A 72,089-nucleotide genomic window follows, 5' to 3' on the forward strand; every position below is an offset into this window, starting at 1 on the left:
TTTGTTTAATGATTTGGGTTGTATGTATTGATGTTGTGTAAGCCTTTTTCCCTGTTCTTTTGTGTTTTAATTTTTGTTCTTTTTTTCTCTTCTGTTGTTAATATTCATTTTGCTTTTGTTAAATGCATGCTGTGCACCTGTTAGCATTGCATTTGCTAATGCTCGTTTGGTCTTGTGTTTGATGTACATTTGTGTTTTTTTTGTTTTTGTTTATTTTGGTTGCATTTATTCTTCTTGTTTTATATTTTTGTAACGTCGGCTTGGTATTTCATAATTTGTCCTGTTATTTCTTTTGTTGTTGTAACCTTTTCTTTTTTTTTGTACTGGAGCTGGGGCCTGGAGAGGGCAGGCTGACCCTTCCCGTGTGGTTATCTCACTGTTCACTAGAGTGGTGTGGAGTTGCCGTGAATTCTTTGGAGGGTGAGTGGTTTGAGGCACGTGTGTGTGTGGTTATCATTATTACTATTACGGGCATTCTTAAAGCCCGGTGTCCAGCCTGCCACCTTAGTAGTAAGCCCCAGCTCTTTTGTTGGGGTGTTTGTTTTCTTCTCTTGTTTGTTTTGCAGCAGGTGGTGCTGCTTGCTGTGTGGAATCTCCTTGTGGTTACGTATGATTCATTGAATGAGACCATCTTGTTTTTTTTAATTGTTTGTTAAATAAAGATATACAAGTTTTATACAAGGTACCCATGCCTCTTGGTCATTTTCTGAGATATTGAACCTCTTTTCCCAGAGTTCGTTCTGGGTGGCGTAGTCGTTATTTTTTTTGTGATAATAACTTACAAAATTAAGAGCTGCCGCGATATCGCACTACGCGACAATGATAATACGCAGCTCTATATTTCCTCGCAGCCCGGTGAAACACACCAATTTGAAAAACTAATGGAATGCATAGTCGATATAAAAAATTGGTGTTAATCATAGGGCCTAAAAACTCTGCTTGTAATAACCTAGAACACTGTCTAAGACTTGATGGTTGCTCTGTCAATTCTTCGTCATCAGTTAGGAACCTAGGTGTGCTATTTGATCGCAATCTTTCCTTAAAAAGCCACGTTTCTAGCATTTGTAAAACTGCATTTTTCCATCTAAAAAATATATCTAAATTACGGCCTATGCTCTCAATGTCAAATGCAGAAATGTTAATCCATGCATTTATGACTTCAAGGTTAGACTATTGTAATGCTTTATTGGGTGGTTGTTCTGCAAGCTTGGTAAACAAACTACAGCTAGTCCAAAATGCAGCAGCAAGAGTTCTTACTAGAACCAGGAAGTATTACCATACTGTCCACACTGCACTGGCTCCCTATCAAACATCGTATAGATTTTAAAATATTGCTTATTACTTATAAAGCCCTGAATGGTTTAGCACCTCAGTATTTGAATGAGCTCCTTTTACATTATACTCCTCTACGTCCGCTACGTTCTCAAAACGCAGGCAATTTGATAATACCTAGAATATCAAAATCAACTGCGGGCGGCAGATCCTTTTCCTATTTGGCGCCTAAACTCTGGAATAACCTACCTAACATTGTTCGGGAGGCAGACACACTCTTGCAGTTTAAATCTAGATTAAAGACCCATCTCTTTAACCTGGCATACACATAACACACTAATATCCAAATCCGTTAAAGGATTTTTAGGCTGCATTAATTAGGTAAACCGGAACCGGAAACACTTCACATAACACCGTAATTTCTACATCATTAGAAGAATGGCATCGACGCTAATATTTGTCTGTTTCTCTCTTGTTCCGAGGTCACCGTGGCCACCAGATCCAGTCTGTGTCCAGATCAGAGGGTCACTGCAGTCACCCGGATCCAGTACGTATCCAGACCAGATGGTGGATCAGCACCTAGAAAGGACCTCTACTGCCCTGAAAGACAGCGGAGACCAGGACAACTAGAGCCCCAGATACAGATCCCCTGTAAAGACCTTGTCTCAGAGGACCACCAGGACAAGACCACAGGAAACAGATGATTCTTCTGCACAATCTGACTTTGCTGCAGCCTGGAATTGAACTACTGGTTTCGTCTGGTCAGAGGAGAACTGGCCCCCCAACTGAGCCTGGTTTCTCCCAAGGTTTTTTTCTCCATTCTGTCACCGATGGAGTTTCGGTTCCTTGCCGCTGTTGCCTCTGGCTTGCTTAGTTGGGGTCACTTCATCTACAGCGATATCATTGACTTGATTGCAAATAAAAACAGACACTATTTAAACTGAACAGAGATGACATAACTGAATTCAATGATGAACTGCCTTTAACTATCATTTTGCATTATTGAGACACTGTTTTCCAAATGTATGTTGTTCAGTGCTTTGACGCAATGTATTTTGTTTAAAGCACTATATAAATAAAGGTGATTGATTGATTGTTTGATATGTTGGTCTACTTTAACTAATATATATATATATATATATATATATATATATATATATATATATATTAAAATGCATTAATTATATATGAAATTGCAATATTTATACATGTCCTCCAGTTTGTTTTCAATCCTGTCACGCCGTACAATTTACCCCCCTATAAAAATAATGGATCAAAATGGAAGTGACATCACACAAGTCTCTTGAAGAACATGCTGCAAAGAAAGGCAAGTGTCAGTATCTTTTCTTACCTATATTTCATGTTTTTCACTGTCAGATTAAGATTGTCAGGCTCAACATTTCAACTCTGCTGTATAGCTAAATGATAGTAAACAAAGGTTTAAGAAGAATTAAATAATAGTTTTGCAAAACATTATAATTTTATGATGTACTAAATGCCATGCGGTGCTAGTGGCTTAGCTAAGTATGGAGTTAGAGCTACTGTTAGCCAAAAACTTCAACCCCGTCACATTCAACCCTGTCACATTTTTTATTATAACAGGGTTGAATCGTTGTGACAGGGTTGAAAGTTTGACACTTCTTAGTAGATTACTCAATTGTAGACTTGAGAACTGTCAGAAATAATCGTTTTTTTTTTTATTTTTTTCCATAAAGTATTTTATGTTCAATATTTTCAGACATCCCAATGGCAAAAACAGCAGCAGAGAGGCAAAGACAATACCGAGCAAAGAAGGGATACAGACCCAGAGAGAAGGGAAAATTATCTCAGGAGTGAGCGTGAAAGGTGGAAAAGGACCACAGAGGCAGGGAAAAAGAAAAAAAATAAGCAATCTGGGTGACAGAGCTAGACGACATAAGTGAAAGATGTGGAGGGATGCTAAAAAAAGACAGAAAAACAGGGAAGCTTTGAGGAATAGCGACACCCCTCCACAAAGTCCTGATAATCAAGTTGAGTGTAAGTTAGCGTGTGTTAGAGAGAGTAAGTGTATACTGTATCTGTAAGTGTATAGGGGTTTGTCCATGTGAGATTTTAAATGTTGGCTGCAGTTTTGGTAATTGTTTATTTTAATAATTTAATTTAATAATAATTATTATTTTTTAATTATTTATTTATTATTTATTTTTAATAAATTATATATAAAAAAAAAATGTTTCAGGCAACATTTGGAAGGAAAGAAACAATCCCGAAGAGCAAGATACAAACTGCACAAAGAGATAGCACAACTCCAACATGCACTCACAAAGGAGAGGAAACTTAAAGAAAAGTACAAAAAGAGGCTCCAGCGATCAGCAAAACAAAATGAATCTCCAAGATCCAAAGTCCGTGAACTGGTGAAGAACTGTTCTGTGAACAGCAGAATCAGAAAAAAACATTACTACTTCATGAAGCACTCATTTCTGACATCAATAGAAAATACCCTAATGCCAGAAATGAAAGAGATAAGCAAATCTTAGCCAATGTTACTGTTGGAAAGATTGTCAAAAAGTATAGGCTGCAGAGATGGTCAGAAAAGGCGTTGGGGTTTTCAAAGAAACGCAGAAAACTTTTGAAGAGCAAAAGCCTGACCAGTTTTACCAGAAAGACTGTCAACAGGTTTGCAGATACATCTATTCAGAAGAACATAAAGAGCTTCTTTAACAAAGATGATGTCAGCAGGATAAATACAGGAAGAAAACAAACCATTACTAGAAACAAAGTAAAAATGCAAAAAAGGTTTCTTGTAGAGACAATGAGAAACCTCCACAGAAAATTTCTAGCAGAGAAAAATGTGAGGATCTCATACTCTTCATTTTGCCGCGTATGTCCCTTTTGGGTTGTGCACCCCTCTTTGTCTGATCGTGAGACATGCCAGTGCAAAATGCATGAAAACTTAAGCTTTCTAGCAGAAAAGCTTAATCAGCTGAAGTTGATCGAGACCTCAGATCTTGAGAAACTTACTAAAACTGTGTCCTGTGATACCACTCGCAAGTATTGTATGTATGCGGAGTGTAAGAACTGTAAAGATAAAACAGTTCCCCTCTCCAGTATGTACGACAGTGTAAAACAAGTGTCCTATACTCAGTGGGGGACAGAAGAGAAGGCAAAAATGGATGATCAGGAGGGGCCAAAAGTAAAGATATCTGTTAAACAAATTGTTGAGGGAACCCAGGAGCAATTTGCTGAGCAGTTCCACACACACCTGAGCAAGTTCAAGAAGCATTCATTCAATATTAGACAACAGTATGCCTACTACCATGAGCTGAGAAAGAGCATGGCCACTGAAGAATGTCTAATTCACATGGATTTTTCGGAGAACTTCACCTGCAAATACAAGCAGTGCGCTTTGGATCATCTCATCAACAGCCAACACTACATACAGGGATTCTTTGTTTAGGTGGTAGCCAAGAACCGACCTGCTTCAGCACAATATCTCCATCAAAAGCACAAAAGCCCAGCAGCTATTTGGGAGCATCTGAACCCTGTATTGGATTATGTGCAGGCAACACACCCAGAGGTTTCTGTGATACACTTTTTTTAGTGATGGGCCTTGTACCCAGTACAAACAGAAGGGCAATTTTTTTTTCGTTTTTAGCACTGAGCTGGAGAAATGTGCAAGTAAAATGCATGCACCGTGTCGGGCCAAACAGGTTCTTTTGGCCTGCTCATGAAGATGTGCTTTTGTATGTTTTTGATGATGTGCTTGAGCTAATCCCACCTCCTAAGCCAGTGACAACACAGCACATGTAAATTCAAAAAGATGTTTGGGCCAGGCTTTCTGAATAAAGAATGAACAGTCCTGTTTTCAAAGTTCAATGTTAAGCACTAAAAACAAGATTTAATCAAAATGAGATCCCAGCAAGGTAGTTTTCCATAGTCTGTTGTTTTTATAAGGGATTCTTTTGGACCAAATGGAAAGATTGATGTTTGTCATTAATTAATTTTGATTTAATGTTAAATACTTACTAAAATGTTTGTTTGTTTTCGCCAACTTTAATAAAATAAAATGTTATTGAATGCGATATCATTAATTTTACAGGTAAGAAAACCATACTATATTGAAATAATGATCATCACTTCAACCCTGTTATCATTTTCAATCCTGTTATTTGATAGTTTTTATTAATATTTTCGTGATGAGAAGACAAATTAGGTCAATGTTTGTTTTGCTGTGTGCAGAACTTACAAGACAGTCTGAAAAAATATGAAAGCCTGATTAAATCCTAATGTTAATGCATATTTTGTGATGAGATATGAGGACCAATGTTAGATACCGTTTTCATGACCTGATTTGGTATTCAAATGGTGAGTATTTCAAAATAAAATTCTACATCCAATAAATGATATCAAACAAGGGACATCTCATTGAAAAGCTTCTACAAGAATTTACTTGAAAATCTTTTAAAATAATATTTAAACAGGGTCCAAGTGGTCTGTGACGGGGTTGAACTCTAAAACAACTTTCTGTAAGAAAAAATACTCAATATCAATTAGAATTTCATGCCTGAGGTGGGAAAATTTATTTTCTTAAAGTTTTGACTAATCCACTATCACATGAAATTATAAAAAATATAACTATTTAAGGTATATATATATATATATATATATATATATATATATATATATATATATATATATATATATATATATATATATATATATATATATATATATATATATATATATATATATATATATAAATATAAAGGTATGACCCAAAAGGCACCCATCTCAGAGAATCACTCAGATGGTTCTTCATGTTTAATCGAGTATATAAACTGTATTGCTTGAAACGTGCGATTGCGTATATTTCTATGAGCGGTATAACATCTAAAGTGCCAGTTAATGTCCATGTTAATTTTCATAAGTATGAGGATGCTTGTTAATGTTAATCTGAGTTTCACATAAATCTATTTAATGACAAGAGTGGTTAATCTTTGCTGCACAGAGTGAAATGCGCGCCGGTAATCGGCGGTGCATTATGGGTAATGTAGTTCATGACTTAAAGCACGTTATGTGTGTTTAGGAGAAGAAACTGAAACACTGTATTGTTACTTTGACTTTGTAATTCACCTGCATATTTGAAATATGGGACAATGTAAATAACTGAATAATGTATTTGCAGATTGTTGATCCACAACAAGTGATTGTAACACTGTCCCATTTTATGCTTGCAGGTATTAGTTGTATTCATTTAGTTTCATTAATGTTTTATGAATTTTCAGAATTCATAAATCTTATTAATTCTACATAAAAAAAAAATATGCTTTTGGTGTCGAACAATTTAAAATACTGTAAAGAAAATACATCTCGTAATATGTGGGAGTTTGGTGTCTGTCTTTATTTGGGCTGATCCTGTGGTGCGCATATCTGCTGCAACTTAAAGCATATTGAGAAAAATTCCCTTCACTCTGTGAGCATGGAATAGCTGTATCCCAGAATTATTTTAGAAGATAATCTGCAAAGCCTTTAATATAGATTTTTCTCACTGCAATTTTTTTTTTCACACTGTCAGTAGGTAGATAGGTATTCATGTATGTATTTATTTGTTTGTTTATTCTTTCATTCAGTCACTCTACTTGTCAAACCCTAGGGTCATCCTAAATAACTGCATAATTGAGAATTCAGTTTATATTATTAGTTTGTTTGTTTGTTTATCCTAGCATAAAACAAGATTCCTTAAAACATTAAATTTCCTTATGTGACATGCCACTAAGACTTAACCATCAGACTGTAACAATTATCAAAACAGGAGCAGACTAGAAAGCACAAAATCACTACCGTATTTTCCGGACTATAAGTTGCACTTTTTTTTCATAGTTTGGCTGGTCCTGCGACTTATAGTCAGGTGCGACTTATTTATCAAAATTAATTTGAAATGAACCAAGAGAATTGAACCAATATAAAACATTACCGTCTCCAGCTGCGAGAGGGCGCTCTATGCTGCTCATTGCTCCTGTAGTCTACACTGAAGACATAGACCGCCCTCTCGCGGCTGTAGACGGTAATGTTTTCTCTTGGTTCTTGGTTCTAAATAAATGTGACTTATAGTCCAGTGCAACTTATATAGGTTTTTTTCCCTCATCATGACATATTTTTGGACTGATGCGAATTATACTCAGGTGCGACTTATAGTCCGAAAAATACGGTATATTGTCAAAGCTTGTGTATAGTGTGTGTTAGACAAGAGTTATACTTTGTGCTTTTGAAATAAGTAGTATTAATAAATCAATAATAAGTAATACATTAGAGCATATTAGTGAACATGTAATAGAAAAGTTGGAACATTTTATTGCATTGTATTTAGTGAAAAGCAGTAATATTTTGCTGCAATACTGTGGTCCTGGGAAGACAATTCTAGGTCCCCCGTTTTTTGGCCTGTGCCACTTTGCCAGTTCTACTCCATAAGAGGATACTTGTTTCAAACATTAAACAGGTCCTTAAAGGTACAGGTTGTAGGACTTGCCATGAGAGGGCGCACTACCAAAACAATAACAATCGCGTGGTTTGATGAAGCTAAGAAGTTATTTTAGTTATTTTATTATTAGTTATTTTAGTTGTGAAAAAACTGTTCAATATGCTTGTTCATTTATTATTGTAAGGATAAACAATATTTTGTATAGTGTAAACTGGTTTTGCCTTTAGACAGCTGATAAGTAACTCTGCAACTACATGTCAACTAGCCTTCAATGGAGTATTAGTATGTCTGCAACTGTAAATTTATGCTAACACTTTATTTTCATGGTCAACCAACAGATAATCTGATTATTAGTGTCTATGCAAGTACGTCAACTTATTCTACCATACTAGAGTCTACCATTCTTGAGCATACTAATTCTCTAATGAGAGTTGGCATGTAGCTGTGAAGTTGCTTATAGTTGATTGATTAAGGGTACCATCAAAATAAAATGTAACCATATTAACCAGGGGTCTGCAACCTTTTCGGACTGACGTGCCATTTTTAATTTTTCTGGTTAATCACTGTGCCAACCCAGTGAAACGTTTGACTGCAGTATCTTCTATTCTATGCGCCTCATAGTGCAGAAAATACGTTAACATAAGGCTCACAGGAAACACTCAAATAACACTCAACATTTAACCACTCACAAGATGTAGTAATATAATGTGCAGATCTTAAACAATGTCAAGATATGATACAGTTTATTATACTGTACATAAAGTAGATTTAACATGGTGTTCATTCTGTGTTATAAATAATCATACTCTTAAATTTATAACCAAAAATACGTTAGTATTATGATGCATTAAAATTGTAGTTATGATTATCCATGAGTTGATATAAAATTGTTTTTTTTTTGTTGTTTTTTTTTAAATAATGTAATATGCATTCATTGTAATACCTTAAGAATACCCTTATACTGGTTTATAAATATGGTCTTCATAGAAAGTCCTACCAAAAATAGTTTAATACTATTATTTTTAGTATTTCAAGTAAGTTTGCTGTGTGGTGAAAGAAAAGTATGCTATACTGTACATATTGGTTTGCCCACATGAACAATCAAAAAAGGAGTTTTTAGCTTGAGTATTTGATGCTCATCAGTTCCTTATGTCGGTCACTATGAGTTATGTTGTGACGACATTATGGGAGTTCGCTTTAGGGATTGGTTTGCAGTGGTTGACCTGAATGATGCTTACTTTCATGTCTCGATTCTCTTTCAACACAGACCGTTCCTATGGTTTGCGTTCAAGGGTCAGGCATGGCAGTAAAGGGTCCTCCACTTTGGGCTGTCCCCCCACATCTTTACGAAGGCAGCGGAGGGTGCTCATGCCCTGTTATGGGAAGTGGGCATCAGGATCCTCAACTATATTGATGACTGGCTCATTATGGCCCGGTTACGAGAAGTTGTGCGATCACAGGGACCTGGTGCTACGGCACCTCAGCCAGTTGGGGGTTCAGGTCAACTGTGAAAAGAGCGAGATCTACTTTGTGCAGAGAATCTCTTTTCTCAGTGTGGAGTTATAGCATCCACAGCCGCAGTCAAGCCTGTCGGATTGCTGCATATGACACCACTCAAGCACTGGCTACTCTCCCAAGTCCCGAGGTGGGCATGGCGCCACTGCACACATTGAGTGACCATCACGCCAATGTGTCACCGCCTTTTCAGCCCTTGGTTGGACCTTGCCTTCCTACAAGCCAGGGTGCCCTTAGGAGAAGAGTCTCAGCATGTCGCTGTCAGGACAGATGCCTCCAGTATGGGTTATGGCACGACATGCAACAGGCAGGCAGACTGCTTTGGCACATCAATTGCCTTGCGGCAGTTCTGCCCACTGCTGCAAGATAAACATGTGTTGGTCCACACGGACAACACTGTTGTTTCGTACACCAACCAACAGGAGGATATACGATCAATGTCACAGCTCGCCCACCATCTCCTGGACCTGTTTGCTTCCCGCAAGTCCTCCCACTGCCAGCTGTACTATATCCTGTCCGAGGCTACCCTTGGCATAGATGCACTGGCACACAGCTGGTCTCAGGCTCTTCACAAGTATGCTTTTCTCCCAATGATCCTACTCACACAGACACTGTGCAAGGTCAGGGAGGATGAGAAGCACATCTTATTGTTTGTGCCTTTCTGGCCCACCAGGACCTGGTTTCTGGAACTCGTGCTCCTCGCCACATTCCCTTACAGATGCATCCCCCTGAGACAGGACCTCCTCTCTCAGAAGCTCAGCACCAGTTGGCACCCACCACAGACCTAGCTGATCTGTTACCCGCAGTGATTAACACAATCACTCAGGTTAGAACTCCATCTATGAGGCAAGCTTATGCTCTCAAATGGGGTCTGTTCACAAATTGTGGTTCTTCTCACCCAGAAAACCCCTGAAGATGCACGATTGCAGTAGTGCTTTCTTTCCTGAAAGAAAGATTAGAGCGTAGGCTGTCACCCTCCACCTTGAAAGTGTATGTTGCTGCCCTTGCAGCACATCATGATGTAGTGGATGGCTGGTCCCTGGGAAAGCACAATGTCATCATCAGGTTCCTGAGCGATGCCAGAAGGTTAAATCTTCCTGCGCCACCCCTGGTGCCCTCCTAGTACCTCTATATTGTCCTGGCTGGACTTCAGAGGGGTCCCTTTGAGCCTCTGGTTTCAGTCGGGTTTAAGTTCTGGTCTGCTAAGACAGCGCTCCTGACCTTGCTCACTTCCAAGCAAGAGGGTCTGGAACCTCCAAGCATGTTCGGTAAGTGAAGAGTATCTTGTGCTCGGGCCAGCCTACTCTCACATTGTCCTGAGACCCCGTCTTGGATACGTGCCCAAGGCTCCTACCATGCCTTTCCTCGTGCTGTATCACGTAAGAGCGCTGCGTATATATGTTGACCACATCCGGAGCTTTATAAGCTCTGAGCAGCTCTTTGTCTGCTATGGAGGTCAGCAGAAGCAGAGGTTGGCCCACTGGATAGTGGATGCCATCGCTTGGTGTACCAATCCCAAAATGGCCCCTGCCCCCTGGGGGTGAGAGCTCACTCTTCTCTCTGGGAAACATCTGTAGAGCTGTGGGCTGGGCAACACCGAACACCTTTGCAAGATTTTACAGTCTGCACGTTAAGCCAGTTTCTTCACGTTGTGTTGTGTAACAAGTAAATGGGAGGAAGAGCTGGTCGGTGTCATGCTTTCTGCGCCATACTCCCTCACACGGGGATACAAATGCCTCTTTCCTCCACCAGTAAGTTCCCCAGACAGCAAACGCCATCCTCCAGCACCTTCTTCAGTCAGACTGAGCAGAGCAGGCTGGTGCCAGACCCGGTATCTCAGTATCTAAACCTCAGTGTTAGCTTGCCCAGGTCTCCGGTCAGCCCTTGTACTGGGCTACGTCATGGGGTAGTGATGTGGTTAAGGTTGTGGCACTTTCCAGGGCCCCATAATGTCATCATAACATAACTTGTAGTGACCGACAGATAGAGAATGTCTCAGTTACGTACTTAATCCTAGGATGCACCTGTCGCCTATTTATATCCGTATACATGGGGTAGGGCCACTGATCTATAATATAGAACTGGATTGATCATGACGTCATTAAAGAGCCAGTAAGATGAAAATTCTAAGCTTCCTATCACTGTTTATAAGTCCTGTACATAAGGTTTAAATCCATCCAAGGTTAAAAAACATTGTCATTTTGTCAAAATATCATTTTAAAATTACCTCAATTCTCAGAGATCCCCAAACGGTTCGCGCGAAGCTGTTCAAAAGATTCAGTTTCGTTAAACCCCACCTTTGGGTAGCATACTGTGTTCTGATTGGTCAACTAACATAACCAGTTTGGATTGGTTGTTCCGCACACACCTCCACGGTAAACTATGCGTTAGCATCTGTTTGGGGTGAATCATGTCTTATTCCTCTCATCGCGAAGCAAACAGTAAAATAAAAAAAACTTGAACAGTCTCGCTGCTTTTTCTTCTGTGTGGGTGTATTCAAGCCGCGCGCTTCAGTTTGAATCTAGCGCGTTCAGCGCGGGGGCGTGGTCACATTGGATATAACGAAGGGAGACATGAAAAACAGACATCGCGTTGTTTTCATATGGATTACTTTTATCACAGAATATCTGTTAGCAGCACTTGTTTAGTTTTAAAGTAGACATGTCAAGCTTTCTATAGATATCTCTCTCATGTCTCTTCGTTGAGTATTCACGGAGTTACACTTCATTTTAATGACGTGTTTGTACATGACGATCAGCACAAACAAAGGCTGCAGACAGCACACATACTGATAAGACGCTCGGGAGAAAACAGACACATAACTTCATAATCATACTTCGCGTTGTGATTCGGAGATGCTCGTTGTTCTAAATAAAGTTGATAATGAACCATCTTTTATGGCCAAACGCCTTGAAAATCCCGCTGTAATCACCGAGATTAGAAAAGCAGTCATCAGTGAAATGTTGTGAACACAACAAAAGGGATTTGTTGTACTGCTCTGGTATTGTGGTGAAAATCAATTTTAGCCATTGGTTCTTCTGATCTTCATTCTTTGGCAGTGAAAATAAAACAAACGGTCTCCTCGACAACCACCAAACAGAGCGTCTGTGTGTGGGGGTGGGGCAGGTCAGAGTTCCGTTTCTCCCAACACGGTAGGCAGAGATTATTATGCAAAGTGCTCCTAGTGATGTACATAGAGATGGGCAAAAGATTTGAAATCTATAACGACTCGTTTCAGCGATTCAGAGTCGACTCCTTACTTTAGAAGCCAATAACTTTATAACTCGTGTACTTTTTGGTTTAATTATTTGCACATTGTTTACACAGATGGACAGCTCCATCATACACTGTAATACAGGTAATTTTTGATTTCCCATCTGTGTGGTTCTTTAAAGTGAAGCCGCCGCGCCACCATATTGGTAATCCCTAGTGTGCGAAAAGGTTCCATTGAATTGATAGGAATTTGTATGATTTTAATGAGAAAACATCACCTAACAAGTCAGCTTTTATAAATATGAAGTATCTCTGTACATTATTACGATGCGAACACCCTAGGCATGTAAACGGTTATTTTTTAAATGTCGGGAATTTCCCCTACTTATTAAAAAGCTACGTTCATTACATTAGTGAGCATCATGAACATAATAAACATCAGACGGACACGACCTCAACACATATAACAAATGAAAAAGTGTTTGTTCTGAAATCTGAATTTATTCAGAGATATAACTGACTATATACAGTACGGATTTCAGAAATCCAATTAAAATCCATTTCTGATACTAATACGTTCATGTTTAATAATTCCTGAAAAAAAAATTTTTCATAAAGAAATAAGGCATTTTTGTGTTTGATCAGTTACCTGTGTCGTCAGTGCGCAGCAGACACACCCACCTACACGATTTAAATATATTGCTTATACTGCCCCAAAAGACTGTAAACACTGCAGATAACATCTGAAGTACACATTACTTTATTACATATAGCATAAAAACGAGTCCTGTTTGACTGATTAGCTTCAAATCGAGTTATTTTAGGACAGCAGTTTGAATGTAACTCAATGGTGCTCTCTGCTGGTAGGGATTAGTAAGATGGCGGATCGAACACTTCCGATGGCTTCACTGCCTGTTGGCAGTTTAGAACACGATGAGCGATCCAGTTATATATATAGATCAGTGGGTAGGGCTCAGGTATGCTGAGCTAGCAGTTTTATCATCTTAATGTTAATTAATTGAAAAAATATATAGTGTAGTGTAGTTTTATTTTATTCTTTTTATCTATTATGTTATTCAGTTTTTCTCTGTTCTCAGAAGTGCTGTAGGTGCGTGACAATTTGACGAAGTGTGAATCCCGGTTCAGTCTTGCTCTGTTGTTCTCTATGCTACTGTTAGAAGTTTATATATATATATATATATATATATATATATATATATATATATATATATATATATATATGGAAAACCAATATAAAAAATATTGTACTGCCTGCTGTACAGTGCATGTTTTTGAGGGTTAACTTTGTAACATACAACAACTTCCTTCTATGCGTATCTTTGGAAACTGATATTTGTGTCATTTGTATTATGCAAACCATTGATGCAATCTACATAGCAGGTATGATCAGTGTCTTTGGCAGACAGACAGACAGACAGACAATGATGTGATCCTATTGTGTTTTCCAGATAGTAGTTATTTGCAGGCATCTTTTAGAAGGAATATAATATACAGTACAGACCAAAAGTTTGGACACACCTTCTCATTCAAAGAGTTTTCTTTATTTTCATGACTATGAAGATTGTAGAGTCACACTGAAGGCATGTCTGATGTGTTTTCTCAAGAGAAAAACATAAAAAATAAACATATGTCTAAAAAAAAAGCTGCATGATATTCATTATATACATAGAAAGTACAATAAGGTTGTACAATTAGCCCACTAAATCAAACTCACTAAGCACAATAGCCTAAAACCTGTGAAATTGCAAATGTAAAGAATCAATAACACCAATTTGAGTTGTCTTTGAAGAAATAATTCAGAAAAAATATGTGATATAAAATTCTTTTTTTTCAGTAGGACTTATATGTTGTTTTCCCCATAATGTTTTGCTTTGTATTTTGTTCAGGTTTAAGCAGGATGATATAACATTTAGGTGCAAATATGCAGAATAGTAAACCAAAGCTTGAAGCTAAAATGGCAAATATCTCCACAGCTACAGTAAATTTTCCAGGAGAACTGACATAAGCTGGAATAAATGTTATCCATACAGCACAGAATATCAGCATGCTGAATGTAATGAATTTGGCTTCATTAAAGTTATCAGGCAGCTTACGAGCAAGAAAAGACAGAATAAAGCACAAAGCAGCAAGTAGGCCAATATAACCCAGCACAGCCCAGAAACCTATAGTAGAACCCAGATTACACTCAAGAATTATCTTTTCCTTATAATATTTCATATTTTTGTAGGGAAATGGAGGAGATATTGTTAACCAAAGCACACATATAAGGACCTGTATGAGTGTAAAGGCAAGAACACTGAGTCGTTGTTGTGCAGGCCCAAACCATTTCATGACATTACTTCCTGGAAGTGTAGCCTTGAAGGCCATTAACACTACTATTGTTTTCCCTAGAACACAGGAGATACAGAGGACAAAAGTGATCCCAAATGCTGTGTGTCGCAACATACATGACCACTCAGTAGGCCGTCCAATAAAAGTGAGTGAACAGAGGAAACACAGAGTCAATGAGAAGAGCAGTAAGAAGCTCAGCTCTGAGTTGTTTGCTTTTATGATGGGGGTGTCCTTCTTGCTGTAAAATAGGATGGCCACCAGTACAGTTATTCCTATTCCAAACAGTGAGAAAAAGACAAGGACTATACCCATAACTTCTGTGAGTGACAGAAACTCTAAATTCTTTGACACGCAATTATTTTTTTCAGCATTAGACCAGTATTCCCCTGGACACTGCTTGCAGTTAATTGAATCTGTAAATGAAGATGTAATTACTAGTTAGAGAAGGTAAGGAAGGTAAGGAAAATAATTTATTTAATGAACAGCAAAATAGCAACTAACAAGTTTTCAAAACTTTAAGATGGAATGAAGATTACCAGTCTCATTGCTGATTTCTCCCTCTGCACATGGGATACAGTCATAACAGCAGACAGGCCTTCCTTTTTGTGAAGCCTTCCTAGTGCCTGGAGGGCAACTCTCACTGCACACAGAGATTGGCTTCTGCATGTAAAAATACATATTACAGAAAGATCTTAAATTTAGAATCCTTTAAAATATTTTATTTAACCATGGCGATTTCAATTAGGACTTAATTTAGGACGAAAGCTTTTATAGAACTACATTTTCTTAGTGCATTATTTTATGTTAACTACAGATAGGGTATTACATAATTATTCTAACCCAAGGAAAAAAAAAAAATATATATCCTAAAAACTTTTAAATTTAGGATTACACCACTGGTGTCCTATCTTCAAACCTTTTTGAAATCCAACTTGAAAAAAAGCCCTTTTTATGAATGTCGTTATATTTATTAATTATTCAAAATGAAGAGAAGTGATATTTGATGGTGAAGAGACTACCACTACCTGTTTGAGGTGAAAATAGAGGTGTAAACTGGTTTGACACAGACTATAGAACCTAGCGAACATGTTAGGAGTAGCCCAGCCCACAGCTCTACAAATTTCTGCTAGCAAGACACCACGAGTCAGTGCCCAGGACAATGCGACACCTCTAATTTAGTAAGCATGCAGACTGAGTTCACAGAGCATACACTCTGTGCTTCATAGGCCATGGTGATGGCATCCACTATCCAGTGGGCCATCCTCTGCTTGGAGACAGCCTTCCCTTTCTGCTGTCCTCCGTAATAGATGAAGATCTATTCTCAGTTTCAAAAGCTCTGAGTTCTATCCACGTACTGTCGCAGGACTCGGCCAGGTGCCTGTTACGGCAGAGGGTGGAGTCTGGGTGTAAAGTGTAATACTCACCTGATTCCTCCCTGTGCCGGAGGGAATGCAGGAGACCGGCTTAAGACTTATGACAGCCTGGTGTGCAGTGGCGTAGCCAGGGGAGGGGCCATGGGGGCACTGGCCCCTCCTGAAAACTGATTGGCCCCCCAGTGTGCCCCCACCCTTCTACTTGTCTGTCACTCACAAATTCAAATTATAATCTTTCAGTTTAGTAAATAACTCATGATTGCGTCGCGATGCTTCTCAACGAGGACCAAGAATAGCGAGCTGCTGTTTTCCAAAGAAAAAAGCACCTATTTTAAATAGCTTATGTTTTTCGATTAGCGAGTTGTTGCAGTGCAAGAAGTGTTTGGTACTAACGTTAACGTCTTTCGGTGTAAGACAGACCAGGCAGGTTCGATGACGATGTTATCTCCTAGAGCAGACCAAGATGCTAATCATTATATTTACTATGCTCCTCTAATGCTGAATGTAAAAGGGGTTTACTGCGTTACGATTTACTTTTTTTTTTCGGCCGAACGCGCCGATATAGGCAACAACGCAATTTAAAGCAATGGTTTAAAAAAAACTATAATAGCAATTCTAATAAAGTCATTATTGAATCATGCAGTCGATTAGCAACTTTTTTCACTCAAGTGAGGTGACGAAACAAATCGTGTAATGTTTATCTAACGCTCCACACTTGAGACTTTTTTTTTTTAAGTCTATATGGGTGAGACACATGCAAAAACATCGTTTTTTTTACTGGTCAATTTTGAGATTTGGGGCTGTTTGTTTTCAGTAACATGTCTTCTTTCAGACTTCGTCAAAAAGTCGAAAATACACATATAGGTCTTTATTTTTCTACACCTTTAGTCTATTTGCGTCTGTAGATTCCTAATAAATTCAGTTGCCGCTCTAAATCACCATGGTGCTCCGCGATTGCTGTCTGAACCCTGGAAAGCTCTCTCTCCCTCCCTTCACAGAAGTTATTGACAAAACGTCATTTGGTGACACCCAGAAACATTCTCAAAAAAATCATACGTAATTATTTAATGCATGATTAAATAGCAAAATAAATAACTAATACTAAAATAACACTGGACTAATTAAGTTATTCTAAACTGTTTTATAGGATCCACATATTTTACATGTTAAATTAAAGCTACCTTTTTGAACAAGTAGCTTTCTAACAAAGTATGGATATATGGTATTTTTAAATCAATATGCTCAAGATTAATTAGCCTTGACATAAGTTGATTTTGTTTATTCATCAATGCAAATTTACTGCAACTGCTGCTATGCAAATTGAATGGGATGTGGATAATAAACAAAAACATATAATGAAATTATATTAAATTTATATTAGTTATATTAATTAATTAATTGTGTATTTATTTCTATGAATTATTATTGTTATTCTGCATTTATATAAATAAGGCTGTTATATATATATATATATATATATATATATATATATATATATATATATATATATATATATATATATATATATATTATATAAGGCTATTATAAATAAATTATATTATTATTATTTGTGAGTTCTACACTATTCATATATTGGATTATTTTATTTATTACAGTTTTTCTTTCACTTTTGTAAAGTGAAAAGTTAATACAAATTGTATTTGATTGTTTTGATTTAGAGCAGTGAATAAATGGGGTTAAGCAAGGTTAACTAAAGTTCGGGAGCAGGGCCACGCCTCAAACAATCACCTGACTTCCAAACCTCCATATATACTGACTTCCAAACCTCCACCTCACACCACTGCTAGTCTCGTTCTCGAGAACCCACCCTTCCCTCCCTTTCTCATCCATTCAACCAACCTTATCCCACATTATATTTCTATCAGGTTGTATCAGGGGGTCCTCATTGTCTGGCCTAAATATACGCTAGAGACGGTACCCCCACCCTGAGTCTCCCTGAGCCATCAATTCAAGATTCCTTGATCAACCTAACCATCATCCCAGTCCCTCGACCCCTTCACCTCTTTCTACTCTTCCCCAGTTGCATAGCTGGTTTGTGGCGTGGTCCTAGCTAGTGAACTGCTATTAAAATATAATAGGGTATCACTGTTTATTACTGATTTTAAAGGTTTCTGAACTCTTGAAATTATTTGGATATACAGTTCAAACAACACAAGATTGGCCCCTCTGTATTAATCGTGGCCCCTCTTGTGCCCCCCAGTTGAAAAAATCCTAGAATCGCCCCTGCTGGTGTGTGACAACATGGAGTGGGGCTTGAGTGCTACAGCCCTTACCTGGTTCCAGGAATGGTCAGGAGGGGTACTTTTGGCCAACCCACTGCTGCCCACTGGCAAGAGAAGAGGAAATTATCCTGTTATGCATGGTTAACACTCTCATCCTCTTGAGACCCAGTGACCGAGGACCCTGCTCTTTTATTTAAGTTTTTGGTACCTCTGGCTGGTGGGTCTGCAGCAGAACAAAAATTTAATGAAACAAAAGATTCTTCTCCTGGCCTTCCTCCGGGGTAGAGAGTAGTGCAATCACCATCTCACAATGAGCAGTCTCCTCCATCTCTGGGTCCCCCATCCCAACACCTGCTCTTTTCCACTGTGTTTGGCGGACACCTGGATGTGCTGGGCATTTCGCATGTGACCGGCTTGACGACACTGTCTATTGGAAGGCAACTGCATGGGAGCAAGGACGGCCACAATGGGGCACCCATGGCGATGAGCAGGCTGAGGGGCTGCGGCCAGGGTGGAAGCAGCAGGTTTACTCCAGTGCATGATGTGTTTGATCGCCTCAGTCTGCTTCTGTCCCATGAGAACTGCTGGGCAAAGCTCTCGACAGCATCATTGAAAAAGCTGATCTGTGACACAGGAGCATTCAGGAACTGTACCTAATCATGCTCCTTCATGTCACTAAGACACAGCAAGAGATTGCACTCCTGGACCACTAGCATGGACACTGCATGGCCCAGAGACTGTGTGGTCACCTTCATCACTTTAAGCTAACACTTAAACACTTAAACTCTGGAACAATCTACCTAGCATTATTTGGAAGGCAGGTACACTCTGTTAATTTAAATCTAAATTAAATACCCAACTCTTTAACCTGGCATACACATAACACACTAGGGTTTCAGAGTGATTTTACCAGCTCTTTTGATTTTACCAGGTGATTTTAAACATCTGTGGCAGGTTGAGCTTTCCAAGCCAGTGAAGGAAATACAACCACTGCTGGGCCTTTTTCACAACTAAGACTATACAAGTGCTGGTCATATAATTAGAATATCATCAAAAAGTGTATTTATTTCACCAATTCCATTCAAAAAGTGAAACTTGTATCTTATATTAATTCATTACACAGAGACTGATATATTTCAAATGTTTATTTATTTGATATTTGATGTTTATAACTGACAACTAAGAAAAATCCCAAATTCAAAATCTCACAAAATTAGAATATTGTGAAAAGGTTCAATATTAAAGACACCTGGTGCCACACTCTAATCAGCTAATTAACTAAAAACCCCGGCAAAGCCTTTAAATTGTCTCTCATTCTAGTTCTGTAAGCTACACAATGGGGAAGACTGCTGACTTGACAGTTGTCCAAAAGACGACCATTGACACCTTGCACAAGGAGGGCAAGGCACAAAAGGTCATTGCAAAAGAGGCTGACTGTTCACAGAGCTCTGTGTCCAAGCACATTAATAGAGAGGTGAAGGGAAGGAAAAGATGTGGTAGAAAAAAGTGTACAATCAATAGGGATAACAGGATTGATAACAGGATAATAAGGATTGTGAAACAAAACCCATTCAAAAATGTGGGTTTGTGAGATTCACAAAGAATGCTTGAGGTCCATTGTACAGTTTCCACAGTCAGTGATGGTTTGGGGTGCCATCTCATCTGCTTGTGTTGGTCCACTGTGTTTTCTGAGGCCCAAGGTCAACACAGCTGTATACCAGAAAGTTTTAGAGCACTTCATGCTTCCTGCTGCTGACCAACTTTATGGAGATGCAGATTTCATTTTCCAACAGGACTTGGTGCCTGCACACAGTGCCAAAGCTTCCAGTACCTGGTTTAAGGACCATTGTATCCCTGTTCTTAAGTGGCCAGCATACTCGCCTGACCTTAACCCCATAGAAAATATATGGGTTATTGGGAAGAGGAAGATGCGATATGCCAGACCCAACAATGCAGAAGAGCTGAAGGCCAATATCAGAGCAACCTGGGCTCTCTCAACACCTGAACAGTGCCACAGACTGATCAACTCCTTGCCTCATTGCTGCAGTAATACAGGCTAAAGGAGCTCCGACTAAGTATTGAGTGCTGTACATGCTAATACTTCATTTTTATACTTTTTACTTGGCCAAGATTTCCAAAAATCCTTTCTTTGTATTGGTCTTAAGTTATATTCTAATTTTATATACTGAATTTGGGATTTTCCTTAGTTGTCAGTTATAAACATATATACAGTCGTGGCCAAAAGTTTTGAGAATTACATAAATATTAGTTATCAAAAAGTTTGCTGCTAAACTGCTTTTAGATCTTTGTTTCAGTTGTTTCTGTGATGTACTGAAATATAATTACAAGCACTTCATACGTTTCAAAGGCTTTTATCGACAATTACATGACATTTATGCAAAGAGTCAGTATTTGCATTGTTGGCCCTTCTTTTTCAGGACCTCTGCAATTCGACTGGGCATGCTCTCAATCAACTTCTGGGCCAAATCCTAACTAATAGCAACCCATTCTTTCATAATCACTTCTTGGAGTTTGTCAGAATTAGTGGGTTTTTGTTTGTCCACCTGCCTCTTGAGGATTGACCACAAGTTCTCAATGGGATTATGATCTGGGGAGTTTCCAGGCCATGGACACACAATTTCAACATTCTGGTCCCCGAGCCACTTAGTTATCACTTGCCTTATGGTACGGTCCTCCATCCTGCTGGAAAATGCATTGTTCTTCACCAAACTGTTGTTGTATTGTTGGAAGAAGTTGCTGTTGGAGGGTGTTTTGGTACCATTCTTTATGGCTGTGTTTTTGGGAAGAATTGTGAGTGAGCCCACTCCCTTGGATGAGAAGCAACCCCACACATGAATGGTGTCAGGATGCTTTACTGTTGGCATGACACAGGACTGATGGTAGCGCTCACCTTTTCTTCTCTGGACAAGCCTTTTTCCAGATGCCCCAAACAATCGGAAAGGGGCTTCATCGGAGAATATGACTTTGCCCCAGTCCTCAGCAGTCCATTCACTATACTTTCTGCAGAAGTTCAATCGGTCCCTTATTTTTTTTTTTTTTGGAGAGAAGTGGCTTCTTTGCTGCCCTTCTTGACACCAGGTCATCTTCCAAAAGTCTTCGCCTCACTGTGCGTGCAGATGGGCTTACACCTGCCTGCTGCCATTCCTGAGCAAGCTCTGCACTGGTGGCACTCCGATCCCGCAGCTGAATCCTCTTTAGGAGATGATCCTGGCGCTTGCTGGACTTTCTTGGATGCCCTGAAGCCTTCTTTACAAGAATTGAACCTCTTTCCTTGAAGTTCTTGATGATCCTATAAATTGTTGATTTAGGTGCAATCTTAGTAGCCACAATATCCTTGCCTGTGAAGCCATTTTTATGCAACACACTGATGGCTGCACGCGTTTCTTTGCAGGTCACCATGGTTAACAATGGAAGAACAATGATTTCAAGCATTACCCTCCTTTTAACATGTCAAGTCTGCCATTCTAACCCAATCAGCCTGACATAATGATCTCCAGCCTTGTGCTCGTCAACATTCTCATCTGAGTTAACAAGATGATTACTGAAATGATCTCAGCAGGTCCTTTAATGACAGCAATGAAATGCAGTGGAAAGGTTTTTTTGGGGGGGGATTAAGTTAACTTTAATTGGCAAAGAAGGACTATGTAATTCATCTGATCGCTCTTCATAACATTCTGGAGTATATGCAAATTGCTATTATAAAAACTTAAGCAGCAACTTTTCCAATTTCCAATATTTATGTAATTCTCAAAACTTTTGGCCACGACTGTATATCAGTCTGTGTATAATGAATAAATATAATATACAAGTTTCACTTTTTTAATAGAATAAGTGAGATGAATCAACTTTTTGATTATATTCTAATTATATGACCAGCAACTGTATGAGTGTTCCAAGTTATTTGAGATTGTAGTGCCCAGGAACCCAAATGAGCACATTGCTGTTCGGGTTATTGTGACTGCATCAGACAACTAACTCTTTAAACTTCTCTCTGTAAGCAGACTTATCATTGTCCTGGATGAGGCAGATGAGTTATCTGCAATTTTCAGGAGCTGAACAGAGGGGTCTGTAGAGGTGTAGTCACTGGTGTAGAGGGAGAAGAGCAGCGTGGATAGCACACATTCCAGGGGGGTGCCAATGCTGCTTGTACAGGTGAAGTCCATAAACAAGACTATCACAAAAATCCCTGGTCTGTTGAGATGTTGAAGGATGTACGTAGTGCAGTCACATGTAAACAAATTTAAGGGGCCACAACAAGGGACAAGTGATGTCCTTAAGGTGAGTTAAAACTTTCAAATAACTTCATGACCACAGATGTAAAAGTAAAAGTTATATAGTAATTTAACCAAATGACTATAGTCCCAACCAAACCAAATTCAACAAAAGATAAAGGACACAGGTGCAGTAGGGATGTAACAATTCACTCAACCCACAATGTCATACGATGCACTATACTGATTTCTCAATATTATGTTCTCCCTATTTTTTATTTACTATTTTTTTGTTTGTTTGTTTAAAAAAAAAAGAGATTTAGGACAAATTATATATGAAAATAGAGTATGTCCTTTTATTATTGCTTGGACATTTCTTAAAAAATAAAATTTTAAAACAAACCCCAATTTAAATAAATAAACAGCAAAAATAAAATAAATATCTTTATATAAACAAACTATAATACAAACTAAGGCTTTGCCTGTTCTATTTCCATTCATTTAACATGTGTTCACTCCAACGCTGGTGAGAGCATCAAAGTGGCCGGAAGTCATTCATTTGAGCAGTGACGTGAGTTCGTCTTGGATGGTGCAGGCTTAGAGGAGAGTTAAAGTCAGGTCAACTTTATTGTAATGAGCTATTTTTCAGTAGGAATGCCATATAGTTTTTCAAAACAACACAGATTTGACCCATTGCATTTAGACTACACTTCAACAAGGGCAATTTGCAATGTAGGCTGTGCACAAATTAAGGTTAATTTAAGATCAAGGCTAGTAAACGTGTCCTACTAACTACATATTGAAATTAGAGGTTGCTATGATTTTGCCAAGCAAGACATGTTGTTGGATCAACATCTTTTGTTGATCATGGATCGACATTACTGTCCAAATAAATGACCTAACCCAGCACCTACCCCTAAAACCTACACATAATTTATCTCTAAAATCAGAGGGAAATTATAGGTGAATAACAAGGTTGAAGAAGCATCTAAGCTTGATTGTAAGCCTAAAACTGAAATTTCTAGAAAACTTTTCCCTCAATTCTGAATGTTGTTCCAGGAACATGTTGAACTTGGTGAAATCATGTTGACCGAAATTAGAATAGCACTTAATCATGAGCACAAAAGCCACACCACACAAATGGATTTTAATCAGTTATTTTGTAAAAAAAAAAATAATATATGTATCTATAATTAAGTTATTTCCATCAATTTCTTACTTTTAGATTTTAAATATTTCATTAGGGTAACTTATATCTCTTTTGTGGCCAGTCTGCACAAGATCAGCATGCTTGTTTGCTTTTCTACCCCTTTAAATAAAGTTTAAAAATACCAAACATTCAATCTATGTCAGAGCATCCACAAATCTTTCTATAGCGTTGTTGGTGGGGCAGCCAGATACAATGTTGATGCTCTCTCCGGCGGTGGTGTGAACACACAATTAGAAGCAACCACTGGATTTTAAAGGGGGGGTGAAATGCTCATTTTCACTCAATGTCTTGTTAAGCTTGAGTACCTATAGAGTAGTACTGCATCCTTCATATTTCCAAAAAGTCTTTAGTTTTATTATATTTATAAGAGAAAGATAGTCTGTACCATTTATTTATTTTTTTTCGGAAAAACACGAGCGGCTGGAGGAGTGACGTGTGGGCGGAGCTAAAGAAACACGAGCGCGAGTAGGCTTTTGCGTTGAGAGCACTGATCTATAAGTGGTTGAGAGCGTCTGGAAGCTGTGATATTCCCGTGAGGAAAAAAACATCATCCAAAACAAACCATGGCTAAAAGTCAGATTCAGCTGTATATTTATGATCCAGAATCAGATCCCGAGGCTGAAATTGAACAAGAGCAGCAGCAGCAACGACTACGTCTCTATGTGGTATGTATTGAAACTGTATATATTTGCTTAGCGGTTTTGGAAAATGACTAAGTTCCACTTTATGTCGTCTTTCTTTTTTTAAAGGTGTACATGTGGGAAGTGCAGTTTGATGCCAATATCGCATGTTGTTTACTTGATGTGCTTACGCGCCGGTAGCTAAGTTAACAACATAGAGATATTGAAGCAGTTTTACTCACCGCCTGCGGTTCCAACACACGATCGTGACCCTTTTTCGTTGTTATCCTTAAGAAATAAACAATATGCAAATCCGGCGTCAAACTGGGCCTTGTTTGTAAAACAAGCATCTTCGAAATGCAGGGAACAAACACAAACACTTGCACAACTCTGTTGATGCTCTGTAAAAATAAACTCCATCCACTGGTCCCTTAATGCTGTTTTTTTTTTTTTTTTTGGTAATCTGTGCAGGGTTGTCTTGCCCTGGCAACCAAAAACACACTTCTTTGGTGACATTTTGCTCTCTCGCTCTGGTCATTGAATGTCTCTGCTCTGCTCTATGGCAGCGCGCGCTCTTCCGGGAGAAGTGCCCTTAGAACCCATATAAGGAAATTCCGCTCCATCTAACGTCACACAGGCCCATACTCAAAAAAAACTTTCCGAAACTTGTGACAAACCGGAAGGAGCATTTTTGGAACAAAAATACTCCTTCAAACGTACAACTTAATTTTTGAAACTTTGTCCATGTTTAGCATGGGAATCCAACTCTTTAACAGTGTAAAAAACTCAGTATGCATGAAATAGCATTTCACCCCCCCTTTAATCAAGATCCAAACAAAGATGCTGCAAACATGCTGCATGATCAGTTTTTAATCTAAATTAGATTGTATAATATATAAAAGAATTGTCTGACTTTAAAATAATGCTACATAAAAATGATAGATGCAGAAAAACAAACGCAGATTCACGCTCTGACAGCAGCAAGGCAGCACAGCACTGATTTAATATGCATTATACATAGTCAAAATGAAAATAAAATATAATCTAAACTATTCTAAATCAGTTCCCCTCAGAGATACATTCATTTAAAATCCTCCCCCAAATGTTACGCAATTCGTTTAATATCTCTACTGATTTGAATCGTCACATATTCATTTTCAACTGGCTCGTGGGGCATCGTTACATACCTGATGTGCAGTAGAGTGTCAGAGTTAAGTGTAAGAATGTCAGATTAGGGTGAATTTTTGGATTTTGTAAATAAATTAATGGCCCAGCCCCAAATAACACTGTCACAAATCTTGTCCATGAACTTTCATCCACTTGCCACCAGAGGTCATCCTACCATATATTGACTCTCACACCACACAGACTGTTACACATCATCCTGGACTACATTTATCATGCTCCAATTCACTAATCACAAGTTCACCTGAAACCAATCTCACACAGCTGCTACCAATTCCACAATAACACATTTCACTCCCATGTATTGTTTAGCATTTATCCCTCATTCAGCAATAGCTACTCTATGGAGCCAGTTCTTATTAAGTCTTGCCTTGCCTGTATTCCTGTGTTTAGATTCTTGCCTGTGATTTCAGTTTACCCTTTTGTCTTGCTCTTTCAAACTCTGTTTGCCGCTGGATGGACCATTGCTGTTATCTGTATTTTCCTGTTTGCTTCATCCTCAGGATATTGTTAGCCGCTGATCGACCACGGCCATCTTGGATTACTCTTCTGTCTTGCCCTCAATATGCCTGTTTGCCATTGTTTGACCCTTGCCTGTTATGACCACGTCTTTCAATAAAAGCTTGCAAATGGATCTACTCGTTTCTCATCCCTGTCACATCAACACAGACCAGACATGGGGACTTGTGACTTGGTGACTTCGACTCGAGTCGCTATTTTTATGACTTGAGGCTTGACTTGGACTTGGAAGTAAAGCCCTGCATTTCAGCCCGAGCCCGACGGGCCCCGACTTATTTATACTCCTCGGGCCGGGCTTCGGGCCAATTTTCACGTTATAACTCACATGCGGGCCGGGCCTCGGGCCTTTTTGGGTTATCCTTCTATTTATATTTTTAGACATTAATAAAAATAAAAAAATAGAAGTTGACGTCGACGATAGAAAAACAAATATAGAAAGACATTTCATAACCTCATAACTTTCATAATCTGATAATTCATCCCGTTAAACTGACATACTGACATGACAGTCTCACGCGCGCACGCACGCTTTTCCGTCAGCGTGACCCACGATTATACTTCACTTATATTCACTTATTGTAGTAGTAGCTACATGCCTCTAAATTAATGCATTAATAATAGCCTAGTTGGCCATGTAGCGGCGAGCATGCATTTCTGCATCTGCACCTGTTCGCTCTGTGTTTAGTGTCCCGCCAGCAGCAGCAGCGAACGTGTCTTCAGTGCCGCGGGAAGAGAGGAGGACGGGGTTAAAACCTTCCACTCTGGAGCCTATTCTTTTTCTCCACGATGCTCTGTAAGAGACTGTTCTAACTTTTCGTTTGACTGGACTTTATTTTCGTTTAACTGTTGGAAACTAATGGAAAAAAAGAATGGACATGTTCTGTGGTATATTTTTGAGGTAAGATAACCTGGAAGTTTGTTTTTAATTAATTTAATTTGTTTAGATTGTAGGCATTTTTCTCATTTGGTTTGCGAGCGCTGTTGCGAGCCTGCCTCAGTATTTAATTTTTTTTATTTTATTTTACTCACTGTGGTTTAATAAATAAACATTTATTAAACTAACTGTCTGTGTGATATTCTTGAAGTGTTTTATATCTATGGATTTTATTGTAGCCAAGTAAAGTATTAGCGTTAATTTGAGAGGCTTAATAGATTAAATATGTTTTAGGCTACTTGCTGTTGGCTCGGCTGTTTAACGTTAATCGTCTTTTTTTTTTTTAAATGCTTCAAACATTTTTCTAAACTAACTTGATAAAGAAATGAAAAAAAACATAACACAAAACTGACCCCTTTTTTAATTGCTGCAAATAGGGCAGGCTTCCGCTGTGTAATAAAATAAATAAATAAATAAATAAAAACACGCCTCGGGCCGGACTCAGGCTGATAATTCTGATGAGCTGTCGGACACGGGTCGGGCTAGGGCCTGAGCATCTCGGGCCAGGGCCGGGCTCGGGCCTAAATTTGAGGCCCGTGCAGGGCTCTACTTGGAAGTTAACCCTTGTGCGTTGTTGGGGACGTTTTCGTCCACTAGGGGGTAAAGTTGAGTCTTATTTTGGCCACAACTTTCTCTGTGTTTGAGCTAATTTTGACCCATATTTTGGGAAAATGCTTAGATTTTTTTCCAAAAACTCAACGGTACACTGTGGGCAAATTCACTACCCTTTCGAGTTGTTTGTGGATGAAAACATCCACTAAATTAAACTGCTGTAAAAATGTACCAGATAAATATTTTTTTCAAATTTATTTTTGCATAACTCTATTAAATCAACCTCAGTCCTGATCAAAACTACCAAATGTTTTAAAAAATTCCAAGATTTTAATTGTTTAATTACCAAGTTCATAAATGATGTCACTGATTTGGAATAAAAAACACACAAAATTACATATTTTCAATATAAAAAGTGATTGCGGACTGGATATTTTTTTTTACCTTTTATCACAGTCTTGGGCATGTCAAAGATTAGTAACAAAATTAGCTTTGATGCATTGTTAGTTTTTGTGCAGCATTAGATTTAAATTTTTTCTCCCTAATTAGTTGTTGGTGGCTGTTTTTGCCCCATTGACTTCCATTATAACAACATTTTTTGATTGCAAAGCCATGACACCATATAATCATGCATTCTTGATTGTTTGTGGTTTCCCTTTTGGGAAGAGGTAACATTTGTTATTTTTACAGTTGATCACTAGGTGGGACCATTAACCCTTTATATAGTCCTTTGCAAAAAAGGCTTAGTTTCTGGCTCACACCACGCCCACTTAGATCAGATATCACATCACATCACTTCAACATGTCAGCCTGAGGGTTACCGATGGTCATCGCTTTTGTCTTCAATAATTTGTGCCTAAAAACGCGTGGAAAACGCTGGGTGCGCCACTTTCTCCTTCTTTCTAAAGCGCTCGGGCAGTTGCACCCCTGAGGCATCTGCAGTTGCTACCATGACGAGCTCTCTCCGTGACGTGCTCTCTCCATGAAGACGTGGAAATTTCAGCAAAAGATAAATGGATTTGCAGCTCTAAAAATCGCTTGCAGTAGCTCTGCTACTAAATTTATTTCAAAATGGCAATCCATATACAGCTATGTTCCTTCATCTTGGCTGAGCTTTCAATGTTGTTACGGGAAAGGATGAAGCTGATTGGTTAGTTCTTGTCACATGACCTGCGGTGTGCTTGCGGCTCTCTGAAAAGTTGAGATGTTTTTAACTCGATGAGGTGCGGACGCGCCTGGAAAAAACGAGCGCGTCGCACCGCGTCCGTCCGTGTCGCCACCGCGTTGCTTCCATTATGAGCGCGCATACCGCGTGCCTACATTGGAAATAACGAACTTGCGCGTGCAAAAGACGTGCTATGTGAACGCCCCCTCACGATCCGCTAGCAGGCCGTTAAAAAAACGCGTTCCAAAAAATGCTAGGGCTGGGCTAAGGGGGCTTAAGCCCCGAATATTTTGTTACCTTGTCTGTCTCATAGAGCAAAACAATTAATCAGAAAACAAATGTGAATAAGACTACAGCTGCCGTGATTACCTAATCATGAGAAGTGCATATTACAGTTGCATTAAAAACTTTTGAACACGATGAAGATGGCCAAATTTGTCTTATTTTGTTGAAATATATATATTTTTCCATTTAGTTCTGCCCTTCGTAAGCAACAGAAGATACTTGTATGTTTCCCGGTACACAAATTAAGTACAATTTACCTTAATCTTCAAATTCTGAAAGTTTTCACCCCCCAGCTCTTAATGCATCTTGTTTCCTTCTGGAGCATCAGTGAATGTTTGAATCTTTTTTAATAGTTGTGTTTGTGTGCCTCAAATGTCCTCAGTCTGAAAAGATGCATCTCAAAATCATAAAGTCACTGCTGGAAAGGGTTCAAATATGCAAAGATGCTGGTAAACTGAAGAATCTGCAGGACCTTAAAGATTTTTCTGAAGAACACTGCTCAGTTTAACTGTTCAGAACAAACAAGGGACTCATGCACAACCATCACAAAACAGAAAGACAGTTGAACATCATCAAGTGACCACACACAGTACTAAGAACCAAGGGTTCCCAAACTTTTGAGTGGGGTTATTTTAATAATTTCAGCATTTTTTTTTTTGTCTTGTGGACTAAATGTTAAAATCTTTTATGTACAATATCTTACTCAGGACAGTACTAAATAAAATATAACATGCATTTAGTATGATCTCTCTTATTTTTTGAAAATTACTCGCATTTTCACGGATTCTGCAAAGGGTGCCCAAACTTTCGCTAAATGTAACAAAGTTTTGCTAAATACAACAAAATGTTGTATGTAAACTGTGTTTAAGAGAGAGAGGGGTGTTCAGAGAGGAGTCTGTTGGATGCTTAGCTGTTATTTGTTTTATGGACTCAATGTTGAAAATGTAAAACATTTCAAACACTGTTGGCAGAAGTGAAAAATAAATAATTTTATGAAGTTACAATTTTGTTTGATTCCATGATGTATTTTACTGAACATGAGTATTTACAATGCAAATCCAAATTATTTTAATTTACTGACAGTTACTTATATCTTGTCTTTTAACTTTATTAAGACCAGATTCTGCAGGTAAAATTACAATAATAAGGTGACTTGACTTGGACTGGACTTGACTTGACTTGCCCAAGAAAAAAATACTTGGGACTTACTTGAGACTTGAAGGTTAAGACTTGAGACTTACTTGAGACTTGCACATGTGTGACTTGGTCCCATCAGACATACTTCATATGCACTTGCAGACTTACAATGGTCACTGTATGCTTATATTTTTAAGTCCACAGCACTGCAGATTTTCTCATTTCTCATTTTATTCCAAGTGAAATTGTATCATGAATGTTTAGACTACAAGGGTTTAGGTGCATCTGGCACTTCTTGTGTATGAAAAGTAGTGTAAACATAAGCAGTGTCAATATTGCAGGAAAAGCTTGACACATACCGTAACAATACATTATTTAACACTATTCGTTGGATATTGATAATGGACTTTTGTTGTAAAGTATGCTTCATTTATAATGTACCTTAAACCAGTGTACAATTTCATACCGGTATTGTCCCTCATTTTGTGTCATGACATGACATCACAAAATGTAGTCTAATAAGGACAATATTTATCCCCATTAAGAAACACTTTATAATGACTTTCATTAATAATCTATTAGGAAACATTATATAATGGTTAACAGATCATTAATTAAAGGGGTCACTCGAAGCAATTTCAAGTTTACCTTTCTCTTTGGAGTGTTACAAGCTCTTGGTGCATTAAAAAATATTTGTAAAGTTGCAAAGACTAAAGTCTCAAATACAAAAAAATATACTTAATAAAAGTTAAGTTAATTACGCCCTGCCAAAACGGCTCATTCTAACACGCCCCCACATGTCTACATCATGATTTGGGAATAATTGCATAACGCCGCCCAAATGGTCATGTAAAGAAAGAAGGCGTATTATTTTATTCTCGCTGTTTTCGCCACCGCCATTTTAACAACACTGTTCCAGAATAAGTTCAACCAAAATATGTGTGCAACGCATTTTACAGAGGATAAAGACTGTTTCCTGTAAGAGTAGCCTACAATTTGATGTTTTATTAACAAATTTCGGGAGGAGCATGCACAGATAATCAACGTGGTCAATTCACTATCAATAACCAGACCATGCATGCAATCACAACGAGAGAGAACCACTATAAATAATCAGCCTTACCTTCATTCTTTAGTCTTTTAGCATCCCTCCACTACCCCAACTCCTCATCTTCAACCCATTCTTGGGGGGAGCGTTCAGCGTTCGGGCTGGTGCCGAGCTTGGAGCCCTCTCCCTAGGCAGCACACCAATTACGCATACTATTCTTCTCGCTTTATTATCTGCAAGGTGAATTTGTGAAACCGGTATCTGTTTCTATAAAGTAGGGTAGTATCATATTTGCAAGGACAGTCTGGCACTTCTGACTCACAGACTGTTATATGTTTACATATGTAAAACTGATGATTCAAACGCAAGTTTTGAGCAGTGTAGGGTAGAGCTTATTATGTATAGTTTCTCTGATTACAAATGCAGACATGGTTTTGTTTACTCAGCGCGATATGCAACGCAATGTGTAATAAGAGATCTAAGTCATTATAATCAGTATTTATGTCCCCACTAGCCTCATTTGTAATAGGTTTTATTGATTTGTCTTGTCATGCAGGGACACGTCAACACAGTATGGTGAGGGGGATAACATTTCCGCCACCTGTTTGAGGCATTTGTCAAATCACAATGCACTGGATAACTGGCAAATCAGAGCACACCTCACTTTTCTGACCAATGAGCTTTGTAAAAAAAATGACGTGTTTCAGTAAGATGGGCATAGAGGAGAAACAATAATGTACAGTATGCGGAAAATAATGTTTTTATATATATATATATATATATATATATATATATATATATATATATATATATATATATATATATATATCTTAAACCACATACAGCATCATATGACTCATTTGGTATACAGTATAATCACATAGCTAGAAATATGAGATAATGTTCTTGTTAATGTACTTATTAAACATTATCTAATGAATAACAGGTCATTATTTAATTTAAAGGTGCCATCTGTAATGTTTGGCAAAAAAAAAAAATCAGGTCATACTCCACATTCCATAACAGATGGGGGCAGTATGCCTCAATAAAGTGAATTGGTCTACTCTAGAGTAACAAACGAGAAAAGGCATAGTCTCTATGCTCCGCCACCTACCTTCACAACAACACTACAGCCATAGCCGAAGCCTAACTGTGCGTTCACACCGCCGGCGTCTAGAGCGTCAAAAATCGCTCTTGCCGCTCTGCTCACGATGCTGCAGAAAGATTTGTGAGCGCTCAGACGCTCTAACGTAGATCGAATGCTTATTTTGTATTTAAAGCGGCCGCAAAGCAAACAAGCTTGTTGATCTCGTGCAGACTAACCACAAGGAGTTATAAGTTAACCTCATTAAATATTGTTGTGTTAGGATCCTTTACTTAAAATGAACAATCTCAGACAATTTGGTCCACGTATCACTTTTAATTTATTTTTTATGTCCCTGTACGCAAACAGGGACACATCATAGATTAATACAAACGCTAAACAGCAATAATCAACCTGTCCTTTATTCTGCTTGGGAACTGATGTGCCAACTCTCAAGCATTCAGCGTGAGACACACGCAGTTGACTCTTTTCACACGCTTTCACGCCACACATCATTTTTTTCACGCACAGAAAAACCACGAAGCAAAGAGGACACGGAGACCAACATACTAGACGGAGCAGGTTAGTTATGATATAATAAAATGGGTAACGTTAAGTTATAGCTAGCTAATTATCAAACGCAGCTACGGTTAGCCATCGCTAACATTAGCACGTTTATCGAACAGCCTTCGATACATTGCTATGTTATAACTTCCCGAAAACAAATACACAAACATATAAAACAAACTTCTAGCGAAATACTAACAGCATCTAACGTACTGTTAGAAATGTTGCAAGTTCGGAGTCGAGCCTCATTTCTTTATGGTCCATCAGTTGTCTCCAGCGATTGAAAGCAGTGCCGATGATTACTCTGATTCGGCTCCTTATTGGATTTGATTTGTGATTCCGAGCGCGGTTGTTTCCCTGTAGCGGGTGGTGGTGGTAGGGGTCTCTTGCCAAGGGCTTGAGACATCATTTCTCTCTCTTCCCTGAACTGAAATGAAGTAGGGGGCTGTACTTTCCACACGATTGACATCAGGTTCAAGTACACGCCCACAAGCCGTGCGAGTTATTCGTGTATTGCAGGTTGGCTGGTGGTTATGTTGCCCGCATACCAACTCCCATGGCCGAAACTGGTATTCCGACACCTGTCGGGCCGGGGCTAGTAATGCTAATGCTAATTAAGGTTGATATCTCTGCAGCACTATAACTTGACATTTTTTTTATGACATCATCACCCTTATTTCTTCTCATTCTTTTGATGCGTGTAGGTCATGTTGTGGATAGTTTTACCTTAATTTTTGCATATGGCACCTTAAAGTAATCTTGCTTACAAATGACATTCAAATTTCAATTCAATTAATTATAAATTTCTTGAAAACATTCAAATTATTTTAATATATGTTATACAGTGATTTAAAGCTTTGGTTTATACACAAAACTTTGGCTGCTATTGAGGTATGATAATGGTATGGTTAGGGACAGGTTTAGTTGTATGGGTAGGTGTAAGGGTTGGTCAAAAGTCAAACTTGAACAGGGATCAAATTGATTATTGTAAGGCAATAAGGTTCAATCTGTATATATTGCATTGCTTTTATAAATGAAATATTTTCTTGAAAAATAGGTTTGTTTTCTCCTGTTGATATATGATTAAATGAATATCCTGTTTCATGGTATACACTATACAGTAGTCAAAAACAAAAAAAAAATTGCACCCAAATTTCAGTGTGCGTGATGTCTTTAGCAAGCATTTAGCTAAACTTAACTAAACTACTCCTTAAACAAACTTTTACAGCAGCTAAAAGTCCAGTGCCCATAAAGATTGTAAAAGTTGATAAAGTTATTGATTGATTATTGATAAAATTTGGGTACTGCAAAAACATGAATAAATGATCGATAAATTATTAGTTAAGATGTGTAAATGGGGTGAATTCAGGACCTTTGGGACACATTTTGCAATGGAGATATCAAGGTACTAATGATTAGTAAATGTTTATAAACATTTACAAATGAGGAATAGTTTGCACTTTATATTGAGTAATGCGAAAACATGAACAAATAATTAATAAATATTCTGTTAAAATGTATTTATTCTATCTAAATGTATTTATTCATTTATTGATTGATTTCCCACATCCTTTGTAAATGTAAAAAATAGCATTAACAATTAAGTTTGTTATTATTGTATAATTTGTTCAAATCAATAGTAGACTTTTTGAAAAAGTGCACGATCATCTGAATCGAAAGTGTAATGACATTTGTAGCTAAACATTAACTAATGATCTGTTAAGCATTAAATAATAATGATTTCTTAATAAAGCTTTTAATCATTTTAAACAATCCAACCAAACCATTGAAAAGTTCATGATCATATGAATTGAAAGTTTAAAGGGGTCATAAAATGAGTCTCATTTCTGTTCGGAGTTTTACAAACTCTTGGTGCATAAAGAAGATCTGTAAAGTTGCAAAGACTAAAGTCTCAAATCAAAATAAATATTCTTTATGAGAGTTTAGAGTCAACCACGCCGTCCTAAAACAGCTTATTCTAAAATGCCCCCACATCTACGTCACAATGTGGGAAGATTTGCATAACGCCTCCCAAATGTCTTGTAGTGAATCTTTAATTCTCACTGTAGTACTGTTGTTGCCACCATGATGTGGAGACGCTGTGTTTCGTTGTGAAAACAAAACTACTTTGTTTTGCCTTCCAAAAAAGGACACAACTAGAAATCAGTGGTTAAGTTGTATTTACAATACTGTTTCAGAACAGTTCCACCCAGGGGTGTAGTGGTAAAAAAAGAGGTGGGAAACTATAAATTCTGGGTGACCACATCATGGTCAAGGTAAGGTGGGCCACTGCCAGTGTATATCCTGATGACATCGCTATAGGCTATCATTTGATATTACTACCAAGGGTATCACTGGTTGTTCCCTCATATAGGTCACACAATCACTATTCAATTCATACATTAATCTAAGTTCTTGTTAAAGAGACTCAAGAAGGAATAATAAGGTTGAAATCTATAAAGTTTACAGCTTTTTAAATCTTTTATCCAGGGGTTCCAATGCAATGATTAGGGATTTGGGATTATTTTCATAGTCGATTAATCTGTTGAATATTTCCTCAATTAATCGGTTAGTTGTTTGGTCTATAATATGTCAGAAAAATGTGGATCAGTGTTTCCCCAAAAGCCTAGGAATGGTCCTTAAATGTCTCGTTTTGTCCACAACTCAAAGATATTCAGTTGACTGTCACAGAGGAGAGAAGACAGTAGAATATATTTACATTTAACAAGCTGGAATCAATTTTTTTTTTTTTACTTTCGTCTTTCATATATTTTATCAATGATACAGGCTGCAATGACACAGACAGCTTCATTGCAGAAGGACATCCTTTTGGTCACGTGGTTCACGTGAGATGATTGACAGCTTTGAAAAACTAATGATATTGCACTGATGTCATAGCTGACGCGAATCAATAAGAGGAGAGTAATCGCTTGCTCTGTTAGCTGTTTTAGCTCTTAAGATCGTATAAATCAGTGTAAAATGAATAAAAAAAAATTATTCTGTATGACGAAATATTTTACAAACATGTCATAAAATTATTATCTATTCAAATGTGCGCACCATTGGACTATAGCCCTGGCGGATTATGGATATTGTATGTATACGAAAACAAATAAACCGGAGATTAGATGAATGGCTGCTATATGAGTGATGATTTCTATTCAAAATAACGAACGTTATTATTATTATTATTATTATTATTATTATTATTTGCCGGATATCCATTTTTGAATCTTGATGCAGTGTTGCGTGTCGTTCATTTTGAACAAATCTTTAATATGACCCAGGACTACCGAGTTGTCTCAGAGAGTGATTCGTTCATTTTGTGTTTAACGCACATGCGCATTACGCAACATATGGGTTCTGAATCGACATGTAAGGTCCGAGTCTTTTATTCTTCCTGACAGTCCCATAGAGACGGGAAGAGAAAAGATTAGTTCATTTTGCTGAACGAGTCTCAAAGATCCGAGTCAGTAAAATGATCCGAACTTCCCACTACTGGCAAAACCGCAAGCAATTGGTCAACAGACACTGACAAGTTGCAGCGCAATATGAAAGACTTCGTCTTTAACAACAAACAACCTATGAAACTAATAATGAACAATATGAAACTAAAACGACATAATCTTAATTTAAAATGTCATAGGAACTGTGGGCTATTTAGAGGTGGATAAACTCAATTTAGAGGTGGATAAATGCACTTTGGAGTTGGGTTAACGCGATTTCTGAATTTTGGGAGGTGCGTAAATGGCGTTTACGTGCGTTTAGCCTCCACTACATCCCTGGTTCCACCCAAATATTCAGATGTGTGCAGTGCATTTTAAGGCGGGAAGGACTGTTTCTAGAACCAGTAGCATACAATGCGTCTGTGCAGAAAGGCTGTTTCTATAAAGTGAGGTAATTCCAACCATTAGCAAGGACAGTCTGGTGACTTACAGCCTGTAAGTGCATTTACATACAGGTCTGGCCATCGAGAATGTGTCTATTTTAATGCGGCAGGCTGCAATTCAGCACACATGATCACGGAGATCCCTGCAGGCGCTTTTTCAGATTAAAAAAAAAAAAAAAACATTGTTGTGCTTAACACAATATCCACAAGGGGGCGCAAGGAACAACAATCTGCAGTTAAACACCACAACCAGCTCTGTGGTTCGTTTCCTAAAAGCATCATTATGCTATCTATGGTTGCAAGTTTTCTGAAACCATATTTCAAATGAACATTTGCAAACAGCATTGCAAACTTTGGAACCTGTGGTTACAATCATAGTTTCTTGTTAGTAAGACATGTGGGCTTATATAAATTATGCTCTTGGGCAATATAAGAAAGCTAACATGCAGTACCATCCATAACTTCTATTCTATGTAAATATTAGTGGTGGGCATAGATTTTATTTTTTTTAATCTATATTAATCTCACTCTGATCTTGAAATTAATCTAGATTAAAATGGCTCATTCGAATTCTGCAAAGGCATTTAGAATATGTGTGTTACCCAAATAAAATTGAAAAACAGTAAGTCTTTGAGAAGGGGTTTATCAAGCTAGGTGGTGCATTAGACCAGGGGCTCATCTCCTGTTTCCAAAATCCATCACAAAGTGCTTGAAAAAGCTGTAAACTAATTCCACATTGCACAAGGTGCAAACAACCTTACGCCTGTTTCACACATACTCCATCTGCAGTGCGTATGCGTTGCATATTTTTTTACGCACCCATGTTAACGGATTCCATTTGTGTTACAGGAGCGTTGCGTCTGCAGCAGTGCAGCGATCATTAACGTACCGAGTAGCGGACTGCAAATGCGTCCTGTGTGAAAGCACATCGAGTCTGTGCTGCACCACATACGTAACGCATACACACTGCAGACGGAGTATGTGTGAAACAGGCGTAAGCAGAGCCGTAGCTGGGGTCAGCGGGGCCCCGGTGAAGGTTGTACCAGCGGGCCCTGTTTGAAATTGTTTAATTTGTATGTTCGTTTATTTTTATTTATTTGTACTATTTACACAATGTTTAAGTTTTTTTCAAGTTTGTAGGTGTCAAGGTACAGAAACCAAATAATTAAATGTAAAATAGCACTGGATAGTCTTCAATGTAAAAATGAAATATACAATCAAACCTAGATTTATTCAGACACCTTCAACATTTCTCACATTATTACAGTTTATTTGCTATATATATCAAAAATTATATCTGGTGTCTGAATAATTTTTGGTTTGACTGTTAAAACTACAAAGTAATTCAGTCAAGAGCAGTGAGTGATTTTCATTTTCATTTTCTTGGATTAACATTACAGCAGCCAGTACCTAAATGAGGCGCAATCACTTTAAGAGACGATGAACGCATCCAATATAATACACATCCCCTTTTTTTCCTTTTTTCAAGCATAATTTCCAAGGTGGATATTTTGACATATTTTGTATGTATTTGTCGGCACAAGAGCAAAAATAAGCAAATTCAATGTTCAAGTGTTTTGAGACACCTTTCTCTGCGTGAGCCCTGAACACCAGAACAGCGCGAGTACTGAAATGGGCTCTTTCACATCTTTTTGTTTGTTCAAACTGCGATTTGTATTTGTTCGTTCAGGTGCAGGAGGGACTTAGAGGAGAACTTCGCAGAAGAGAGCTCGGTTCAGTGTCGCTGTCCGAGATACGCGGCTCTCTCTCTCTCATGTGCACCTAACACAGAGTAACTGGCTACTCTGTTCAGCTTTTCCGCAACTTGAGTTTGAATGCTTTAATGTTTAAATCGACAAGCGGTAAGGCTTAAAAACACGTGAAAAAGATTAGCTTTCATGACGATGCGCAGCAGTGGCCCGTCAACTGTCCTGAGCATCTTTTTAGGCTGGCCTCAGCCAGTCGGTTATATAAAATATCAAGAGAAAGTCATCATAGCTTGCTTAGTATAGACCCAGCTCCCAAGCCAACTTTGAGAATAGATTAATGTCTATATTTTTTTATCGCCCGATAAGAGTCTCACGTTAACGCAGCACGTTAACATCAATAACGGCCCACCACTAGTAAATATAAATGTTTTTTTGAAGAGCATGTGCATAAATGCCTAAAGAAATCCCGGAGTATGATGTAAGAGGAAACCAAGGATGAATGAAACATAAAATAAGCCCCAGATCAGAGTGCCTTTGCTGAAAATTCATTTCTGCTAGTGTCTGATAGTTTAATTCATAAAATAGCCTATTTATATTAGAATATCTGTTTAAAATGTAATTCACACAAATATTTATTAAAAAGGACTTTGAAAACCCATTTAAGTTTTTATTATTTGGAAATGCACACTTTATTGCACTTTCTGTGCATTGCCAATATGCAGACTACTAGGATATAGGCCTGTAACTAAAGAAAGTAAGCATGCTGATTTATTAAGTCTTACTAAAAGTAAATGAAAAAGCAACAAATTGAGTGATGCAAAAGTGATAATCCATGCAGATTTGCATTTATATTTTGATTTCATTTTGATGGATTATTTCAATTCCACATTTTAAGCTGAATAATATAGCCCACAAGATTAGCTATATAAATTATGTTACCTTTCAGTCAGTCAACGTTACATCAGTGACTGACAAATTGGGATCTCGCTAGAGAGACAAATCAACTTTGACTGTTAACAAAACAAGCCAATGAATGTTGACGTGCAAGATTTGCAGTCACATATTCAGCTTTTCGCTTCAGAGCTGAGCCTTTCAGCTTCATAAAGCGAGTGTCGTCAAGGCCTGTCGATGCAGTGTTTGTGTTATGGTGCATCAGCGGGGGTTGCAAGTGCTGCTTTGATCTCAGCATTGTGCAGCTTCCCATTCTGTGGTAATGCTACAACTCCTCCTGGGCACTTTGACACTTTGTGTTCATTCACAAAAAGAACATTTCTAAAAGAGCTCCACGAGTGATGGGGCGTCTTTTTAAAGATGTCTTTCCACTCATGCGTTTCTGGATGTGGTTGCTTCCTGGATCCATCTGATGGTCACGATTGCATCTCGTGCCTGGGCATCAAGCACACTGAGGCAGCATTCGTGTTCTCCTTGTGGGAACATGACCATCACAATGTTGTGTTCAAGGCTCCTCTACATCAAACGAGGAGGAGTCCCCCTCCACATGCCCTGTTCTAGTTCCTTCTTCAAGAGGAGGGTTACTTCGGCTCATGGCCCTCCTGCAAGGCCTTCCTGCAGGTCCACCAGGCCAAGGCATTAAAGCAGCTGCACGTGTGTGTGATGCAGGAGCTGTGTACTGCGACGGGCCTTGCCCTACATACCACTGGCTCCCCAGCCAGAGCTACCCAAACATTCAATAAAAGACCAGTTTCATTTTTCTCTGGGTCTCAAGAGGGCCACAATAGAGGTGCATGAGGTGCAGCCTCTACACTCCCATCCCCCTCTCCTTTCGCCAGAGGGCAGCAGGGCCCCGTTCGAGGATGCTCTGCCTTCTCACGCGCCCCCTGCCCAATCGCGGAGCCAGGTAAGAGTCACAACACTCACTCAGACCTCACTCACGAGAACCGTCAGACTCGGTTATGCGATTCAGTTTGCCAGGCGTCCTCCCAAGTTCAGGGGCATACGGTTCACCTCTGTGCTGGACAATGATGCTCCCGTCTTGCGAGCGAAAATCGCGGTCCTGCTGGCAAAGGACGTGATAGAGCCGGTCCTTCTAGCCATTATAAAGTCTGTTTTACAGTACATACTTCATTGTATCCAAGAAAGGTGGTGGGTTATGGCCAATCCTGAACATGTGCGTTCTGAACCAGGCCCTTCACAAGCTCCCATTCAGGATGTTAATGCAAAAACGTATCCTTCAATGTATTCATCCACAAGATTGGTTCGCAGCGATCGACCTGAACGAGACAGGGGACCATCGGGACATATGTGCTGGCACAAAGCTGTTCTCGGGGTCCACACAAGTATGCGTTTCCCCCAGTTAGCTTTCTTGCACAAGGTCAGGAAGGAGGAAGAGCGGGTCCTCTTAGTAGTGCCATAATGGCCCAGTCGGACTTGGTTCCCAGAACTGATGCTCCTCGCAACAGCCCCTCCTTGGCATATTCCTCTAAGGAAGGATCTCCTTTCTTAGACAGGGGGCACACTTTGGCACCAACGCCCACGCTGTCTCTCTCCATCCTCAAAGTGTATGTTGCCGCTATTGCTATTGCTACTGCATCACGATGCAGTAAACGGCAAGTCCATTGGAAAGCATGACCTGGTCATCAGGATGCTTAGGGGGGTAAGGAGACTGAACCCTCCACACCCTCACCTGGTACCCTCTTGGGATCTTCCCTTGGTCCTGGTGGCCTTGAAGCAGGAGCCCTTTGATCATCTGCAGTCAGTAGAGCTTAAGTTCTTGTCGCTAAAGACAGTGCTCCTCACTGCATTGGATTTGGTTAAGAGGGCTGCTATATGCCTTGAATTTGGGCCGGCCAATCTATCACATTGTCCTGAGACCCCGGCCTGGATATGCGCCCAAAGTTCCCACTATGCCTTTCAGGGATCAGTTGGTAAACTTGCAAGCACTGCCCTGGGAGGAGGTAGACCCAGCCATCGCTCTGCTCTGTCCCGTTTGTGCAGGATAAGTGTGCTTAACCTGTTAGCCAGCACAAAGACGCCCTCGTCCTGAACATCTTTCAACTTGCACGTATCGGTGTTTATGAATAGATTAAATTAAACGGGACAAATGTAATCTTGACAATCTATGTATCATTATAAAGATCTAAGCCTCAAACATCGACGACAGATCGCTGTTTTTCAATGGAAAGCTTATAAAGACTGTATTTACTACATTTTTGTAAGCAGTACACATAAAAACATAAGCAATGAAAATGCTGTACGTACCAGATCCGTTGTAATAACGAGTCATAAACACATCCACAGCTGTGTGTAAATCCCGGTTTAGTTAGAAAGGTAAGGGTCCACTGAATGACATCTCATGAAGCACGTTTAGTCCAATGAAGCAATAACGTTGTAATATGGATAGTAAAATCCATATTACAACATTGTAAAAATATGGTAGTAAAAATATGGCATGATTTTGCAGCGTACAGTGTCACAAACAGAATGAGACGATCCACCGGAAAAAAAGAATGAATGAAAGATAGGCGAAAGATAGTATATTTGAAGTTTGGCGCTCCCTTGTGACGCGCTCTGACGCACCTGTCAGCTGATGGAGGCGGAACTTATAGCGATCGCCTTTTTCTTTGTTTCTTTTATTTTTCAACAATTTTTATATATGTGAGATTGTGTTTTATGTTTAATGTGAATGTATCTGCATGATTACCATCTGTTTGAGTGCAAATCAGCCCAAACCAGCTCGCTATTACTGTATGATCACGGCTATCAAAGTGAACGCGTCGACATGAATAGAGAGAGTGGATTATTGCATTTGTGTTATTACCATCTGTATAAGTGGTCATCAGCACTTATTTGCATCATAATTCATTGTAAATGCTGCATTTCTAGCAATCTCATGATTTTCTGTAATTGGCAAACAAAGTTAAATCTTTTTTTTTTTTTTTATTATTCTTATTTTTCTTACTCCAATTATTCTTATTGTATTTTACTAGTGCTCAAATAAATCACTTATATGATGTCTATGTTTCTTTCTAGTGTTTTATAATTGAAAAAAAAAAAAAAAAAAACTATGCAGTGGTATGTTTACTGACTAAATAATTTGTAGAAGCCTTCAATACTATTGGGAAATATATTTTTGTATATTTGGGGGGTGTAGACATTGTCTCATTTTTAATAATATCTTATTCAGGTTTGAAATAGAAACTCATGAGACATGTGGCTTTCAACCCATTACTTTTCTAGATTGCTCCAGGACTCATTTCATGTATTTGTATATCAAATGTGTGTGGTAAAAATAATTCAAGGCATTTCAGTGTCTATAACTTTTAATATTTTTGAGCATTATCAAATCTGGTTGATAAAAAGTAAAGCTCAAAGTTTCTTCTTTCCAAAGACACCAAAATTATGTTTGTAACACACTGAAGTAGGAAACGATTATAAGTTAAGTAGAGCACTTTCAGCTGTGAGTCTCATAATGGGGGGTGCTGGCTAACAGGTTAAACCAGTGGTCAGTTATTATTAAACACACACACACAAATACATGTAACACACATTGCAATGCGTTACACTAATTTTGAGTTTTTTGAGTTTTGAGTTACTTCAACCAAAACATCCACAGAAGTGTGAAATTATAAAATGCTTAAATGTAGTTTATCGCCGCTCATTATACAACCAGAGTGTGATGTGGTGGATCTACTAAAGCATAAAATTATAAAATCTTATTTAGATAACCACTATGTAGGTCTACAATAATATTATAAAACCCTTCTTTCTCTTCTCCGACCCCAAAGCACTCTCTGTTAGCTTAGTCTTAGTTACACCAGCCCAGCTGTTTCTTTTGTTACTTATGTTATATCTTGATGTTGCTATTCCATTTTTCTCGATGTACAATTATATAATTATGACAGCACAAGTAGTATAGTAATTTAGGAATTTGAAATAACATAAATAAAATTGACAAGAAATTTGAAATCATTACAACAAAATATTTGGTATTACTAATTAAAATAGATTATTATTTCAACCATATATTTTTATTTTTCAATTAAAGAAGATTTTAAGAGTGTGGGCTGCTTCTGGTGCTTGGATTTCTACTTCTATTTAATGAAGTCCAAGTTTAAGAATGTGCTGAAAGGCTTTTTTTTATTTGTTTGTTTCAGGTACTATTACCAAAGTACCATTTCAAAACTAGTTTCAGTAGAAAACATATAGATTCATAACATAATAAAAATAAAAGTTTTGATAATAATATAATATAATAACATTTATAATAAAATTACTTAAAAAATGATGAGAGTCTTAGTCTGGTATCTTGCATCTACTTATGGCACATTCAGCATCATTTTTTAAAACAATATTTTGGCTAAATGTATTAAACCAATGGAAAAATTGTCAAAAAAATTAAAGCATGTTGCTCTTCATTCAGTCCTCTCAATGGACGTGACATCTCTGTCTGACTTTTGCGTCTGCCTTTTTTTTTTTGTGATTGCATATTTTAGTGCGTCTTTTTCTAGGCCAACTTAATATACATTAATTATATGCATATTAAATACACATATATTAATATATATTACAGAAATTGTTTGACTTTTTTAATTATACTGGAAAAGTCTAAAGATAATTATCTAATAAATCTATAATTATTATTATTTGTTTACAAAGTATAAAGCCTCTAAATAACAAAAGCAATCCTTTAGAGAAGTCTTTGTGTCACGATCGGTGTACTGGAAACACGGGAGAGGGAACCAATTGCAGGTAAGTCATTTATTAAGGGTAATCCAAACGGGTAAACAATCCAGGCAGGGTCAAAACCAGAAGATCCAAACAACATAAACAAGACACGAACACAAAGCAAGGCAAGGCAAGAATTGACGGACATGAATAATACTCAGACATTAAACAAGGACTCACGGACTCACAAATACACGGAAGGATAATGAAGGAACAGGAGACAGGTGGGGATCAATCAATTACTAAACAAGGAGGAAGGTGACCAAATAAGGGAACAGGAAGTGATAAGGTGACAGACACCGTGAGAAAGGAGGACATCTAGTGGAACCCCAGGGAACACAACCCAGACACTGTGACAATACCCCCCCTCTACGGAGCGGCTCACAGACGCTCCACGACAAGACACAAAACAGAGACCAGGAGGGAGGCGGACAGGTGGAGGCTCATGGGGAGGGACGGAGGGCCGGAAAAGAAAAACATGGGGAACAGAAACCAGAAGTGTAAACACAAAACAGGGAGACCAGGAGGGAGGAGGACTGGAGGAGGTTCAGGGGGAGGGACGGAGGGCCAGACTAACTGAGGGGAACAGACAGAAACATAACAGAAACCAAGAACACAAAACAGAAGTCCACGAAGGACATCATATGGCGCCCACCAGGGCGGAGCAGCAGACCACCACAGCCGTGTGGTCAGGGCGGAAGCCCCCCAGGGCGGAGCAGAAGACCACCACCACCGTGTGGTCAGGACGGAAGCCCCCCAGGGCAGAGCAGAAGACCACCACAACCGTGAGGTCAGGACAGAAGCCCCCCAGGGCGGAGCAGAAGACCACCACAGCCATGTGGTCGAAGCCAGAGACCTCCAGGGCGGAGCGGAAGACCACCACAACTGTGTGGTCAGGGCGGAAGCCCCCCAGGGCAGAGCAGACCTCTGTGCGGCCGGACCAACGGGACTATGAAACTCTGGTAATCCCCTGGTGTCTTTACTGGACTCCAGAAGATCGGTGCTGGCCTGACTGCTCGCGAAGATTATTGGTGACTGGCATTTGTTCATGAAGACCATCGGTGACTTGCACTTGTACATGAAGACCATTGGTGACTTGTATTTGCTCATGAAGATCAATGGTGACTTGCCTTTGTTCCTGAAGATCACCCGTGACTCGACTCTGTCCTTGAAGATCACCAGTGATTTGACTCAGTCCTTGAAGATCACCGGTGACTTGACTTGAATCTGAAAGGTCAACGGTGACTTGACCGGACTCTGGAGGGTCAGCGGTGACTAGCCCTGACTCTGGAGGGTCAGCGGTGACTAGCCCTGACTCTGGAGGGTCAGTGGTGACTAGCCTTGACTCCAGAGAGTCCACCGGAACCTGACTCGACTCCGGAGAGATCACCGGAACCTGACTCGACTCCGGAGAGATTACCGGAACCTGACTCGACTCCGGAGAGATCACCGGAATGGCTGACCATCATCTTGTGCTGTGGCGCTAGGCTGGCGGCCATCTTGGGCTGTGGCGCTGGACCGGTGGCCAATTTGGGCATTGGCGCTGGGTTAGCGGCCATCTTGGGTTAGCGGCCATCTTGTGCTCTGGCGCTGGGCTGACAGCCATCATGTGCTGTGGCACTGCACTGACGACCACCCCGCCGGAAGAGACAGGAATGGCTGGGGCATCCCACCGACAACGATGCTGCAGGTAGCGCACAAATTCCCCGAATTCCAGTGTCTCTAACTGCGCCATCTCCTCCTGAGACACTGGATCATCTAGCCCATCATTAAAATAGTCCTTAAGGGCAGCATCGTTATAGCCCATGCCCTTGGCCAGGGACCAGAACACCTGAGCCAGGGCACCCACTTCATTGCCCGGCGGAGGGTGGTCAACCTAAGATACTTGGTTCTCCTCTCCGCCATCTTGGCTGGGGAACGGAAAAACGGCATACCACTGGTTCCTATGGTGATGGAGTCCTTCTGTCACGATCGGTGTACTGGAAACACGGGAGAGGGAACCAATTGCAGGTAAGTCATTTATTAAGGGTAATCCAAACGGGTAAACAATCCAGGCAGGGTCAAAACCAGAAGATCCAAACAACATAAACAAGACACGAACACAAGGCAAGGCAAGAATTGACGGAAATGAATAATACTCAGACATTAAACAAGGACTCCGTAACACAGACTCAGACAGACAGGGTATAAATACACGGAAGGATAATGAGGGAACAGGAGACAGGTGGGGAACAATCAATTACTAAACAAGGAGGAAGGTGACCAAATAAGGGAACAGGAAGTGATAAGGTGACAGACACCGTGAGAAAGGAGGACATATAGTGGAACCCCAGGGAACACAACCCAGACACTGTGACACTTTGTTGCTTATAGGATAGACCTACTTATGTTGTTTATTTTTATGAAATCCTTTTTTAATGTAGCCTACAGCACTTCATGGCCAACCCATCGATTGCAATCAGCCGCTAGATCTAAGACTGTTGCTGTAATTATAAAATACATAGAAAAAATTATGCCTGATTTATGTTGAGTTTTTCAAGCACCTCTCTTCTTATATTTTACATTTAAAATCTAAATAAGGATTCTGATATTAATTTATTATTCAATTTTTTTTTCTTTTTTTTAAGAAAAGACAATTTTCATTTAACAATAATGTCAAATTATTCAGATTTCTATATTTTCAATAATAATCTGCCAGCATTCATAGAAAAATATTAAGCAGCACAATTGTTTCCGACGCTGAAAATTCATTGAAGGATCAATTGTCAAAGAAGACTGGAGTAAGAATAGGCTGAGATTTATATATATATATTATTATTATTATTATTATTAGTAGTAGTAGTAGTATTAGTATTATTATTTATTAATATATATATATATATATATATATATATATATATATATATATATTTTTTTTTTTAATTAATTAAAATGAAAATGTATTTATTTATTTATTTATTTATTTATTTATTTATTTATTTATTTATTGTGTCCTCGATCCTTATCGTTGAGAAAACCTAAGATAAGCTTATTTTAAGCTTTATGATCAGTGAATTATGTCTACCAAACAAGCAAAGAAGAATTAAATAGTCTATATAAGGGTGCGCGATATAACAAATATGACATCTCAATATTTTCTGGGATTTTTAGCCATAACCATCAGACTATATTTTTCTGAATGTGTTGCGCTGCAGGACTGCTGTGGAGAAGCTGACTCCTAAAGTTATTGATATTCTTCACATGTGCATTATATTTAGCGTCAAGTTCTTAAATTCAATCAATAAAAGTGAATTAGAAAAATAAGTCATTTGGGGCTGTTACCAAACCAATAAAAATCATTATAAAACAAAATCTTTGCCATACAGAGGAAACAAGCTGCATCAGAAAATGCACTTAGATGTATTTACACACTGTTTAATGCAGGACAAATGCAGAAATAATGTTTTGATAGTTTAATCCTAAAACGCTGAACAGCCTACTGATATTTGAAATTATAAAAAAAAAAAAGGAAAGGAAAGGTACTTTAAATATGAAATTAAAACCACCAGTAGGTGGCAGAAAGTTCCTATTAATAAGTGAGTCATTGATCATTTAACCGGTTGATTAATTCAGGAACAAAACACTGTCATGTTTGGAATGAGCTATTTTTTTATTGGTGAAATAGAGCAAAAATAGGCAATATGCTGTGTCTTAAAAAGAAGTCTGTGAATTTTGACTTCTTGTGTAACTGATGTAAAAAAAAATAATAATAAAAAAACAATATCACATTTGTGATTTTTGCGAGATATTTTATTTTATTTTTTTTACTTTTTGTGTGATATTAAATAAGTATAGGCCAGCGGCAAGAAGTGCAATGAGCATATGTTTGATCAATTTAGTCTTCTTCTCAAATCAACATGACTTGCCTAAAATAAAATCTATGAATAAAAAAAAGAAAGAAAGAAAAACACCATGCATTTCACCATACAATTTTTTTTTTTTTCCTAGATAAATGTGCACTATTGATGAAAAAAAAAAAACAGGAGACACAGGCGTGACGTTCAGGCAGCCGAACTGTAAATGTGGCAGAAGCAGACATAACGTTCAGATGCAGACATCACGTTCAGATGCAGGCGTGACAGTGAGACAGAGTGCGACAGTTCAGTGAGACGAGTGCATGTTACAACATCATATTAATGAGCTCGTCCAAACGCCATAGTGTTAGAGCATTCCCTATGGTCCTGCGTAACACACCGTGCTCACGTGTTGATCATTTTCCTCTGCGCACGCAATCTCAGTGGCCAGATCTGTATTTAACCCATACAATCACACCGGTGTGATAATAACTTTCAGTTGGTCACGTCATCATCTCCTGTATTTTAAATCCACCGGCACCGAGACAGAGCGGACATGCTGAGCGCTTGTCATAATATAAAAAAATATTCCGTGTTTTGAACCATATGATGCTTATTTTAAGTTTCAGACATTTAAATACACAGTTTGTAAATAAACGCTGATGTCTATGGAAATAATGGTCCTTACAAATATAATCTGACAACGTTTTTATTGATATCATATACAGATTGTGTAGGTAACTATTAAGTTTACTCTACTCTTCTCCCAGTTTACCAGAGACCTACTTTAACGTGTTTCAGGAGGAGAGAATACGTGTTTAAAATCCCAAAGCTTGGATTCAGCGCAAACTAGCATGGCAGCCACCATCACCCAGTATAGATAAACTAAAACGTCGATATAAAAGTGTTTAAACTACCAAAAAGATTTACTTGCACATATTTCAGAATCGGAATACCAGATATTTCATAATATAGTGAGCATGTTTGTGAATATTTTGAATAAAACAGGAAAAACTAAATAAAAGTGATTAATGTGTCATACAGATCTATTGTGGCTGTGTTGAGTCACATAAAAAACATGACGCATCCCCATAGAAACAAAAAGAGGATACATTCTAAAATAACAGTTGCCTAAAAAACTCACACTGGGGGCTCAGCTAGAATATTTTAAACTCACATGCGAAAGGGTTAAAGAATTTCCCACTTATTCAAATGTGATTTTTTAGCAGTGTAGAGTAATGCTTGTTGTTTGTCGTTTCACCAATCATGGTTAAAAATCGTTCTGAAAATGATTCCAACGATTTTGTTTCTCTATGCCTTTATCGTTATAGTTGTAGTGTGGACTCTGCTATTCTTTAATATTGAGAACGATTTTTAGAACTATATCTTTATCGTTATATTTTTTGTTATTGTGCTTGGTGTGAATGGGCCTTAAGTCATTATACTATATAATTATGTCCCCACTGGATGCAACAAATGCCTCTTTTGTAATGGGTTTATTGGTTTTGTCTCGTCGTGCCGGGAAATGGCTTCACAGTATGGTAAGGGGTGTACAATTTCTGTCACACACTTGAGTCATTCAGCCAATCACAACACACTGGATAGCTGGCCAGTCAGTATACACCTCACTTTTCAGAATGACAAGCTTTGTAAAACTTTACGCGTTTAAACTGCATAAACACATTTCATTACACCATTAGCAATGTCATATGACCCCTTTAATGACATTTGAAAGCATTTCAAATCATATTAAATTATGATCTGTTAATCATAAGGTAATGTTTAATAAGTACATTAGTAAGCTTTAACAAGCTCACATTTCTAGCTATGTGAATTTATATTAACTTATTATATTTATACATTATGTAATGCATTACATGTGCAATATATATGTGCAATATAATGTGTCAATGATTTATTAATGAGAGTTATTATAAAGTGTTACCACATTGGATAATACTTTATGATAGACTAGCTATGAACAAATACACTTACTTAAACATTTGTGTTAGGAAAATATTTGAAAAATTTGAGATTACAATAAAACGTCTTGAGTTATTAAGCAATTTCAGGTTTTTGATTGCTGTAGCTCCCACTATTTGCCAATTGGGGCCATAGCTTGTCAATGTCTTTCCAAACTGAGATCTACCATCTGTCTTGGTTTCATGTCTCTAGGACTTACAATGAACAAAAGTACATTTATACAAAAGAATAATAAATGCTATTAAAAGTATTATATTCTTTATTTTTTATTTCAACTTTCTATTTTTTTTTTTTCAAGATAACTAATGCCTTACAACATTATTGTAAATTATTGTAAATTTACATTATTGTATATGTGACTCTTAGCTAATGGCATAATAGATGATTTCAAACCAAATGGCAGTAATCAAAACAATGTTTTTTGTTTGTTTGTTTGTTTTTCCTAAACTAATAATGTATTCTACATGCCTTTCATCAAGGCTTATTACTTGTATTTACTCTTTACTTTTTAAAATGGTGTTCCCGGCTTCCAAGATTAAAATATCCCTATAGCAGAAACAGATTATTGGCATTTACCTTCAGTTTTCCTCCAGCCCAAATTATATTTTTAGTATTAAGCATTAAGCGTTGGAGAGGGGGAAGGGAGGCATCATAGTATCCCACGGATTTAAAGTGGAATAATCCATCAGAGTCCTGCTGCCAGTTCACAACTTCATATTGGGCTACTGCACCACCAGTGCTGTCAAACCACACATGATCTCCCATCTTTATAGTGAAATTTACATTTTTCAGAGCCTCAACGACCTAGCAAAAAAGAAAACACACAGTTTTGTTATTATCATTGTGACATTTAAAATGTGTAACAAAAATAATGCTCCCTCTTTTTTATTTTATCTTTTATGTCTTTAATTTTTTACCTCCTGTGGTTGTATCGTCAGGTTTTTCTCACATCCTTCTTGTTCATTGCACTTAAGCAGACTGTGTAGTGAATGAGCTACAGCATGAACTGCTTTATAGACATTGCTTGCATATCTTTGTTCAAGTATGTCTTCATTGTAGTTTTTTTGGTCAAGTAGTTCCTCATATCTGCTGCAATTAAATGCATATTGAGAAAAATTCCCCTCACTCTGTGAGCATGGAAAAGCTGTATCCCAGAATTCTTTCTTAACATAATCTGCAAACCCTTCAATATAGATTTTTCTCACTGCAAATCCAAGTGACCCTCCCAACGAATTAAAACTATTTGGAGTGATGTAATTCTTTGTAGTTATCCATGACTCCACACCAATCATTTGAAAGCCTGCAATTTTCTGAATACTTAACTGATCAATAAGTAAGCCCATCTCAACAAATGAAACAAATGAAACAATCACTTTTGCTGTGCCTTTTTTAATTGTGTCTACCACTTTTTTTAGTTTTTCTGTCTCTGTTCTGTAGAATTTCACAGAGTACTCCACACAAATCCCCTCCTCCTGGGCTATTTGAAGAAATGCACCCATTCCATTGTTTCCATAGTCATTGTCACTGTTCACAGCTCCTACCCAGGACCATCCAAAGTGCTTCACTATGTATACAAGTGCTCTGCTCTGGTGGTAATCACTTGCAATAGTCCTGAAAAATGATGGGTAATATTTCCTATTACTGAGACATTCACAAGTGGCTGAGGGACTTATCTGAAAAAGAAAGCACAGAAAACAATGACAAAGTCAAATGGTAATCATCAAACCTTTAGTATTACTGCTCCTTACCACTGGAATTTTAAAAGGTCCTGCAGTTCTTGACAGAATCACCGTGGCAGAAGATTCTGATTCTCCTATAATAGCATGTAAAGGAGTACGTCCATTGCATCTGTCTCTTGGTCCAAAGTCCTGACCATTCATCACTCCAATTGTTGCACTCATTGTAGACAATCTTGATCCGCAAGTATCATATATTCTATATCCAATAGTAACATTTGGAAGCAAACTTTCACTTCTGTTGATTTCCTCAATTGCGAAGATCATGATTTGCGCCAGACGAAAATCTCTCAGATTCACACTGTTAAATGAAACATTAAATTATTAGGCTAAACTAAATTTTATATATATGAGGTGGAGAAATAAGGGATAATAATTATTTATTTTCAAATATGATTCAAACGATAAAATTACAGATGTTTTTGGTAGTTTGCTGTTAAAAACAATTTATAGATGCAGATATATATATGATCTTAATAAAATTAATAAGTATTATTGTTGTTATTATTATTATTATTATTATTATTGTTATTATTATTATTGTTGTTATTTAAAACAGCTTGTGTTAAAATTGTTTTTTTATTAAACTTAAATTTTCTTAAATCATCATTTGTAACACACCTTGAGCATAACAGATATTGAGGTTTTTGTGTAAACTCAAAAGAAGGTAGCGTCTCCTTTCTGTGGATTGCAAAAATCCCTCCAATAGTTACATCTCCGTCCTTGGAAAGCAGCGGGTATTTAGGGTCTCCCATTTTATAACAAGGAGTGTTTTCTGCCTTTATATGAAGCTGATGGAAAAGGAGTGCGTAAAGAAAGAGAAGCATCCCAAATGATTGAGCTCCACAGCAGATGTCAAATGCGAATGATCTGATACAACACTTGCTCTCTTATAGACACAACCAATATGGTTAAATGAAAGAAAACATGGCCCAAGACCTCATAGGACATGAAATTAACCAGGTCATGCATGGTTTTGATAATTATTGACAGAATCTTATTATTTTCTCATCCTGTCAGAAAATGTTAAGTATTCCTCTTCTGTCTATATTCAAAGTTATTTTTGTAATTCTATTTATAGGCTGCCATTCTGAACTGTCTTACACACCGAGTACAACTGTGTAATATTCACCTATAAGAAGAAAGTAAACACTTAGTTTTCACAGGTTTAAAGGCTATGTGTTTCTTTTCATGAATTAATTAATCTTGATTTCTTATAATTAATTAACTAAATATGATTTTTTTGGGCCAATTGGTGCAAACTGCTGTGTGCTAAATGTACACAGGACTATAAAAACAAAGATACAGATTTTCCTAATGAACTACGTTTTCAGTTTGTTTCTCCTAATCCTAACGATGCCTTGAGAACACACTGAATATATGGGATGAGTTGCAATGTCTTATTTTAAAACACATTTGAGTTCTTAAAAAACAAAAAAAATTGTTCATTAAATCATTAAAAGTTCATTAATCAAAATTTCACATTTTTTTAAGGAATTTAAATAATTTCCATAGACAGTTACAGACAAATAAGCTGTGAAGGAATAAATAAACTATAAGTGGATAAAATAGTTTGGTAATAATTATGATGAATGGCAGTATTCACACGGGTATTTGTTTATTTTATAGTTTTGGAACCATACAACTGTGATTTTGCTACTGCAATTATTTTCAAAAAAAAAAAAACTTAATTCTTGTATAGATTGTGTAGAACAATTTATCTATTCATTCTTTATAATATGCTAGATTATTTCCATGTGATTTGATTATTTCTATTATTTTTATTTCTACATTTAATTCAATTGATATTTTCTGTCACGGTTGGTAAACTGTGATCTCGGGGTGTTTACACTTTGTGGTGAATTCTGTGTGTTCCGCGTCTGCACTGATTAGTTTGTGGGCGTCTCCGTTAATTGTATCAGCAACAGCTGCCACTCATTACTCATCCACTATATATCGGCTTGTCTCATGTCTTGTGTTTGTGAGATCGTTATCTTATGTTTGATGTGGTTTCCCTGTTCGTCTGGCTCTCAGTGTTGTTTGCGTTTGGATGTCTGTGTTTCCCTAGAACCTCATCCACTCTCCGCACGTTCACTCAGCCACGGACACTTACCTTCGGCTCTATTCCCCGCAGTTCCTGTGCCACACTCTCCTGCTGCCATCAGCTGGATTCCTCACCTCTTCACCATCTCCTCAGAGTGTCGCTATCTCATTGTCATTGTTTATTTTTGTACTCATTTTCATATCTTCCCATTAAATCCGTAAACTTGCATTTGCTTCCAGACTGTCCTTTTACCCACCGTCACATAATGATCTCACCACCATGGAAGCAGCGAGCACCAATACCCTCACCGACTTCATGCACCACAGTGTCAAGAGAATGGATCAGCAGCAGGAGAGCATCTTGAACACCGGACGCGCTGTTCAAGCGCTGGTGGCACAGGTGTCCGAGCTCACCCAGCAGATCCATCAGCTCACGTCTCCCACTGTGCCCATCGCACCGCCTGCACCGTCCGTCCCCCGGGAGATTCCCCAGGACCACTTCCGGCCAGAGCCGCGACTTCCGGCTCCGGAGAACTATGCAGGTGAGCCAGCGTTTTGTAGAACCTTTCTTACCAAGTGTTCGATGCATTTCGCCCTACAACCCTGCACCTTCGCTACAGAAGAGTCTAAAGTAGCGTTTACACTCACATTATTGTCTGGCAAGGCTGCCTTATGGGGGACGGCGGTGTGGGAGAATCAACACCCATGTTGTGCCTCGTTCCACACCCTCTCCGAAGAGATGAAGAGAGTCTTCGACTGGGAGGCCACCCATCGTCTCTTGGAACTCCGGCAAGGTTCATCTTCCGTCACCAACAACTCTATCGAGTTCCGCACCCTGGCGGCTGCGTGCCAGTGGAACTAGGCGGCACAGTGGGATAGATTCCTGCATGGGTTATCCAACCGTGTTCAGCAGGAGATCTACCTCCTCGAGCTGCCCCCCACTCTCAATGGACTCATTGAACTGGCGTTACGAGTTGACGCAAGGATTAATCGCCTGGGCCGCCAACCCAGTCCTTCTAGATATACCATCTCTCCTGTTAGGGGCGCTTGAGTCGAGAGAACATGGTCGGTTCTGTCGACGATCACGAGCAGGTGGGTAGAGCTCGGCTGTCCCGGAGGGAGAGGGAACGACGGAGGTCCCAAGGACTGTGTTTGTACTGTGGAGGCTCTGATCATAACACCTACTCATGCCTGGTAAAAGAGCCAGCCCGATTAGTAAATTTAAGGCTACTATCAGGTGGGATCTCCGCTGAGAAGTCCTCACCAACATCATCGACCCTCCTTCCGGTGAGACTGCGGTGCAGGAATCAACATCATGAGTGTCAAGCCCTTCTGGACTCCGGAGCCGAAGGTAATTTCATTGATTCCTCACTTGCACATCACCTGAACATTCCTGTCCTTCCTGTGTCTCTCCCCATCCATGTCACCACACTCAACGGCCAGGAACTGCCTCACATCACCATACAGAACCCATCACACTGATCACATCTGGAAACCATCAATAAACCATATCCTTTTTTCTCATGGACTCCCCTGTTGCTCCCATTGTTTTAGGTCACCCCTGGTTGTCCAAACATAATCCACGAGTGGAATGGGGTTCTAACACTGTCACATTGTGGAGTGAAAGATGTCATGAGTCTTGTCTGGTTTCTGCTTGTCCTGTTGTTCCTGTTTCTGTCTTTCAGAAGGAGACCATGGTTTTGCCAAACGTGCCCGTTGAGTATCTGGACCTGAAGGAAGTGTTCAGTAAGTCCCGTGCTGCTTCTCTTCCTCCGCATCGTCCCTACGACTGTGCCATAGACTTAGTGTCAGGTAAGTCTCTGCCTAAGGGCAAGTTATACTCTCTTTCTATTCCTGAGAGGGAGGCCATGGAGAAATACATTTCTGATTCCTTAGCCTCTGGGTTCATCCGTCCTTCCTCTTCTCCAGCGGGGTCAGGGTTCTTTTTTGTGGGTAAGAAGGATGGTTCGATGCGACCTTGCATTGATTACCGAGAGCTGAACAACATTACTATTAAGAATACTTATCCTTTACCACTCATGTCTTCAGCTTTGAAGAGGTTGGAGGGAGCATCTATATTCACAAAATTGGATTTACATAATGGTCCGCATCAGGAAGGGGGGTGAATGGAAAACTGCCTTTAACACCCCTAGAGGGCACTTTGAGTACTTGGTGATGCTGTTCGGGCTCTCCAACTCGCCCGGGGTTTACCAAGCACTAGTGAATGACATGTTGAGAGATATGGTAAATCAGTTTATATATGTCTACCTGGATGACATACTGATTTTTTTCTTCATCTCTCCAGGAACACGTTCAACACATCAGATGAGTGCTCCAGAGGTTACTAGAGAATGGGCTTTTTGTCAAGGCGGAGAAGTGCGTATTCCATGCACATGTCTGTTCCCTTCCTAGGGTATATCGTTTCGTCCGAGGGAATACGTATGGACCCTGACAAAGTTAAGGCTGTGATAGATTGGCCATCTCCAGACTCCCGTAAGGCCTTACAGCGGTTTCTGGGGTTCGCCAATTTCTATAGATGTTTCATTCCTAATTTCAGCCAACTAGCCTCACCTCTGACAGCCCTGACCTCCCCTAGTACTCCGTTCAGGTGGTCGTACGCAGCTGAAGCTGCGTTCACTAACCTCAAGAACCGCTTCGTTTCGGCTCCCATCCTTGTGGCCACTGATCTCACACGGCAGTTCGTGGTGGAGGTCAACTGTCAGGGGTGGGGGTAGGAGCAGTGTTGTCCCAACGCGCTGCTTCGGACGATAAGGTACACCCTTGCGCGTTTTTTTCACATCGACTATCTCCTGCCGAACGTAATTATGATAATTATTGGATGGTGGTGGAGGGTTCAGGGGTTCCCTTTATTGTTTGGACCGATCACAAGAATTTAGAATACAGCAGAACTGCCAAAAGACTCAATTCCAGGCAGGCTTGGTGGGCACTTTTTTTCGGCCATTTTGAATTTACCCTATCGTACCGCCCGGGTTCCAAAAATGTCAAACACGATTCTTTGTCTATCATTTTGATCCCTCCGCCCGTCCCGTTACTTCAGAGTGTATTTTGCCTGAGAAATTAGTGGTCTCATCACTCGTATGGGAGGTCGAGTCGAAGGCCAAGACGGTTGCCCGCCGAACCGTTTATTTGTGTCAGAGGAGTTAAGGTCCGAAGTTGTTCAGTGGGGTCATTGTTCTAATGTGGCTTGTCACCCAGGAATAAGTAGAACTAATGGGTTGGTTAGACAACAATTCTGGTGGCCACGTATGGCTCGCGATGTCCGGAATTTTGTTTTGGCTTGCTCAGTTTGTGCCAGTGGTAAGTCATCTAACCGACCTCCTGATGGGCTTCTTCAACCGCTGTCTGTCCCTTCGAGACCCTGGTCCCATATAACTCTAGATTTCGTTACCACCCTCCCGCCCTCTATTGGCATGACGGTGGTTTTGACTGTAGTGGACCGGTTCTCGAAGGCAGCACATTTTATTCCCTTGCCCAAATTACCGACAGCCAAGGAGACAGCAGTCACTGTTCTAGATCACGTCTTTCGGCTTCATGGCCTCCCGATAGACGTGGTTTCGGACAGGGGATCTCAGTTCATATCCAAATTTTGGAAAGAGTTTTGCAAATTGTTAGGAGCGTCAGTTAGCTTGTCGTCGGGTTATCATCCCCAAAACAACGGACAATCTGAGCGAGCCAACCAAGATTTAGAGCGGACATTGCGATGTTTGGTCTCCAAGAATCCTTCTTCCTGGAGTCAACAACTCTCTATTGGTGGAGTACGCCCACAATTCGTTGCCAGTGTCAGCTACGGGCCTCTCTCCGTTTCAGTGTAGTGTAGGGTACCAGCGTTTCCCAGTCTGGAATCTGAAGTCGCGGTCCCCTCCACTCACGCGTTTGTCCAGAAGTGTCACCGCACCTGGACCAGAGCCCGTGAGACTTTGCTCCGGGTGAGGGAGCGCAGTAAGGATACACCCTGCCATTCATGTGTCCAAAATTAAACCCGTGTTTTATGCACGTATTAATCCGCCTACTCCGGTCCCCCCGCCGCCGCGTCTCGTAGATGGGGAACCGACATATTCAGTTAATCGTATTCCGGACTCGAGACGGAGGGGACGAGGATTCCAGTATCTGGTGGACTGGGAAGGTTTCGGTCCGGAGGAGAGGAGTTGGGTACCTGCTAGGGACATATTGGATCACTCCCTTATTGATGACTACAATCAGCAGTTAGGCCCTTCTGGGAACTCCAGGAGGAGTTCTTAGAGGGAGGGGTACTGTCACGGTTGGTAAACCGTGATCTCGGGGTGTTTACACTTTGTGGTGAATTCTGTGTGTTCCGCGTCTGCACTGATTAGTTTGTGGGCGTCTTCGTTAATTGTATCAGCAACAGCTGCCACTCATTACTCATCCACTATATATTTGCTTGTCTCACGTCTTGTGTTTGTGAGATCGTTGTCTTATGTTTGATGTGGTTTCCCTGTTCGTCTGGCTCTCAGTGTTGTTTGCGTTTGGATGTCTGTGTTTCCCTAGAACCTCAACCACACTCCACACGTTCACTAAGCCACGGACACTTACCTTCGGCTCTATTCCCCGCAGTTCCTGTGCCACACTCTCCTGCTGCCTACACGCCATCAGCTGGATTCCTCACCTCTTCACCATCTCCTCGGAGTGTCGCTGTCTCATCGTCATTGTTTGTTTGTGTACTCATTTTCATATCTAACCATTAAATCCGTAAACTTGCATTTGCTTCCAGACTGTCCTTTTACCCACCGTCACATTTCCTTGTCATATTATTACAATGATTGATGTCTTTACCATCCATTTAGATAACTGATAACATTGAGTTTCTTCTTCATGGTCAAGAAGGACAAAGAATGAAGGGTTGCATTGACTATAGAGCTTTGAAAAGACTTTACAATATGGTCAAATTAATGTTAATTAATGCATTAGTTAACATTAACTGACAATGATCGACACCACTGTTCGGAATTACTGTTCTTGGTAATTTATGCATGTACAAATGCATTTCTTCACATTTGCAGATTAAATAGTTAACATTGTGGCTAATGCACATTACACTCCAAAAAATTGCTTGTTTGTCTAACTTAATAAAATTATGACACATATTTCCATGCATTTAACTGATTTATTTTAACTTTAAGTTAAATGTACTGATGAGTAAAATTCATGCTAATTTAATGAGATCAGAATAATTTCACTGGACATGTTCCCTGAATGTTCCCTGAACATAATTCACTCTTGTTGATCCAAGCTGTGTTGCTATTCAGACTAGTGCCTTCGTGCAGAGTTGCATTAGTTTTCTGCATTGTATGAAAATAGAAAGGCCTGTTAGAGTTTAAGTTTTTAATGTTTAGTTATTTTGAACATTTTGAAAGAGTTCAGACAACATATATATATATATATATATATATATATATATATATATATATATATATATATATATATTGGATACCATTGTGGTGAAGAGTGGAGCTTGAGCTTAGGTTGTCAATAGGTGTCATATACACATGTAAATGTTCTATGATTGTTTGAATGTGAAGGCTGACAATATAGATAGTGTAAATCATGTGCTGGCCTCATGTGATTTTTTTTTTTTTTCTTTTGATTCTCATGTGTATTCTTATGATAGTGTAACAGCCGACAGAGGGGATCAGGTACGCATTGTCTCCAAAAATTTGATTGATAAAAGCCATCTGTTCTGGACACCTGTTTGTACACCCCCTCCCCTCCCTGTACAGCCAGTGACCTAAATATGAACTTATGAACCTAAGAAGGAATTTCGCAGGGAGGGAGAAGTTTTTGTGTGTGTGTGTGTGTGTGTGTGTGTCTGTGTTGGGAAGCTATGTGCTTTTTACTAAACATTAAAATGTGAAATAAGGGAAGTTTTTATTAAGGTTTTAAGTACACAGTGCATTTCAATAAAAATGTTATAAACACAGACGAAATGGAAACAATGTAATGATCGTTTTCATGGTTGGAAAAGTGTAAAAACATTGTTAAAGTTGTTTACAAATTAAATAAAAAGAAAACTAGGTTACTTGTTATTTATCTAAAACGACTAAACAAGTCAAAAACTATAAGAAAAATTGTATAAACATAGATGAAACAGAAACAATGTAATGATTGTTTAAAACATTAAAAACGGTGCCAAAGTTGTTACAAATTAAATAAGAAAACTAACAGCAAAACAGACAAAATGGAAACAATGTAATGATAATTTTTTTGTACTCTGAAAATAGTAAAAACGGTGTTAAAGTTGTAACAAATTAAATAAAAATTACTAGGTTACTGGTTATTTATCTAAAACAAATAAACAAGCCAAAAACTAACAGATAAGTTTCGTTAAGCAACACTTGAGAGCTTGTAGCGTTGCAATTTAAAAAGGTGTTTTGTTTACAGCTAGAAAAGAAAGAAAACTATGTAACAGAGTTTTATAGCATTTGTACCTTACCTCAAACTAAAAAAGAAGCAAATGCAAAGCAACGATACAAACCAGAAAAGTTAACGTTTGTGGCGATGTTAGAAAAAGTTAAAAGAAAAGAGAGGTATGCATTTACGCTGAGCTCAAAGAAAATACATCATACAGTACCCCGTCTTTAAAACACCAGCACAAGATACTTGTCAAATTTATGCTGTACTTTAATACTAACTACCATTTTAAAAATCGAGACGGTTACTGACAGAGTCAAAAAAGAAAAAAAAGAAAAAACGTGTTACGACATCTCCGGTAATGTTAGATCGACTCAAAAAAAAAAAAAAAGAAGCTAACGTAAAGCAATGTTACAAACCAAGAAACTTGCCGTTTGTCACGCCGGGTGAAAAGTTAAAACAAAAGAAAAATGAGGTAAGCATTTACGCTGATCTCGAAGAAAATAAATCAGACCTGACTTTAAAACACCAGCATTTGATACTTGTCAAAACTATGCTTTACTTTACCACTAACTACCATTTTAAAAATTGAGACTGTTAGTGACAGAGATTTAAACAAAAGAAAAAAAGATCCAGCGGCAGAGTTTGAGAAGCCTCCGGTAAAAAACCTACAGGGCAGGAGTGTGGAGCATTGATGTTAATGAAAACTAACTCAAACATAAGAAATAGGAAATACAAAAATAAAATTAATGATAATAAACTTAGTAGAGATTCTTTAAATACTGTTTATCAACTCGTTTAGATACTTAATCTGTGAAACATTTCTATAGTCACATCTTTAACAATTTCTAAAATGAGGTCTGATTTATTTCTATATTAAGTGCTTCTGTAAGTTGTAATCTTTCGTTGTCATATCTTTTACAATTTATTAAAATAGGTTCAACAGTTTCAGGAAGATCACATTTAACACAAAGTCCAGATACATATTTTTTCTCTTATAAATAATTAATATTAAGTGCAATGTGTCCAATTCTATGACGAGATCTTCCTTTCTATCTCCACAATTCTCCTTTCATTTCCAACTGTTCTTTGAATATTATATAAATGCCGTCCTTTATTCTCACCACCCCCTTTAATTTGCCACGTATCTTTTTATGTTTTTTATTTATTTTTAATTAGCCCTTTCATTTCTAATTTACTCATTGGGGTATTAAATACGATGTCTGACATTTTAATGCTTTTATCTGATCCACTATTCATTACTGTAATGTACCAGAACTCGAAGTGGGATCCATGTGCAGGCTTGATTAAGAAACTCATAGTCGTACAGGGAATGGTCAGTAACAGCAGTTTCAACAACGTAGGACGAGCAGAGACGTAAAGATGGGACAGGCAGAATGTCAGGGTCACAGGCAGAGAATCAATGTCCAGTAAACAAGCAAGGGTCGGTAGGTAGGCAGCAGGGGAGGCGCGAGGAGGCAAGCGACGCCTGGGTCTACCACATGGTGGAGGGGGCCTGTCTCTCGGGATGTAAACGATGAAATTCCTTGATGAGATTGGGATCTAGAATATCCTTAGAGTTTACCCAAACCGTACCCCTACCAGTCGACCAGGTACTGCAGTATTCTTCCCCGGCGTCTGGAATCGAGTAATTCCTGGACTTGGTAAGCCTCCTCGCCCTCAATGGTAATGGGTTGAGGGGCCTGTTCACGGGACCTCCCCTCTCCCTCGTCTCTGGGACCAGCAGCGGGCTTGAGCAAGGACACAAGAAAAGTAGGAGAAATACGTTATGTGTAAGGAAGTGCTAAAGTGGGGTTATTTGTCTGGTGATTTGGAATGGACCCACGTACCTTGGACTCAGTTTGCGGCATGGAAGTCGGAGACAGAGATCCCGTGTTGACAGCCACACCCATTGACCCGGCTGGTAGTTGGGACCTGGGTGCCTTCTGCGGTCTGCTTGCTCTCTTTGCCTTCGAACAGCATGTTGAAGGTGAACATGAGCCTGATTCCAAACCTCCTCACTGCGAGTCATCCAATCATTCATGGCAGGAACGTCCGTCGGTTCCCCTGGCCATGGGAAAATTGGCGGTTGGAAACCCAGGACACATTTAAAAGGAGCTAGACCAGTTGAGGGTTCTGATTCTGATTACAGTAGGTTCTGAGGAAGCAGTTCAGTTCTTGGTTAAGTCTTTCTACTTGTCCGTTGGCTTGGGGATGATAAACAGAGGTGAGGCTGACATTGACGTTCAGGGCTTTGAAGAAAGCTGACCATAATTGAGAGGTGAATTGAGGTCTGACACGATGTCTTCGGGTAAACCATATAACGAAAGACCCAATTGCAAAGATGTTCTGCAGTCTGGAGAGCTGTGGGTAGTTTGGGTAGTGGAATGAGTCTGCAAACCTTGGAAAATCGGTCGATGATGGTAAGTATGGTAGTGTAGCCTTGTTAATTGGGAAGATCCATAATGAAGTCTAAGGCAATGTGAGACCATGGTCGGTGTGGAATGGGGAGTGGTTGAAGGAGACCGGCGGGTGATGTTTGGATGATTTGTTTATGTTACAGTTGTTCCATTGATATAGGTAATTGGTTGTGTCTTTGTGTAATGATTCCAACCAGAAGTGGTTCTCCAGTTGATGGATGGTTGCTGTGATACCTGGGTGTCCGGATGATGGATGCCAGTGCACTTGACTGATGACTTGATCTCAGAGATGTACAGGGACGAAGATTTTGTCGGCTGGACAGGTCGCTGGGGTTTCGTTTTGTTCTCTGTACTGCTGAAGCAGGGTCATAATGTCCCATTGAATTGGGGCAATGTCTACATAAAAAGGTGGAATGGGTTCTGGATCTATTGGGATCTTCCTCCTCGAACTGACATGAGAGGGCATCAGCCTTTGTGTTCTTGGAACCTGGTCGATAAGTCACAGAGAAGTCGAATCGGGTAAAGAACAAGGACCATCTAGCTTGGCGAGAGTTAAGGCATTTCGTGGTGCGTAGATATTCCAAGTTCTTATGGTCTGTCAGTACTGTAAGCGGATGAGAAGAGCCCTCTAGCCAGTGCCTCCACTCCTCGAAGGCTGCCTTCATGGCAAGGAGTTCCCGGTCCCTGAAACTGTAATTGCGCTCCGCTGAGTTGAGTTTTCTTGAGTAAAAGGCACAGGGATGTAGCTTAGCGGCTGGGTCTGGACGTTGGGACAGGATAGCTCCGATACCAGTGTTGGAAGCGTCAACCTCCACAACAAAAGGTAATGAGGGGTCAGGGTGGCAGAGGATGGGTGTGTTGCTGAATAGTTGTTTCAATGTTTGAAATGCTTCATGAGTGGGTTCAGACAATTGTAGTCGATGAGTTCCTTTTTTGACCATTGAAGTGAGGGACCGACAACAGTACTGAAGTTTCTGATTAATCTTCTCTAGAAGTTAGCGAATCCTAGAAATTGTTGTAATTCTTTGAGGGTTGTGGGTTCAGGCCAGTTAAGAACGGCGTTGAACTTCTTCTTGTCCATGGCCACCCCTCCGGGACTGATAATGTACCCCAAGAATGTGGTGGAGGTTGTGTGGAACTAGCATTTCTCAGCTTTGGCATATAATTGGTACTTGATGAGACATTGGAGAACTGCTCTGACGTGTTGTACATGTTCTTGAAGTGTGTTTGAGTAGATTAGTATATCATCGATGTAAACGATCACGGATTTGTTCAACATGTCTCTGAAGACCTTGTTTATGAATGACTGGAACACAGACAGACTATTGACCAGTCCAAACGGCAGGCATAATGAGATATTCGTAGTGCCCAGTGGTTGTGGAGAAGGCTGTCTTCCATTCATCTCCCTCTCTAATGTGAATGAGATTGTATGCACACCAAATCTAATCTAGCTAGGTGTAGTACTAGGCAGTACGACGCTGTTCAAGAGCTGAAGGAACCAACGGGAGTGGATATCAAAACTTGACAGTTACCTTGTTTAATCCACGATAGTCAATGCAAGAACGGAGACCACCATCCTTCTTCATGAAAAAGAACCAAGATGAAGCAGGGGATATAGATGGTCTAATGAAACCCTTCTTGAGTTCTACACTGATGTAATCCTTCATGGCTTTGGATTCAGGTTGAGACAATAGGAAGATGCAACCCTTTGGAGGAGAATGCTCGGGCAGAAGATTGATGGCACAGTCATATTTAAGGTGAGGAGGTAAGGTGTCGGTCTGTTCTTTACTGAACGCCTCTGTGAGATCAGCATACTCCTCTGGAAGGTTGGGAATGGACTCTCGTGGTGGAGTGAGTGACATGGAACAAACAGGAATGGGATAGACTGGAGAAAGACAGTTCTGTTGACAACGATTGCTCCATTTTACAATTTGCCCCGCTCTCCAGGAAATTTGTGGATCGTGCAGACGTAACCAGGGTAATCCCAGAATCACAGGAGTGTGAGATGTAGGTAGAATGTAGAATTGAATCCTCTCTTTGTGAAGTAAACCAGCCGCCATCAATAGTTTGTGAGTGAGGTGAGTGATGGATCCCGAACCCAGCGGTCGACCATCTATTGTCTCCACTGAGAGAGAGGTAGAGCATGAAATCAGTTGAATGTCATATATCTTATCAAATTCTTCAGAAATGAAATTGCCAGCAGCCCCAGAGTCACGTAATGCAATGGTTGTAACTTGTTTGTCGTCTATCCATAATTCAACTGGAATGGTTACACACTGTATATCACAAATGGAGGTGAGAGGAGTACTCACCGAACGTTGTGAGGAAGTAGATGCACGAGTGGGGCAGTTGTTTCGTTGATGGCCAGGTAAACCACAGTACATGCAAAGCCGATTGGAAATTTACCATGACTAAATTACATTCTTTGGCAACAAATGAAAGAAAGAGATTTTGCTTTAAAGATGACTCTAAAATCAGGGCATAGTAGCGACCGGCTCACCTTCACAACTCTCCGAAATAAGGTTTTAAGGAATTTAAGAATGTCTAAGGCAGAGTTTTTTATTAGAATTATTAATGAAGCTCAAGGAAATGGGAAACTTATTTGGAGAAATCTTAATAAATTAACTGGTCGGAATAAGGAACAAAGGATAACTTTACCTGAACTCAAAGTGAATGGAATCCTGACCCAAGATAATGATATGATAGCAAGAACATTTAATGATTTCTTTATGAATTCAGTCAGGGAGCAGGCTCAAGGTATCCCAACTGAAACTATAACATCTATTCCTATTGATAAAGCTAAACCTATTTTTAAAATAAAGGAAATATCTGAATCAGAGGTTATACAAATCATAACCTCGCTAAAAACTTCAAAAGCAAGGGATTCACATGGTTTGGATACCTCATTTTTAAAATTACACAGGGACACACTTGCTCGCCCTATTGCACATCTGATCAACCTGTCATTTAGTCCTGGAAAAAAGCAGTAGTATCTCCGATCTATAAGTCTGGTGATAAAACAATGTTATCAAATTATAGACCCATTAGTATTTTATCAGTGATATCCAAGGTGACCGAAAAATGGGTAGCAGAAGAGCTGAAAAAACATCTAAACTTGGGCTACACCCCTTTGCATCCAATGCAATTTGGATTTCGCACAAACCATTCTACAGAGACAGCTAACTGTTTCCTCCTTGAAAATATTAAGTTATAATTAGATGAGGGTGGTATAGTAGGTGCAGTTTTTCTGGACCTTAAAAAGGCTTTTGACACTGTGAATCACCGGACACTATTAACAAAATTATCTTTTTTTAATTTCTCAGATGAGGCCATAAAAAGGATGGAGTCATATTTAACTAACAGGAAACAGAGTGTACATATTGGTAATTCTTACTCTTCATATCTTGATTGTAATATTGGTGTAACCCAGGGGTCAGTATTGGGACCTATCTTGTTTAGCCTGTACATTAATGATTTGCCTTCAGTCTGTCAATCTGTTAATGTGCAAATGTATGCAGATGATACAGTTCTTTATTTGCATACCAAGAACAAACAACAGGCTGCAGCTAAATTAACCGAAGCACTGGTGCATGTTTCCAAATGGCTAGAAATGTCAGATCTGCATCTTAACATTAACAAAACAGTCTGTATGTTCTTTTCTAAGAGGTCCAAAAAAGTGCACAGCAGGCTGATGTTTTTATTGAGGGAGAAAAACTCATGGTGGTGTCTGAGTTTAAATACCTTGGTATTATTTTAGATTCTAATTTAAATTTTAAAAAGCATGTTAAAAAGGTGGCTAAAACCATTAGATATAAACTGGCTAACTTCAGACACATAAGGCCTTAATTTAACAACAGAGGCAGACAAACTTTTTATGTATACCATGATTTTTTTCTCACATATCATATTTTTTTATAAGCTGGTCCCAAGCAAACGTGACAACTCTTAAACCAATATAAACCCTTTATAAGCAAACCTTAAAAATATTAAATAAAAAAACTATTATCTATCATCATTGCAATATTATTACTAAATATAATGTATTCAATTTTGATAGTTTTTTACATTACCTAGATGCCTACCTTATTTTTTAAATTTTACATGGACTTGCACCTCCACCACTGGGTGAATTTATACAACAGAAGAACAGTAGTGGCAGGGCAACAAGGGCAGTTACCAGGGGAGACTGTGTTGTACCGTATATACAGTAAGTTTGGTCAAACAGTCTTCTCAGTACAGGCCTCAAATTATTGGAACTGCCTCCCTATGGAACTCAGAGAGAGCACCAGCTATTTATCATTTAAATTTACACTTAAGAAATGGATTAAAAACACTCAAAACTGTAATCATTAATAGTTGGTTTATCTTAGCTTAGGTACTGCCCTTCTTTGTATTGTATTTATTATTATGTATACATTTTGTTAAATTGTTTTCTGTTTTACATGTTTTTTTTTTTTTTTTTTTTTTTTTTTATGATGCTGTGTCTACCTGCCAAGGGACTACAGAAGAAAATTAGCTCTCTAGCTAACTCTGGCGCATTTACATTTTGAGTGTAAAACAAAAAAATGTTAATTAATGTGCATTGTCCCTCTTAAATAAACAATAATAATAAAAAAAAAAATGTGTCATTCTCTTTCTTCAACAGACAAGATGGTAAGCATTAATCTGCATGAGTTCATTTAGTTCATTAGGTGGCATGAAGACTGGGTTAACCGTGCGGCGTGACCTGGATCGTTGGGCACGTTGCAAATTGTCAATGGAAATGGTGAGCTCGATGAAGCTATTTAAATCTCTTCCCTCGTCTCTGCATGCTAGCTCAGTTTGAAGATCATAATTCAGACCCTTGCGAAAGAGTACTTTTAATGTGTCACTCACCTAGTTGGTCTGTGCTGCCAGCGTGCAAAATTGTAAAGCATAATCAGCCGCCGTCATTCTGCCTTGAGATAATTCCAGTAAACGATCTCCAGCTCCTTTTCCCTCCTTAGGATGATCGAATACTTCTCTGAACTCGTCATAAAAAATCTTGAAATGAAGAAAATGCAGACCCATCAAAACCCCATACAGCAGTAATACATTCCAGTGCTTTCTCAGTCAGAAGAGAACAAACAAAAGCGATCTTCCCAGTATCAGTGGTATACAGAGTGGACTGCTGTTCAACAAACAATGAGCATTGTAGTAGAGATCCTATACATTTGCTGGCGCCACCGTTTAACTTCTCCGGGAAAGCGAGACAGGGATTAACATGCGATGGCGTTTCTGCAGCGTGAATAAGGGCGGACGGGTCAGGTGTTGGTGTGACAGCGGGGACAGTGTGAAGGCTTTGAACTGCTTTGACGAGTTCCTCGGTGATAGACGTCAGTCAATTCAGCTGATGTTGGTTGGCAGCAATCTGACTGGCTTGGGCCGCCATGTTAGTACGAAGACTTTCATAAGTCTTCTGTGATGTACCAGAACTCAAAGTGGGATCCATGTGCAGGCTTTATTAAGAAACTCGTAGTCGTACAGGCAATGGTCAGTAACAGCAATTTAAACAACGTAGGATGAGCAGATACGTAAAGATGGGACAGGCAGAATGTCAGGGTCACAGGCAGAGAATCAATGTCCAATAAACAAGCAAGGGTCGGTAGGTAGGCAGTGGAGGTTCGTAAATGATAACAGACAAGATCAGCAACAGGAAAACAAAACCGGGTAATAACGCTCAGAAATGACAGACACAGCAAATCAAGACTTCGCATTGAACTGATGTGATAGTCCAGTTTATAAACACCAGTCCTGATGGGTTGCAGCTGTGAGGGTGAACAGAGTCCAAGGACGGGGCTTAAAGGTAATGTAATGTAGTCAGTGTAAATGAGTGGGTGGATGCGTGTGTGTCATTATTCAGGTGAGGGTGCGTCACAGGGTTCATCTCCGTGACAATTACGTTCTATTCCTATATGTGCATCCATACAAAATAAATATTTGTTTTTGCTTGTATTCTAAACAAACTCTTTAAAATTACTGACAAAATGTATTGTCTAGTTGAAGATTTCCACTCTTTAAACTTGATAGTGCTGAAAATGAGTCTGAACATATGACTACTTTAGGTATATTAACGTGTTCATCCTACCGAAGAGCCAAAAATATGGCAATCATTTCTGTAGTATAAACTGACGGATACTCTTTCTGGTGTTCTATACCTTACCCTTGGAACATATATAGCTGCTGTATGGACTGTTTCAGGATCTTTAGATACATCTATGTATATGAGTTACCTTAAAATTAGATTAGCCTATATGCTCTTTATTTTTCATCTAAACAAAAGTCCTTGTTGTTTTATTTTAATAAGCCACTCACACTTACTTTAGTAGCCTAAATCCTTGAATATGTCTTTTATTTTGTTAATATTAACTTCTGGCATGAAATTCTACATTCATAAATGTATGTTTTTCAAAATCCCCCCACGTTTAGTGGTTTTAAAAAGAATTTGTGATGTATTTGGTGTTCAGTGTTGTTTTATTTATTTATTTTACATTTATTTTGTTTTATGATGTACAGAGTGTGAACGAAAATTGAGTGTAATCTCAGACCGTATTTGTCTGATAGGCAAGGCAAGTTTATTTATATAGCACATTTTGTACACAATGGTAATTCAAAGTGCTTTACATAAAAGAAAGTAAAATAATAATGAAGAAAAATAATAACAAAAATAAAACAAGCAATTTTAAAACTTTTTAAAACTTTTTTAAAAAGCTAAAAAGATGCGTTTTGAGTCTAGATTTAAATGTGACTAGTGTTTTAGCACATCTGATCTCTTCTGGAAGCTGATTCCAACTGCGGGCAGCATAGTAACTAAAGGCAGACTCCCCTTGTTTTGTGTGAACCCTTGGTATTTCTAACTGACTTGATCCTAGTGATCTGAGTGCTCTGTTAGGTTTATATTCAGTGAACATATCTGCAATATATTTCGGTCCTAGGTCATTTAGTGACTTATATACGAGTAAATACGAGTATATACGAGCCAGTGTAAGGACCTGAGTACTGGTGTGATATGCTCAGATTTTCTGGTTCTAGTCAAAATCCTGGCAGCAGCGTTCTGGATGAGCTGCAGCTGTCTAATGGTCTTTTTGGGAAGGTCAGTGAGGAGCCCATTACAATAGTCCACCCTGTTGGTGATAAAGGCATGAACAAGTTTCTCCAAGTCTTGACTGGAAACAAAACATCTAATTCTTGCAATGTTTTTTAGATGATAGTATGCTGATTTAGTTACTGCTTTTACATGACTACTGAAACTTAGGTCTGTCTCCAGAATCACACCAAGATTCCTGACTTGATTTTTAGTTGTTTGACCCCTAGAGTCAAGGTATGCATTCACCTTGAACACATCATCTTTGTTTCCAAATGCAATGACTTCAGTTTTTTCCTTATTTAACTGAAGATAGTTTTGGCACATCCAACTATTAATTTAATCAATTCATTGGCAGAGGGAGTCAATGGGGCTGTAGTCATTTGGAGATAAGGCTAGGTAAATCTGGGTATCATCAGCATAGCTGTGGTAGGCAATTTGGTTCTTTCTCATTATTTGACTTAGTGGAAGCATTTACAGGCAAAACAAGAGCGGTGCAAGAATTGGGCCTTGTGGGACTCCGCATGTCATGGACGTCCACTTAGACTTATGCTCTCCTATACTCACATAATAGCCTCTCCCTTCTAAGTATGATCTGAACCATTTAAGTACCATCCCAGAAAGCCCGACCCAGTTTTCCAGTCTCTCTAATAGTATGTTATGATCAACAGTGTCAAACGCAGCACTGAGATCTAGCAATACCAGCACCGATATTTTGCCAGAGTCACAATTTAAGCGAATATCATTTATTATCTTAATGAGTGCTGTCTCTGTGCTGTGATGCGGTCGGAAACCAGATTGAAAATTGTCCAGGTATCCATTTGAGTTTAAGTATTTGTTCAGCTGATTAAAAACTACCTTTTCTATAATTTTGCATATAAAAGGAAGATTAGATATTGGTCTAAAATTGCTCAAAATTGTGTTATCAAGATTGGTCTTTTTCAGGAGGGGCTTAACAACTGCAGTTTTTAAGGAGTTTGGAAATGTCCCAAAAAGAAGTGAGACATTCACCACTTCTAAGAGATCTGCTTTTAAGCAGTCAAGCACACTTTTGAAAAAAGATGTGGGAAGTGTGTCAAGACAACAGGTTGACGATTTTAGTTGCTGCACTATGTCTTCCAGAATTTTGCTATCAATTGTTTAAAAAATAGACATAGTATCTTTTTGATATTTTGGCCAAATCTGTCTGACCTCTGCATTACTTGAAGATGTGCTAATCGCCTTCCTGATATTTATGATTTTCTCAGAAAAGAAAGAAGCGAACTCATTGCATTTGCTGTCTGAGAGCATATCACTGGGAATCTGACTTGGGGGGTTTGTCAGTCTCTCAACAGTGGCAAAAAGAGTACGAGTGTTATTTAAGTTACTGTTTATAAGGTTTGAGAAGAAATTCTGTCTAGCTGTGGCTAGATTCACATTAAAAGCATGAAGGCTCTCTTTATAGATGCTATAGTGAATTTCAAGTTGTGTCTTCCTCCACATCCGCTCGGCTTTTCTGCATTGTCTTTTCATAGTCTGAACTGCTGTTGATCTTCTCCAAACTGATTTCTGTCTGTTTGTTTTATTACTGACTATTATTGGAGCAATATCATCAATAACATTCTTAACTTTTGACTTGAAGGAATCAATGAGAATATCAACAGAATCTGCAGAAATGCTTGGTGTTAAAGATATAGCCTCCATAAATAGTACACTTGTGTTCTCGTTTATGTATCTCCTTCTGACAGAGACATATCTAGATTCAGTGGTAGCAGAGATCAATATATCAAAGAAAATACAGAAGTGATCAGATAGTGCTATGTCCTTAGTAACCAGGCGCGCAGATGGCACTGGGGACGGGGGGGACATGACCCCCCCAGATTCATAGTAACCAGATCCGTCCCCCTCACTTTCTCAATGAAAGGTTATATTGGTAAACAGAAGATTAATCTGAGTTTCCGCGATGTACATTAAACCCGGCCCGCCGCTCCTTTAAACGTGTGAAACACGCTTTTGACCGCTGTGTCTGACGGAGTCCCAAAACACACTTGTAGCCAATCAGTGGTAAGGGGGCGTATCTTGTCCTGATAGCGAGAAGAGAGCGGCGCGCTCAATTTGAGTGCACAGGACGCATACTACATTACATTTACATTTAGTCAATTAGCTGACGCTTTTATTGAGAGAGATGGTGGATAAAAAAGAGGGCTTACAATCAAGCAAGAGGTAGGACCCGTGTAAATATCGGAGCAGCTTTCCAGCGGTGGAGAGAAACTCAAGGATTGGGAAGGGCTCGAATCGGACGCCGAGTTTTATTTTTGATAGGTGAGTAACGTTAACGATTTTGCGTTGTTTCACACAAC

General features: G+C 39.0%; 1 protein-coding gene across 1 annotated transcript; it reads right to left on the reverse strand.

Moving 5' to 3' along the window:
- Positions 1 to 14,308: 14,308 nt before the first annotated feature.
- Positions 14,309 to 52,625, reverse strand: LOC127933929 (extracellular calcium-sensing receptor-like). Its single transcript, XM_052531067.1, has 6 exons — positions 52,420 to 52,625; positions 51,811 to 52,099; positions 50,980 to 51,735; positions 50,639 to 50,866; positions 15,346 to 15,469; positions 14,309 to 15,222 (listed from the first exon to the last, which is right to left on the reverse strand). The coding sequence occupies exons 1-6, from the start codon at positions 52,623 to 52,625 to the stop codon at positions 14,309 to 14,311; spliced, it is 2,517 nt and encodes an 838-aa protein (XP_052387027.1).
- Between the last annotated feature and the right edge of the window lie 19,464 nt (positions 52,626 to 72,089).

The sequence above is a fragment of the Carassius gibelio genome, chromosome A18 (genome assembly GCF_023724105.1).
Source record: "Carassius gibelio isolate Cgi1373 ecotype wild population from Czech Republic chromosome A18, carGib1.2-hapl.c, whole genome shotgun sequence".
Lineage (NCBI taxonomy): Eukaryota > Metazoa > Chordata > Actinopteri > Cypriniformes > Cyprinidae > Carassius > Carassius gibelio.

Coding starts and splice junctions, on each gene's coding strand:
- LOC127933929 (XM_052531067.1), bottom strand. CDS start 52,625: ATGCTTCTCTTTCTTTACGCACTCCTTTTCCATCAGCTTCATATAAAG. Junction 50,867..50,979: donor TGACGATACAACCACAGGAG/GTAAAAAATTAA, acceptor CTTTTTTGCTAG/GTCGTTGAGGCTCTGAAAAA. Junction 15,470..50,638: donor GGGCTGGAGGAAAACTGAAG/GTAAATGCCAAT, acceptor TTTTACATGCAG/AAGCCAATCTCTGTGTGCAG.